At 35.4% G+C, this 55,683-nt stretch overlaps 4 protein-coding genes and 1 pseudogene across 4 annotated transcripts; 4 read left to right on the top strand and 1 right to left on the bottom strand.

Moving 5' to 3' along the window:
- Positions 1-22,546: 22,546 nt before the first annotated feature.
- LOC131010141 (beta-amyrin 6-beta-monooxygenase-like) lies at positions 22,547-25,627 on the top strand. Its single transcript, XM_057937552.1, has 3 exons — positions 22,547-23,507; positions 25,003-25,190; positions 25,255-25,627. The coding sequence occupies exons 1-3, from the start codon at positions 22,583-22,585 to the stop codon at positions 25,573-25,575; spliced, it is 1,434 nt and encodes a 477-aa protein (XP_057793535.1). The 5' UTR covers positions 22,547-22,582; the 3' UTR covers positions 25,576-25,627.
- Positions 25,628-29,556: 3,929 nt separating this feature from the next.
- LOC131009719 (beta-amyrin 6-beta-monooxygenase-like) lies at positions 29,557-30,434 on the top strand. Its single transcript, XM_057937127.1, has 2 exons — positions 29,557-29,774; positions 30,041-30,434. Exons 1-2 carry the CDS (start codon positions 29,557-29,559, stop codon positions 30,432-30,434), a joined length of 612 nt encoding a protein of 203 aa, XP_057793110.1.
- A 1,804-nt stretch (positions 30,435-32,238) lies between these two features.
- LOC131009716 (CBL-interacting serine/threonine-protein kinase 6-like) lies at positions 32,239-32,793 on the bottom strand. The gene is made up of 2 exons (XM_057937126.1): positions 32,668-32,793; positions 32,239-32,574 (listed from the first exon to the last, which is right to left on the bottom strand). Exons 1-2 carry the CDS (start codon positions 32,791-32,793, stop codon positions 32,239-32,241), a joined length of 462 nt encoding a protein of 153 aa, XP_057793109.1.
- A 1,855-nt stretch (positions 32,794-34,648) lies between these two features.
- Positions 34,649-35,563, top strand: LOC131010140 (gibberellin-regulated protein 9-like). Its single transcript, XM_057937551.1, has 4 exons — positions 34,649-34,771; positions 34,962-35,018; positions 35,107-35,164; positions 35,244-35,563. Exons 1-4 carry the CDS (start codon positions 34,727-34,729, stop codon positions 35,348-35,350), a joined length of 267 nt encoding a protein of 88 aa, XP_057793534.1. The 5' UTR covers positions 34,649-34,726; the 3' UTR covers positions 35,351-35,563.
- A 7,583-nt stretch (positions 35,564-43,146) lies between these two features.
- LOC131009715 (beta-amyrin 6-beta-monooxygenase-like) lies at positions 43,147-44,941 on the top strand (annotated as a pseudogene).
- Positions 44,942-55,683: the final 10,742 nt, after the last annotated feature.

Below are 55,683 nucleotides of genomic sequence, written 5' to 3'. Positions count from 1 at the left end.
GTTGACTTTGAGAAAATAATACTTCCGGAACCAGAATTTTAATAAATGTTTGATATAAGTGTGTTGCGAGTGGAGAAATGAGTTCATTTTTGTGAGTGGAGTGGAGAAATTATGGTCAGCCATAACAACATTAGCACCTCAGCTCCTTGGTTATTGCTGATCACTCGTTCAGCTAGCCATGTTAACTTGATTTCGAGCTCGTTTCTCTCTTTCCCACCTTCTAAATGCGTGCTCAATCTCTGGATCAAAGTATACACCAAAATCAGCCTGCAAATTGCGGTTGCTTCTTCTCCCCTATGCTTCCTATTTTGTTGTTGAATTTCAAGAATGCATGAATCCCCTCACAATTGCGGATGCTTTCCTTAGATGTAGCAGCTAAGTTTTCCAAAAATAGCCCTTTGTTACCCTTTATTTGTTGTAGATTTCAGGTGCTCTCCTTTCTCCCTTTATGAGTGGAGTGGAGAAATTATGGTCAGCCATAACAACATTAGCACCTCAGCTCCTTGGTTATTGCTGATCACTCGTTCAGCTAGCCATGTTAACTTGATTTCGAGCTCGTTTCTCTCTTTCCCACCTTCTAAATGCGTGCTCAATCTCTGGATCAAAGTATACACCAAAATCAGCCTGCAAATTGCGGTTGCTTCTTCTCCCCTATGCTTCCTATTTTGTTGTTGAATTTCAAGAATGCATGAATCCCCTCACAATTGCGGATGCTTTCCTTAGATGTAGCAGCTAAGTTTTCCAAAAATAGCCCTTTGTTACCCTTTATTTGTTGTAGATTTCAGGTGCTCTCCTTTCTCTCTTGGATTTTTGCCGAGAGATGTTCAACTTTTATGCCAAATCAACTAACTTTTTCTTTTAGTAAGCGATCCCCTTTCTCTTTTGCACATAAAAATTTGTCCAACAAAACGGGGAAGAATGTTGTGGCAAAATCCCAACCATGCATAATCCCAGCACAAGACCAACAAATCTCTCCTTTCATTATTTTTATTAGATTAGATAATGTTTGACATCAATTTTCAAACATCTCAATTCTCAAACACACAAAGACAAAAGAGCGAAACGACAAATTAAACATAAAAGAAAATCAAAACAAACTATACCAGACAAGAGTTATTAAAACTTTAAAAGAATTAATGAGTAATAACTCCTTATACAAGAGTTATCAGCTAGCTACAATTGACATGATACACAATATTACCAGTCACATGCATCAAACTCTTATTAAAACTTTAAAAGAATTAATGAGTAATAACTCTTTATACAAGAGTTATCAGCTAGCTACAATTGACATGATACACAATATTACCAGTCATGTTATAGCAATGAGAAATGTAGCATGATGTGCAAGGCAACACGTACAAGATTAATTATAGTATTAGATACTTATTTATTACAAAACTTTTATTACAATCAAAGGTCGTGTCATATTTTCATCCATGAAATATTGTTGTAATTACATTAGAAAGTCCTATTTGCTTAAATTAAATGAGTTCATATTAAGCGTTAAACTATGTATATGCCACATTTATACATTTTCCTTACTTTGTGATGAAATAAATAAAAATCAAAATCAAAAGAAACGGTTAGAAAACCTTAGAAAAATGTGATTTCCCCGGCCCCTGCCAAGTGACCAAAAATCAATAAAGTGTGATTTCCCCCTAAGTGACCAAATTCTGGCCACAAATTAAATATATTTTTTTTAAATAATAATTTAATAAATTTAAAAAATAATTAAAAACTTCCAGCACGATTTTTCCACGGTATACTTCCTGTGGTCATCCAAATTTGTTTAATTGTAGGAAGTAATTTACATAATTACTATAAATTCTATGATTATAAATTGAGAATATTTAGATCAGAATTACTGACCTGATGCCATGATGAATTTCGTATAAAGATTTGATCTTCTAGGAATACGGTATTTTTCAGTATATTCGTAGATTCTGATGGGAATAAAAATACTAAAAGAGAGTACTATTTCCTAGGGACCAGATCCCTTATTTATAACTTATCTAGTTATCAATATTTATTATTTGGTCCTTCAATAAATAATAAATATAACATTTAATGTATACATAATATAATAGTATTTATTTACGTTAATTATATATATATATATATTTATCTACTAATTGGATTAATTATGAATTTAATCCAACATTAATTACATACGGTATACTTCCAGCGGTAATCCAAATTTGTTTGTAGAAAAATATGATAAATTTATGGAATTTCATGTGCATGTGTTAGCTACCAGTCACAATCAAATACATTAAATACTCCCTCCGCGCGTCCTATAAAAATAATTCTAAGAGGGAGTGACACGAATTTTAATATAATTGGTATATTCCGTCTGCGCATCTTATAAAAATAATCCTAAGCGGGAGTGACACGAATTTTAATAGAATTAGTATACTCCCTCCGCACGTCCTATAAAAATAGTCCTAAGCGAAAGCACACGAATTTTAATATAATTGGTTAAATATGTTGGAGGGTGGGTCCCATCATAAAAGTAATATTAATAATGATAATTAAGTGTATCGTGAATTGAAGAGGGTCCTAGCATGTGGTAGAATAGGTAAATAAGTTAATATATGGAGCGTAATTAATCTATTGTGGGGTAGTGTCCATAAATAGAATATAATTATTTTTGTGAACACTTAAAAAAATATATATTAGGACTATTTTGCAGGATATAGTGAGTATATATGGTTAAATTCTATATAATCTATATGGTTAAATTCTATATAATCTATATAATATATAAAATAGGAGTTTTTTCCTCCATTTATTCCCTCTTTTTTTTCTCTCTCTCTCTCTCTTCTCCCATCAATTTATTATTATTATTATTATTATTATTATTATTATTATTATTATTATTATTATTATTATTATTATTATTATTATTATTATTATTATTATTTTATTTTTATTTTTATATTTTAATTCTTTTTCTAAACATGGTCAAATTTGATTCATGATAAATATTTAATATGCATCTTAAATTTAATATAGTATAAAAATCATCAAAAATTAATGAACATAAAACAAATAAGTTATGGAAATTTAAAATATTTTATGTTATCTCTCTTCAATAAAATCTTATAACTTTTTATTTATGCTTATGGAAATATTTATTTATTTATTATGACGCGTAATACTCTATAATAATAATGTGTAATGCTATTTTTCATTATCGAATAATATTAAAAATTATTCAATAACTATAATTATCATTACACTCTATACAAAATTGAAAATTTACATTTTCAAATTCAGGATTTTATTGAGTAGATGATGTGGATTGTTTTATTTTTAAAACATGTTTTATATATATCTAATATTTATATTTATTTATTTAAATATATCCTTTAATTTTGATGTTCACCGTATATCGCATGAATGAGCGTACTAGTTTAATAAAAAAAGATAATTAGTTGGGGTGCAGAAGCTTATGGGCGCTATTTGTCATTTTGGTTATTAGAGACTTCATCCGTCCCATGAATCTTGACACATTTGGTTTCAACACGAGAATTAAGGAAGGGTTAAATAGCAAAAACAACCTCAAGGTTGACCCGTATTTTGCAATAACATCCCCAACGAATCGTAAGTGGCATGGAACACCTTATCGTAATATTTTTAAATATTTTCCGTCCAACTATCTAACAGCCGTTACCCTTTCCGTTAACACCATTTTCGGTAATCTTGAGGTTGTTTTTGCCGCCGTCGATGATGGCGTCGTCCGATGGGGCGTCAACTCTCTTTCTCCTCTCTCTCACATCTCTTCTCTGGTCTCTCTCTCTCTGTGAGTAACGATGTCAAGATGACGCCAGCTACGGTGGCTTGTCGTCGGCAACGTAGCGGCGGCGATAGACCTACCGTTGTCTTCGATCTGCCAGAGAATCAAAGAAAAATAGAGGAAAGATGTTAGGTCCGGGGGGTCTCGAATAGGTGTATGGGGGGGGGGGGAATACACCTATAGGCTATTTTTTTTACTATCTACTGACCTCAATCAGAGGGATCTCAGTCAGAGATTAAAACGAAACTTTACACGCAAACTGTCACGACCGGTCTTAACTAAGGATAGGTAAGCCGGGAAACCGTGACTAGGGAAGGGAAATTAGGAGAGGGGACAGAAAAGGGGTGATAAATAATAATAAAGGAATTTAACTAAGATTGAGACATCATATGAAAAAAAAACACACATAAATAGATAAGAGCGAGTAATCGGTCAAGAGTATCCGATTTAAGTGTTTATACAATAACTTGATTTGACAATCCAACATAATAGGATAATATGCATCATAACTGAGTGTTCGCAGCGGAAATAGAACGTGATACATGTATGAAGACATGTATCGCCAAGAGTTTATTTAGTAAATATGACAAAGCTCCGCACGACACCCCATCATCACTCATCACTGCTCAACCTGCACATTTAGAAATACATGCAGGGCTGAGTACAAAGTACTCAGTAGACATATGCCGAAAATCATATAAATACATAATAAATGTAAATTGTCATGCCATTTCAATAGTATAACCAAGGGTTTTTACTTAAAAAGGCCCTAAGCATACTAAATTCATTTGTGATTCTAAAGTTCGTCTGATCAGACTAAGTTCTTTTGTAATCTATCATATCTGAATCTGTATGCCGGAGAGGTGGCCACCTCTCACGGTCACTTGACCGGCCAACCCGCTAGATGACTCACGGTCACTGGTGTACACTAGCCAAGGCAGGATAGCTATCAACTGCTCAAGACCCGAATTCGATTACATGATAACTGGCAAAGCCATATCAGATAGATATCATACTGAAATTAAAACATTTTATGGCAAGACAATACTTGAAATAACTTCAACTCAAAGATTTTGTCATGAAATAACTTGCTTGAATGTAACATTTTAAGCTCATTTGATATATACGAAAGTAATGCCTACCTGATTGCAGTGTTTTGCTACTTAAGACAATGATTCTCTTTCCTTAGCGCGATAGGTTACTCAGGCGCTTTTGTTTATTTGAACCTTTGATAACACGAAACATGTGTTCGAGTGAATAATAGAAAAGATAACAACAAATGCAGTGAATCACTATTCACTCATTTCTCTAACTACCCATATTTCCTTAAACGACTGTATCTAACTCATATACAATCGTTCTTCTTTTATCGAAATACTTCATGTACCTTTGAGGATGTAGGAAAGCCTATTTTATATTATTCTTTTATTTATCCATTATAAATAAAGAATAATCTATAAAATATTTTCCTTTTCCCCATTTAATAATGCCAATCAATATATATATATTGCTACTATTAAAAGAACTAATAAATCATTAATAAATTCTAAACATTAATTCCTGATGAAAATTTCATTGTGAGATTTTAGGAACATTTGTAAAAATATTTTAAAATAATAAAAGGAGTTAACTATAAAAAGAAATTTTCGAGAAGATCTAATAATTTTAATATTTTAACCATTTAATTAATAAATCTTTAATATTTCATTTATCAACTATTCCATCTAATATAATTTTACCAACAAGTTCTCATGAAATCTTTCTCAGAATATTTATATATCTCAATAGCTCATTTATAAACTAAAAGTGATATTTTATCAACAATAAAACTTTAAAATCCTTAATAAGAATTATTTTGAATCATTTCCATCTCAACAAAACTGTATATATTCAACTTCAACTAATAAACTGCTTTTACTCCGAACTCGTATGGAGTCTAATTTTATATCAATAGAAACCTCTTTGAGTCTAGTTTAATTAAAAAAAAAGTATGTTGAAAAACTCCAAGTAGTTTAAGAGATATAGCGATTTTCCCATCGCCTACCAGATTCGGCAGTTTCTGCCAACTGAAAGTCCAGATTTTTGAAAAATAGCAAACGTTACCTGAATGAGCTCAAATTTTATATGTAGATAGCTAACACATATATCTTCATAGAATAAAAATTTGAGAGCTAAATATCAACATATGGTTACTGAAATAATTAACTTAATCATCTGCCTCACGACAGTTTTAGCAGATACGGGCAGTAGACTTCTCGAATTTTAAAAGGGTAGTAAACGAAGTTCAAATGATATGAAACTTTGTACGAATATTTACCACACTCCTATCTATACCCCAGAAATTTCTCATAATATAATAGAAACGGGAATGCATCGAAATAAGGGCGTCAACTTACCCTTGTCCAAGTGAGCACTAATGGAAGTTGTTCGCCGGGGTTTTTTTTCTGGTCGTCGTTCCGCGATGGGGTTTAGCCGCGAAGGTCTACGACTTAGTTTTCCTCGTGCGAGATAGATCAGGCTACACAACGGTGGTTTCTCGATCCTTTTTCGTCGTAAGGATAGTGAGAAACGAAGGCCGTAAGTTGGCCGGTGGCTAAGTCGGGAATTCGACGTTGGCCTCCGAAGGATATTGCGGCCTTTGGTCAGGAAAATATAGAGAAGGCTTTGGCCTTTCGATTGTTGGGTTTGGTAGCCTGAAGATGGAGGAACGAGTACACGTTCTCGGTTCAGAGCCTAGTGGCCGGTCGGCGAAGAAATAGCCTGGCGAAGGAAGCTCACTTGAGCTTAAGAAGTATGCAAAGTTTGTTTTGAAGCTTGTTGGCTTCACTTCCTCTGCACGGGTGTGGTTATTGCTAGTGGAGTGAGCTGTGTGTTAACTGATATGCTATGTATTTATAAGTGGATTCCGTAGACAATGGAAATTATGAAGGTTGAAATTTGTGTAGGGAGTTGGAAGGAAAGTCAGCTGCAAATCTACACTTTTGAAAAAAAAATAAGATTTGCTAGAAATCTACAAATCTTTGAAGTCAGAAATCTTGAATTGGAGGGGAAGGTTGAGCATGCAATCTTTGAAAATTTTGTTTCTTTCGTGATCTTCTTTTCCTCATATCTTGGCTTTTTGGATTGCATGGATGTTGGGAAATTATATGCGATTTCCCTCTAACCAGATATGCGAGAGCGAAATAAATGCGGAAAAATAAAGACACAAATTTGATAACGGAGTTCGGCCAATTATGCCTACGTCTCCGGAGCTGCTGCAGATATATTTAAAGGGAGAAAAATGCACAGTGTTTACAACACTCACAACACTCAACTCACAACCCGTTATACCCCGTGAAAATTACTATCTAATTTTCACTATTCACGAATTTTCACCTTCTCTCCCAACCCTTCACCTGCTACTTTCTCTCTCTAGATTGCAGATGAATTTTTTTCTTTGGTTTGGTGTATTAGTTGTGTTGCTGCAAGGCTCCATTTATAGGGAAACTGAGCCGTAAGAGTTGAAAACTTAGCAGCAACTTTTGACAATGTAGTTGAAAATAATGGCAGTATCTTTTGACACTTTAGCCACAATAGTTGAAGCCTCTGCCTGCAACTTTTTGACTAACAATGGAAGATATTGAGACCTTGAAAAACTTGTTGCAGTATGATGTTGCGTTGAAGGAGAAGGTGGAATAGTGTAGGAATTGATGTGTTGGATGAAAAATCGAGACATACGTGTAGTAGGATTTTGATTTTCCGTGATCTGGTTTCTCCTAGTTCTTATTCGTTTCTGTAATAATTTTCCAATTCCTGCTAATTAAATACTTGTCGTATTTATATAAATTAAATCCTCAATCTTGGGATTTAATACGTGAAAGTCGGAATTAATTCACGACTTAATACTAAACACACATAACATGTAATAATAAAATTATTATTCACATACGCTCAAGTTATAATTCTAACAATTCGATTTAAATAACACGATTTATGAAATCGATTATAAATCTAAAATTTCTAATACTATTGAATCAATCAACTGGTAATGCAAAGTTTCAATGTGTAGCTAAACCAATAATTTAATTATTGGTTTGATTCATGATTGAATATTAAATCGCAGCTCTGTATCTCTTATACAGACTTTTGCTGAAATAATATTATCTGAACAAAATAATCACAATAATTAAAAGAATTTTATAACTAATGCACATATTTAATCTAATATGTATTTAAAAGAGCGGGGCATTACAGAGATAATGTTCAAGCTTTTGACTTTCTTTTAGAGTTGAAATGAAGTCGACAGTTTTCTTATTCTTCAGTTCTGATTCACTTGAAGAGCTTTCTCTGCTTCTCTTTCTGCTAGGTTCAACTGAGGCGAAAGTGGGGGCAACCCTTGCAGTGATTTCTTCAGCCCTGTTGAAAACAGAGGGGAGCATTTCCGCTTATCTTTGCATACGCCTTAATATATCCTCTTCCCCCTTTTTGGCATCAGCTGGAGGAAGTCGGCTTTGTAACTCTTGAAGATCAGTAAGCATCTTCTGAACGAGAGCGGAGTCAGGAGATTATTTGGTTTGTTGGAGTTGTCTTTCCACCTGTGCCAGTCGGTCCATGATAGACTGTACAGTCGTTGCAATGAGTTCCTTGACCTCGGTTCTCGGCATGAACGTCTTTAGGAACTCAAGTTCCAATTCCTGGATCTTTGTAGTTAGACCAACGTACTGTGTCTTTCTTTCAATCTCTGATTCGAGAAAGAGGGTGTGCAGTTCCGTGTGATCCTTCCGAATTTTGGTGATACCAGTCTTTGGATCAAGCATTTCAATCTTATAATCGATCAGAGCCTTTTTCTGTGCCTTTATCCGCTGTTTGAGTCCATTAATCAAGCAGGCATGATAGACCATGTTTGTTGTTGCCTGTTTCTCGACTTCTTTGAGCTTCTTCACGAACTTTTTACCATAGATTTGCTGTAGTTCGAGCTCGTGCTTAAGTGAGTCGATTTCAAACCGTTGATCAGCAAGCTGGTTCAGCAGTACATCCATTGGTCTTTCTTCATTTTCAGAGATTCGTAGTAGATGTCTGCGCGGCCGATTATGTTTCCAGACGGTGAGGCGCTCATCAGTTTCCGCATCCGAATCAAATAGAACAGGTCCTTCTGCGCGAGGAAGCTCGACGTGTTCTATTGGAACATCTGATTCGTCAGGATAATTCTGCTCTTGCTGACGCTCTTCATTAGTTTTGGATGTGGAGGCCTCTGCTTGACTGGTTGGATCAGGGCGATCTGTTCTTTCTTCGACAGATTGTGGAATTTCTTGCTCTTGACTGACATTAGTGTTCAAGAGTGTTAATGAAGTCGGAGGAGACTTGAGGATGTCGTCAACTCGTTCTTCAGAAATTGGACGATCAGCATTGTCTGCTGATCTCTCTTCTTCTACTGAAGGAGGAGCATCAACTACAGTGATGCTAGCCTGGTCTGCTTCAGCAGGAAATGTTTGATGAGAAGATGGTATCTCCGGTTGACTGGTTGAATTAGTCATTGGTTGAGCATCGGGGGCAGGGTCAGCAGTAGCTTCCACCGATTGTGGAGTGTCATCAATAGGAGAGCTGTGAGCTGCAGTAACTTCCTCTATGATGAGAGGTTCGTCCAACACCTTTGATGTCTCGGCATCGTCGTTTAGTGACAAGAGGCGTCTGAATTGTTTGGAGGAGTTCAGGTAATTCATGGCAAAACTGTCAAAGTCATGAATTACGTCCCAAACATGTTCAATTTGGAAGAGGCTGATCAGGGAAGCCTCTTCCATTTCAAACGAGTCTTCAGCTTCAGAGCTATGAAGACTGTTGATTCTTGGGCATGGCGCTGTCTTCAGGAATGTATACGTCAGAAGTCTATGAAGGTTCCGGTAGACTTTTGATGACGTATCAACATCACCAGCAATACGTCGGAGGTGATCTGTAGCATTTTGTTGAGCTTCGGTCTGAAGTTCAACTGCTTCCTGAGTTCCTTTAGAATAAAGGATGGGGATTGAAGCTGGGACAGTTTCCAAAACTGCTTTGCCTTTGGATTTTGGAGAGAGTTTCCAAGGCATCTCAGTAGGTCTTTTGGAGGGTCTTTTAGGGAGATTGGTACGAACTCGTCGTGGCACATTCGTGCGAGGATTTGAAAGGGGTGAATCAGGAGTTCAAGAATCAGATGATGGAGGAGAAGAGATGTCAATTACCTTCGCCTTCGAGGAAGGTTTGGGATCTCTTCTTTGTCCCCTCGATGATGATCTGGGATACCCTGTTCCCTTGTCGGACCATCGTCGCCGGCCTTGTGTTGTGAGCTTCATTGTAAAGAAGCTTCAGGTAAGCTTCTTCCCAGTTGTAGCATTCTTTCTTCATAAGAGCAGCTATGACATTCTTCTGCGGTTGAGAGGCTTTGTCGGGAGTCCCTGTAACACCTATCCAGCACTTCTGGATAATTTTGCCCAACTTTGCAAACTCTGGATGGAGATGAGAAAGAGTGACTTGACTCTTCGTTGATTCCGATTTATCCTTCAGTGCAGTCTTGAGAGTTTCATTTGCTTCATCATCAGTCAATGAGGAGAGGAGATATCCGTTGTTTGGGAGATTGAACAATTCCCTGACAATCTTAGAGACGTTGAGAGTCTCTTTTCTGCAGTTTGCTCCGTTGATGATACTGACTTTAGAGATTAATTCTTCAGAATCGTTGAACTTAAGATTCCTGTAGAATTCTCTGACAGCGTCGTCGAGTAGATACTTCGGTTCACTGGTGATAAATTTCATCCAACCGTTCTGGTGAAGAATTCCTGATACCTTTGAGTATTCCGGCTTTTCTTCAAAGGATTCCGTGTTCACCGTCTGCTCATATCTGACATCTTTCTCTCTTGGAGCTTCCTTCTCGTTGTCAGTTTTTTTCATGGTAGTTTTAGCCATTTCGAATGAGAAATCTGTTGAAGAGAAATTTGCAGGGAGTGATCTCACAGTAGAGTGCTGTGGATTTGAATGTTAGAGAGAGAGAGCAAAAGTGATGGAGAAATGAGGAATGGCAGTAATGGAGAAAGTGTGATCGTGGGAGATGAACAGTTTCCTAGGGCAATCGAAAAGACGTGGGCGGTTTGAAATCTGCGCGCCAAATCAATTACAATAATTATTGACGTCCGTAATAAATGCCCGTCAGATAAGTGCCTAGAAAAATAAAATATAAACTGATATAGAATATTTGTCATGATCTCTTGTCGAAAATAGGCGGCGTATGGTGCATGCAATGATTTGAAAAGATATGCACAAAAAGAGATTTTGTAAATTGAAAACCCAAAACAGAACGCAATGTCATCAGTTAAACAAAATCACTCATAGCTCCTAGTACCATTACTAGTCCAAGTCATAGAGGATACGAACAAGTTCCCAAACAATCAGTAAGGACAACAGTCAAGTACTGAAACAGCTTAAACAGTGTTCCCCCTAAATAAGATAACCCATAATCATCAAGTGTAAATTAGGCAAAGGGAACAAAGACTGAATAAACATGAATATGCTTAAACTCAGTAAAGAACAATATTTCAAAACAAAAGTGTGGAAGAACTTAATAAGGAAGAACGAACTAATACAATCTAAGAACATCATATCAAAATAATGAGTTTTTGTTTAGATGACATTCTTTGATCTTTATTAGTTCTTAGTTGATGCGGAGTTGTTTGCTTGGCTTCCTTGGAGGACTTCCTTTTGGTTCTTCAGTCAGCTTCCATTTTCCTTTTCTGTCCTCTTCTCGTTTGTCCTTGTCATCAGACTCAGGGACCTCACTGAATTTATTCTGGATTTCCAGTTGCTGTTGAAGGTGAGTGACTGTTGATTCAAGAATTGCAATCTTGACTCTCAGCTCATATGAAACTTCTTCTTGAATGAGCAGCCTCTCTTCCAGCATCTGAACTCTTTCATCAGTGGTAGTTTCAGTAGGCTCTGGTTCTTCAGCTGGCGTCCCTTCTTCTGTTGCTTTGGCTGGAGCAGTCTGGTGCGGTGGAGATTCATGGTGGACCTCTGGAAGTGAGGTACAGTCTGAAGTTGGGTGCCCAGTCGTGGATGCCATCCCAAACATTTGTGACTCTGAACTTCTCAAAGATGCTATTCTCCAAGGCTTCCATCTCTCTTTCAGTGAGAACTTCATCAATCTCCTTGTATTGGGATTTGGGTAGGGTTTTGACGAAGATAAAGAAGAAATAGTTGATAAGAGCTTGGAACTCTTTAGAATTCAGGGAGGCTAAGACAGTGGGAAAAGGGTTGTGATACAGTGTTCGGACAGTTGTGTCACGAAGTTTTTGAGAAGGGCAGTTTGATTGACAAAGGTTGAGGATGAGGATGCGGCATTGACGTTAGTAGCTTCATCAAACTTTGCCTTCTTGTTGAACCCTTCAAGACAGTAATGGAAGAAACCTCTGAGAGGAAGTTCTTCAGATTCCATTTTTTTGTCATAGGTTGCTTGTGTCTCCTCTGTCGGTTGGTTTTCTTCATCTGCTGGAGGGATAGACGGAGCCTGTTGTTGAGCAGTTCCCGTGCTTGGCATTGGAACTTCTTCAGGAGATTTTGGTGCATCCTCTTCATGTTCCTCATTGTGAGATTTCTGAGGGGTGTCCAGCGAGATCTTGACTGGAGACGACACACTTTCGAACTTTCTTTTGGTTGAGTCTCGAGTCTTGTATCGTGGCTCAGAAGTGAGGAGAGGAATTTCAGTCGAGATACTGATATTCCCTCTGAGTGAACTTTTCTGTTTTTCAAATAGATGGATGGTGGAAGACACTTGAGTAGTGTTCTTCCAGAAGCAAGGTGTCTCCTTAGCACTATGAAGAATGAGTGCTGAGACTCTTGTTCCTTGACGCAGATGTTTTGTGGAGTGGGATTCCTTCTTCTCTTCAGCGAGAATCTGAATGTAGGCCTTCTCCCAGTTGAACGGGCCTTTCTGCATCAGGGCGATCAACACAAGTTTGTGTGGTCTTGAGAGATGACCAGGGGATCCAAGAGTGCCAAACCAGCATTTCTTGATCATCTTGGCAATGGGTCTGAGATGAAGCTGAATTCTTGATATGCTCAGAACATTGGTGATGACGCGATCGGTAGGTGCATTGCTTGTCAGTGCTTCTTTCATGTGCTCTGTGGCTTCTTCATCGGTGAAGAATGGAGCTGGTCCATCTTTTGGAAGGTTGAACATTTCTCTCACCGCTTTAGAAATGTTGATGGACATCTTGGTTGATTCTGAGAAGCCTTCATTTGTGAAAACAGAAATCTCAGTTTTGAGTTCACCAGTTGATTCATCTGTTTTGATGTTGTCGTAGAATTCTCGGATGATCGACTTGTCGAGAAGAAACTCAGGTGAGCATTGGACGAACTTCATCCATTCATGTCGTTCTAAGATCTCACTGATCTTGTTGAAATCAGCAAACTGTTGGAGTGACTCCAGTATGACAACAGATTCGTAACACACTACTTGTAGTGATGCTGATTTTCCCATTTGGATCTTTGAGAGGTTTTCTGCAAAAGTCTGAAGATTGATTCTCACAGAGATAGAACTGTGGATTCTTACTGTTAGTCTTGCAGAAAAAAAATGCACACTCAAGAAATTTTGCACACTAAGATTTCTCAGAGATTGAGTAAATCTTTAGTCGAAGATGAAACGTTTTTGAAGAGAGTGTGAAAGATCGTGCAAAAGGCGGTTTCAATAATCGTTTGAAATCCGTGCAAATGGAGTCGTGACACGTGGATCACTCCGCTTGTTAGTAAAAAGGGCGGGTTCGTGTGATCGTGTGACAACCGTTTTAAAATAGATGTGCATGTGTCTATTTCATAAAATGAAGAGTGTAATTAATTAGACACGTCAGACTAACCACAATACAGCCGAAAGATAATTAAGAACAGCTGTCATAGATACAAGTGAATTGTTGAGAGAAACTTACACAGTGTTTAACACTAGTTACATCATTGTTTGAAGTGTAAGTTCCTCCTGAGTTTTATGACTGATTCTCCTTTGATTTCGAGTCCGTTGGTTGTTGCTGCACGCTCCTTTCACGTTCCATCTTTCTTCTGTGCTGTAGTGATTCCTCATGAATCACTCTTTCAAAAACATCTGACGCCATTTTGAATTTTGTCTCTGCTCCCTTGAGACGTAGTAGAAGTTCTTGTTTCTGAGACTGAAGAAGTTTCAGTCTGTTGATCAGTCTGCGCTCCTGTACATCTCTTTTGTCTGCTTCGTCTTCATCTAAAATGAAGTGGCGCATGACGATCCTTCGAGCATCTTGCACAAGATCAGTCTCTTTGATGATCTGTTTGTGCGCCCTAAGGAGATTTTCAAATCTCGTACTTAGGTGTTGATACTCTAGTCGTGTCTGATCATATCTGCTCGTTTCTTCTGATTGTGAGTGGGTTGGACTCATGTTTTCTTCTGGAAAGATAAATCTTTCTTCTTCATCAGAATCCAATGATCCCAACTCAAGTCCGCTGATTCCTCGAAAATATGTATGAATATAATCGTTGGAGGAATCTTTCTTGTTTCTGTACATTGTTAGAGAAAGTAGGGAGAAGCACACAGGAAACAGGAAACGAACACAGAGCAAGCAATCTCAAGAGTAGTCTTGAGAAAAGATTTTTGATCAAAGACAGCGATTCCCCAAAAGGATCTAGTTCAATTAGAAACTAGTAAGATACAGATAGTTCTTGCGAACAACCTGCTCTGATACCAATTGTTAGGTCCGGGGGGTCTCGAATAGGTGTATGAGGGGGGAGGGGGGAATACACCTATATGCTATTTTTTTTTACTATCTACTGACCTCAATCAGAGGGATCTCAGTCAGAGATTAAAACGAAACTTTACACGCAAACAAAGACTCCTATTTTACTGAAATCAGTTTTGACCAACAGGGTTGACGACTGATACTGAAAGCTCTTTAGTAATGAGTTATCAGTTAAGTTACTGGAACTTAACTGATTCAAATAAGGGCTTCAGTCGTGTTTGCAAAGATAGAGATGATATCGCTCTTCCTTACTATCAGATGATAGTTCAGTCAGATTGATATCATACGCAGCGGAAATTAAACTTAGTTTCGCAATAGCCTCGGTGGAGCAAGTTGTTGGATTAAGGTTTCTCTTTGCTGTTAGTCAGTGTTCAGTTTCATCAATTGAAATAGCACAAGTATGAAAGTAAAACTGAAAGCTGTAAATAACACAGAGACTTTTACGTGGTTCGGAAAAACCCTTTCCTACATCCACGGCTGGTTGATCAGACCAACAATCCACTCCGCAAGTGCTTGCCTGGTGCACTGCAAACCGTACCCGTGTGCTTGCCTGGTGCACACAACCGTAAACTGAAGATAACCCCTCTTCAGCACCCACACACCTCGCGTAGGATTTCCCTGCTAAGCACACCTCGTGCTCAGACTTTTCACTCAGATTTCAGAGTACCTTCCTGAACTCCGAACCACTCAAACACTCTTATGGGGATGAGGTTTGAACGAGTGCCAACTATACTTACAAAGAACAAGTTCTTTCAAGCAAGTTTGACCTTTGGCTTCTGGGTAAACAGATATATGCCTAGGGTCTAAGAGAATGTATGTAATCAGCAGTGACTGATTTTGGCTTTGGAATTCTCTTCTTCGATTCAAGCTTTGGGGCGGTTAAGCTTTAGGCTGAGTAGCAACTTTGGCAGAGCTCCAGCTTATGTCGTTGAATCGGTGAAGGTTGAAGTGATCCTCGAGCGCTATTTGTAGGAGAACTCTTGAATAGATCCGTTGGCGTAAATCGTCCTCAAGATTTCTTCCGTTGGAGAGCAATTCGAATTTGGGCTGAGGCTTCAATCTTTGAGGTTCCTTGTCTGTGTGGAAACGGCTCTCTTTGATGGACAGGAGATGTGACATCTCTGAAAAGTAACCACCAGATAGGAATGACCTCTGCAGAGATAAGATATTCTGAGATCTCTGCATTTAATGCGGCTGTACTTGTGCGTACGTGGCTTCCTCTGAACGTTGGAAGATCAGTCCTAGGAGGAATGTTCAACTGATACTTGACTTTAGTATCAGTCCTTTGCGCACATTAAATAATCAGTCTTCAACTGATACTTCAACTGATACTTCAGTTGGTATCTGCAGTCTTCAGTCTTCGTTCTTCAGTCTTCAGTCTTCAGTCTTCGACACCGCAACTAAACTAGAAACGAACTCTAACACTTGAGTTCAAAACGATTCTAGTCTATTACAAATAAGTCCTATGAATTTTGGTATCATCAAAACAAGGGTTAGGATATTCCACAAGGTTCCCAACAAGAGAGAGTGTAACCACATCACCCTCTCTAGTTGAATTCAACGCCCGTAACCTGTGAGCATGAACATTGGGCTTCTTCACCCCCAACGGTTTGACAGCCGCTGCATAAGAAACAGCAACGGCGGCAATCGACTGCGCACCAGCTGTATTTTTCCATTTGCAGAAGTATTCTCAGCAACAGGAAGAAGGGGAACAACCATATCTGCCGTGTGAGAAGCCATCATGGAACCAGCCAGTCCTGCTGCCATCGAAGCAGAACTCGCAGGAGCAGTAGGGAGATTGAGACCTCCCGGAACCGGAGCAACTCCCTCCACCGAGACATGTGCAGGCGCCGAACCAGCATCCAACCCTGCAACCTCGTCCAAGCCAGGGGCCGAATGATTATAGTTATGTTGCAATTCCTGAAGGGCCGCAACCTTCTCGCCTAAAGAACGATCCCGCCACTCGCACGAAGAAGGAGAAGAAAAATTATTCGATACCATGGGGAGATTTAATCCCCACTACTAGACAGACCGATAAGAGGGGTACCGCCGTAAGCCATCGTCGACGGCGCAGGCGGCGCAAGGAGGCGTTAGGTTTTCGTCCGCAAAAATTAGCGGCAAAAACAACCTCAAGGTTGACCGAAAATGGTGTTAACAGAAAGGGTAACGGCTGTTAGATAGTTGGACGGAAAATTTTAAAAAATATTACGATAAGGTGTTCCATGCCATTTACGATTCATTGGGGATGTTATTGCAAAATACAGGCCAACCTTGAGGTTATTTTTGCTATTTAATCCATTAAGGAATTGTAGATTAGTGTTTTAAGTGTGTAGGTAATAAAGTATAAAAGTGATAAAGTAGAAGAGAGAAAGTAATAAAGTGATAAAGTAGGAGCTAGAGAGAATGTAATTAAGACCTTTTATTTTTAGATTAATTATTACCTTATTTGGAAATGTGTCAAGATTCATGGGATGACTCAAAAAGGAATACGTGTCTAGATTCGTGGAACGGATAGAGTATTCACATATTATTTACTTCTATTGAGTTGGTTTTACTATTAAACTCATAGATTGGGCCTATTATGCATGCATATAGAATTGGTAGTCAGTATAAATAGTTTCGAAAGTTTAGCATTTATTAATAAATATCAATTACTATTCAATTAAAAAACCCTAATTAAATTTTGGTCTTTGGTGATCATGAGGATTATTGCAATTTTCCACGAACTAATCCATCTTCATTAATTAACCTATATTAAGGCCAAAATATCAAACTTTTCAGAGTTCATAGCATTAATCAATAGTTCATCACGAATTTAGTAGATCTGCGCTATCTGCACTTTTCCGAGTGAAAGCATTCATTTTCTTTGGGCCTAGATGAAAAGGTAGGCAGCACTTAATTACAATAAAAGAATAAAATCATGTTTAATTAATTTTTTTGCAAATATCAAGGACAAATACATTTTTTTAGTGATCACTAAATATATATTTCTAAAACATCCGCCAGATTAAACTATTATACTTTGCAATGTTGTACGCGAAGGAAGGAAAATATATAGTACAACTTTTTTGGAATGTACTTGATAACACTCATGTTTTTATGGTTTTTAGTGTTCATATGATGTCATTTTTATAGGGAATTGAGTGTTGGATGATTGTTTTGTGCTTAAATTGCTTTATCTTGTGAAATATGTTACTTGCTTGAACTTTGATGATTTTTACAGAAATATGGAATTCGAATTTGGACTAATGGTCTTAATGAAAGTTGTATATCGTCTCGATACGAGTTCGTAGGCGTAAACGGTTCACAAATCCGAGTTCGGACGAAGAAGATATGGCCGAAACAAGAAAGTCGCGCGCAACAATGAATAGTGCCCGACCGGAATTTCCGAATTTTCGGGATTTTGCGGGATCTTCGGATTTTATCAGTATTTTCAAGCTCTGTACTGTATTTATCTCATGTGCCTATATATAGGTCTTCTTTTGACCTATTTAGAGTTCCCAACTTTACTTTTTCAGTTCCCAACTTTATTTTTCACTTCCCAGCTTTTATTTTTCAGTTTCATAACTTTAGAATTTATTGCTTTCCAGTTTTTACTGCTTGGATTGGATTTCCACAAGATTGAAGATTCAAGCCGCTACAATTGTTCTTATTCGGTTTTTATATAATTCAGTTCTTTCAATTGTGTCCTTTTTAATTATGTTTATGTTTTCTTTTGCGATGTCTGGCTAGTTCCTTTATCTGAACCTAGGGTTTGTACAAAGTTGATCTAATATGTGTGTTTAATTTATTGATATCAATTTGCCATCCAACTTGTGATTCATGGTTCCTGGTGCATGTTTTCTTGTGAATTACCTGATCAATAATTTACATGTCTAGCTGTTCAGTTTGAGTCTTGAATGCGATAATTGTTCAGCCGATTCAGGAATGCATGATATAGTGTTAGCCTTGAGTCCTGAATGCGACAGGTGAAGCTATAGGAAGATATTCTTTGTGTGCTATTTGGAGTTAATTTATTCCTTGGAGACGTGAATGTGAAAAGGGGTAAATTAATCTACATTCATAGGTGTTCCTTAGAGAAGCTTGTGAATAATATAGTGATCTTTCATCAGGGTTGGATTAAATTGGTAATTGAATCAATAGGTTGGATACATGTGTTTAATTAACAATAGTACAATCCCTAGGGTCAGAGTCTTTTATTATTTGAGTTTTTATCCTATTTTATTTGTTGCTATTTGAGTTTAGTGTTAATCAAACCTTCCTATTTTCTGTTGCATGTCTACTGTTATAGTCAGTTTAAGAGATAGCTAGAGTTGTTTCGTTGTGTCAGTCCCTGAGGATACGATACTCGATTACTTGTTGCTTGCTATAATTATCTGTGTTAGTTGCAGTCATTTTTGTTTGAACTGTTGTCTGTGCTACATGGTTGTGTAAATAGTTAAATAAAATTTTCAAGTAAAACATGTTAATAATTCAAGCAGTTAGAAATTAGATTAAGAAAGTAGATAAATTAAATTTGTGGCTTGAATGTTTTCTAGAAAGAGACCCTTCTTGTACGCGATTTGTGTTGAACAGTTTAATTACGTGCAGTTTGTTCTTTCAAAAAAAAAAAAAAGTTTACGTTTTGCGGATTATTATAGATTTATATAACTTAAATTAAATTTCAAACGAACAATATAAAACCATAATTGACTTAATGAACCTGAAATAACAAATTTAAAATTAAACTAAAACGCGAGACATAGAAAAAATAGCATTACAAGAAAACGCGGCTTTAATGATCGAAAACGGTCGTTAATCGTGTTAACGACTGAATTAACGACCATTTTTGGAGGTCGCTGTTTGCTTCGTCGTTCTAGGTCCCAACAACCGTTTTTTTCGGTCGTTAAATTTAACGATCGAATTTTTATTTAAGATTTGTCTAGGTATTATCTAAGAGTTTTCATACCAGCGAAAAGAGTGACGGTAAATATACGATCTAATTTAAAATAATAAAAAATTAATATTATCGTAAATTTTTTTAAAAACAGAAAATATGAGTATGAAAATTAACAATCAATTTCTAAAATAATTCGGAGTATAGTGTTTAAAATAATTTATTATTATTTTAGATATAATATATAAAATAAAAAATTATTTAATAAATTTTTAGATTTTTAAAATTTATTAAATTATTAGATTTATTATTTTAAAATAATAAATTATTTGAAAATAAATCAAATAAATGTAATTTGACATATAAATCAAATAATTTTATGTTTTGAAAATAATGAATCTAATAATTTAATAAATCTAATAAATCTAATTATTTATTATTTTAAAATAAATTATTTGCTTCAAATTAAGATTTACATTTTAAATATTATTTGCAAATAATATCATATTTTTATTAGACAATAATATTGTCTAATTTTTTAGAATAATATTATGAAAATAAAAATAATTTTAAAAATATTCTCAACACTTTAAAAATAAGAATTAAATAGAAAATTAATTAAAAATAATTCAATATTAAAAATTGAAAAAAATAAATTAATAACAAAAAAATAAAAATAAATGAAAACAAAAAAATGAAATTAAAAAATTTAAAAAATAATATTAACAACCAAATATTCGGTCGTTAATAAAAAAAATAAATAAATAAATAAATAATGAAAAATAATGTTTAGGAACGAAAATTCCAATCTTTAATAAAAAATAAAAAATATTAAAAAAAATAAATAAGTATAACGACTGAAAAATTCGATCTTTAAAAAAAATAAAAATATTTTAAAAAAATTAACGACCGAATTTTCGGTCGTTAAATAATAAAAAAATATATATATAACAAAATACTACATCCGTCCCGTAAGAATGTATCACATATGAGACGGCACAGATTTTAAGAAAAAGTTGGTAGTTAATGTATTGAATAGAAATGAGTGGTTGTTGTTGAATTGATTGTGGGGTTATGTAAAATGAGTGGTTATGGACCTTATGGTTAAAAGAGAAAGTGAGTCATATCCCAAAATGGAAGTGATACACTTTTATGTGACAGTCGGACAGATGAAAATGAAAAATGTGATACACTCTTACGGGATGGAGGGAGTATGAACAACCGAATTTTTGATTGTTAAAATAAATAAAATATTAAAAATATAATTAACAACCGAAATTTCGGTCGTTAAAAAATTTAGAAAAAAAAATTCGATTGTGAAACGGTCGTTAAGGCCGTTAAATTAACGACCGAAATTTCCAATCGTTAAATTCCGTGTATTACATTTGATGCCAGGCAAAAAATTAAATAGAGGATCTCAACCAATCTCACCTAAAAGTCCCACAAAAAACTCTTTAAGATTTAGTGTATTACATTTGATGCCAGGCATTCAAATTTTAAAATTTTCTTTCATAGTATGTTCTTCATTTCAATTTAATTTGGTAACTTTTAACTAGGGCTCATTCCATTCAATTAGGTTATAGTATAATCACTACTCCCTCCGTCCCACTTCAAATGTCTTATTTTTTTTTAGGTTGTCCCATTTCAAATGTCCTGTTTCCCTTTATGAAAAAAGTTAATCCCAAAAAGTGAGAATTTTTGGGGCTCACATTAACTTTTCAACTCTACACTAAACCACTTAATAATGTAATTAATATTTTTCTAAATTACTGTGTTGGGACGGAGGGAATATTTTTTATGATTACTAATTTCATTTTTATTTTTATAAAATATTATTAAAATAATAAATATAATAGTGGAACATGATGACACATGCAAAATTGCACGACACTTGATCTTATCGCACATATAATAATAATAATAATAGTAGTAGTAGTAGTAGTAGTAGTAGTAGTAGTAGTAGTAGTAGTAGTAGTAGTAGTGTCCCATAACTTTTGGGTACGAAGATTAAGAAATGTGTAAAAAAATAGATAAAGTGGGTTGATAGAAATTATTTAAATATATTAGGTATAGAGAGAGAATATATTGCCAAAAAGGGGAATGAGACATTTGTATTGGAACGTCTCATTAAGGAAAGTGGGACATTACTATTGTAACGGAGGGAGTAATAAGTAGTTGCACCTAAATACACAAATTAATTTCACTAAAATTTAATTTTGGACATAGAACTAAAATTTTGTCACCACCAACACAAACTTTCAATTAATTCTTCTGATTTTTACGCGATTGACAATTTTCAATTGACCCCAAATTTATGTTGAGGTAAACGTTTGAAATATTACTTGGTTTAAAGTTGATGTACTAGATAACGTAGTTGGATATCTACGCCATTTTAACTAATCACGATGGCATTAACTTGTCACTTCAATTAATAATGATGATATTAATTAATTCGCCATCGAACAATTGAAATTTTGAATAAATAGAGGCATAATTTAAACTCATGTGTAAAATCAGGATAGGTGAAAGACTTATATTTTGGGACAATAATAATAATAGAGTTAATAGTGTTTTGGGACAATAATAATAGACTTATATTTTGGGACAATAATAATAATACTTATAAAATGTCTCAAACTTTTGATTTCTCTTCGATAACCTTTAACTTTCAGCATTTTCAATAAAATGCCTCGCAATCCAAATTTTAAGATCAAAAGATGATTAATCTCACCGAGGGTGGAATTTTTTTTCCACCTCACCATATGAAACAGCGTAAAAAAAACTAAAAGTTCAACAATCTCCCATCTCTCATCATTGATAGAACCCTCCTCTCCAAAGGAAAAAGATGTTTGCAGGTTTACAAAGGTGACATTGATGATGAGTTTGTAGAGATGAACGAGAGAGAGAATTTTCTATTTTTTCTCATCGGCATCAAAAACGAAATCATTTTGATATTTAGGTGGAAGTTTTTTAAAAAAATATCAACGCCAGATGAATCATCTTTCCATTAGTACCAGATTATGTATAATGAGATATATATTTTATAAAAAACGGCGAGTAATATGTGAACATTAAGTGATGAAGCCGTCATCTCCTATATATATTGAATGCAGCCTCACTTCTCCTTCACCACCTCTACACAAACAAGCTATGGACATCTTCATACCTTACCTCTTCTTCCTCCTCCTCCTCCCCTTCTCTCTATACCTCATCTTGTTCTTCCACAAGGATGACTCCGACGATGCCAGCAACCTCCCCCCGGGCTCCAAGGGCTGGCCGATTCTGGGCGAAAACGTCGACCTCGGCCTGCTCGGCCTCTCCAAATTCGTCCGAGACAGAATGGAGAAATACTCCCACGACGTGTTCCAGACGTCGTTGCTGGGAGAGAAAGTGATGATCTTCTGCGGCGCGCAGGGCAACAAGATCATCTTTACCAGCGACGTCGCCCCGTGGCTGCCCCTCTCCTTGCAGAAGGTGCTCCTCCCGGATGCCCTTGCTATGTTCCGCAACTTCCAATACGACACGCTGAAGCCGGAGGCGCTGCGGCAGTACATTCCGGTGATGGACGAGATGGCCCGCGGGCAGCTGGCCGGCGGCGGCTGGAGGCCAAACTCGGTCGTCAAGGCGCAACCCTTGATCAACAAGTACACATTCGAGCTGTCGTGCAGATTGTTTCTCAACCTCGTGGATCCGGAGCGTCTCAGGAAGCTGTCGGATCCGTTTGCGAAGATGAGGAACGGGCTGCTGTCCCTGCCGATAGATCTGCCCGGGACAGCCTTCCACCGCGCGATCAAGGCGGGGAACATGGTGCGTGGGGAGATGCTAAGCATCGTGGGGGCGAGGAGGAAGGAGATGAATATGATGGTGGAGGAGAATAAAGGGGGCGAGGGGCGGGACCTGCTGTCGAAGATGCTGCTTCTCACCGATGAAGATGGCAAGCCTGTGAGTGATAAGAAGATTGCCAATTGCTTTGTCAGCTTGCTCCTCGCTAGCTATGACTCAACCGCCGCTGCGCTCACTTCCGTCGTCTATTTTCTTGCTCAACTTCCACACGTTTACGAACTGGTTCTTAAAGGTAACCCATCTCTATCCCAATTTAGGTGTCTTACTCTATATTCAACCCTAAATATTGTTTTTTTTTCCCCTGTCAATTCTATTTTCTTATGTTTTAGTAATGTTTTGTCGCAAGGGGAGATCAAGCGATGTGAACTCCTATCTGAGAGTCTAGGGTTCAAACCATACCGCTCTCCCTCTCCCAAGTCAAAAAAATATTTTAGTAATATTTTAAGGTAATTAATAAGGGTTCATTAATCTAACTTGAATTTATAATTAATCTTTTGATATTTATTTTTCAATTTTTAAATTAATATTTACATTATTAAGATTAATTAATCCAAAGTTAATTAGGATACATATAATTTACGTAATTTTAATTTTAGTGATAAATATTAATTCAAGTTCATTATATAACAATACTTTTTTATTTTTATAATAAATAATTTAAATAATTAAGTCAATGGCGGGATATGATGGGACATAAGAAATTATAGATGATCTCCAATTGAATTAAATTTTCTATCCTACATTTTATGTCTTACTCCCTCCCTCCGTCCACCAATTCATGTCCTACCCATTTTTAATAACTATTTATACTTTTTTAATTGCTGGGTCCCAATAAACAATATACTTTTTTCTCCACTCAACTAATAAACAATACACTTTGTGAGTCAATTTCTCCACTCAACTAATAAAAAATACATTTTTTCTTAAAATTCGTGTTTCTTCCACTATTAATTTAACTATTTTAATAATTATTACTCCATCCGTCCATGATAAGTATATTATAGATGGGAGGACACGATTATTAAAAAAAAAATTGGGAAATGAGTATAAAATGAAGAAGATGTCTCATCAAAGTTGATTTGTTAGATAATTAATAAATAGTTTAAGAGATTATGTAAATATAGTGTGTGAAATGGGGTAAAGGTATAAGAGTAAATGTCCTAAAATGGTAGGATCACGCTTATTGTGGACAAAAGAAAATAAAAAGATCACACTTATCGTGAACGAATAGAGTATTATAAAATAAAATATTAGTATTATATTATGGACTCTAATTTACATTTGTTACAAAATATTAAAATTTTAAAAACTAATATACCCTAATTTTGAAATAATCAACTTAAATAATAGTTTTAAGCTATAAAAATGTGTATTAACTATAAAAAATAATTATAAACTTTAATTGAATGGGTGAATCCTAGATAATAATTATAAAATTCAACTAAATTAATAACAACATACTAAAATTAATGAAAACAATAAACAAAAATTATTAAAAAACATCGATAATGAAATACAGAGTGGGACACCAAAATTGAAATACAGGATCGCAAGTGCCAATTTATATCCTGGGACGAGGCTCAAATTTTAAAATTAGACCCTTTATTGATCATATAAAAAAATAATATAATAAATTTTACAAATCAAATACACTTTTGTGTTGCCTTAACTCTGATAAAAAAATATTGTGTTGCCGAAAATTAAGCATGCACTTGTGTTTGGTACAGAACAAATGGCGATCGCAAAATCGAAAGCCCCCGGTGAGCTTCTGACGTGGCAGGATGTGGAAAATATGAAGTACTCGTGGAACGTTGCACGCGAGACGCTGAGGCTGGTGCCCCCTTCGCCAGGAACATTCAGGGAAGCCACCACTGATATCACCTTTGCTGGTTACACCATTCCTACAGGAATGAAGGTGCATACAATTATTCTAACCCTTCCTTTATTCTTGCTCATTATATTTATATCTAAACCTGCAGGCATTGTGGACGCCGCATTCGTCTCACTCCAACCCCGACTACTTCCCCGAGCCGGACAAGTTTGATCCCTCGCGCTTCGACGGAAGTGGCCCACCACCTTACACGTTCGTTCCGTTTGGAGGAGGACCAAGAATGTGCCCCGGCAGAGTCTATGCTAAGCTTGCAATATTGGTATTGATGCACAATTTGGTGACCAGCTTCAGACTTGAAAGGGCCATCCCACATGAGAAGATGGTGCTTCAGGTTGCGCCTTTGCCCACTCACGGCCTTCAACTCTATCTTAAACCTCATTATCCAAATTCATCGCCTGCTTCTCATTGATGTCTTAAGTTATTACTAATTAGATTCTAAGAAAAGTAACTACAACAAAAATGATTTCAATATGTGCTCTATTGGGGAACTTCTTATTTTCGGGGCACTTAATTAGTACATGCATGTGCCTATAAGTATCGTGTCCCAATAGAGTTGGAGATACTTTTTATGTGTCTTGATATCAATAGATTGCCCGACAATTTAATATGTCCCAAGATTGATTTCTAGAGGCACATAAAAATGTCCTTTAAAATGTTTCAAAAGATATTGATAAGTTTATAGAGATATTTATTTGTGTCTTCAAATGAAATATCGGGACACTTATAAATTTGTGTCATTTGCTTAAGTATCGGGACAAAAAATGTGTAGCCTTAAAATTTGTTTTATGCCCCCAAATTAATTTTTTACACAAAATCAAGCATCCATAGCATATAAACAACCCTTCACCGTAGAAGGGTTTTTTAATTTGGGGATATCGGTGATAGCGATCGAAAATTGCACGACGAACAAAATTGATTCCTAGGGTGTGGGCATAATGGGCAATGGTCCGCGGCGCACATCGACAACGACGACAGCAATCAGTGGCTCACCAATGACGATGGTGCAACAACAGTGGGATGTCGACGACGCAGAAGGTAATGAATGAAGGGTTGAGAATTTTTTTTTTTTTTTTTTTTATTGGACAAAGTCATGTTAGATGTTAGTAGTTAGTACCCCATCCACTCCAAGAACCACCTTATCTCTCCATTCACCAAAATCCACCTTATATCTCCAATCTCCAATTCGCTCTCAAGAGGGATCGAACACGGGTCACTTCACTCAAGTGAGGACCCGGTGGCCAGTGGGCTAAGCCCCCTGGTTGAAGGGTTGAGAAATTGGTAGTGAAAAAATGTAAAATCAAAAATTGAGTGATAAAGGAGAGAAAAGAGAGAAGAGTGAATGGTTGGGAACTTGGTGGGTACCGTGGTCCGTGTATTTGAGTGAAAATTGGAAGAGGGGATGACAAGAGATGTAGTCCCATTATACTGAATTATATATTTTACATACAATATAGTTTCCAAATGTAATGTTTTATTGTTTTTAATTTTTGTCAAGCAATAATTATAATACCTATATAAGGGCTGGAAATAGTTCATATTTTATATTTTTAAATGAGTTTTTATATTAGGGCATCCATATATATATATATAAATGTATAGGGGATGGTTCCATTGAGATCCCTCATATATGGTGAGATCTTAGATTGATTTGTAGGTTTTAATTTAATGTATTCTAGCACTGATATTTACGTGAAGAGAAACTTTTTTTACCTGGGTTCGAATGCTGGAGGAAACGAAAATTTTACTAATATTTTGAATATCGTTATTCAACACTATATATTACGTTATTCAACGCTATATACTGCATTTTTCGTTATTTTCACTTCTCACTAGAACCTAATCTTATATATATAGGACTGAGATCCAGTGAGAATGCTATTTTTTGTGAGAAATGTGAATAACGAGTAAACTGTTTGTAATGCACGAATAACTGTAATTCAATTATTTGGGGAAATTTTCACCCTCTCCTAGAAATTCGAACTAAGGTTTCACTTCAACAAACTGGACGATTACCAACATAAATTTTGGTCGGTAAAGCCTTAGTTTCCGTCGGTATTTGTGATCACCGACGGAACATCGACGCCAGCCGCGTGTCGCCATGAAAGTGGTCAGCAAAATTATCACCGACGAATTTTTGTGACCGTCGGTGAAATGTCGACGGAGTCGACGATGAAATTATCGTAGACACTGACATCGTCTTCAAAACAGCGATGGAAAAATTCGTCGGAGTTAGCGACGGAACTAATTTCCGTCGGTTAGTTTAATGATGAAAACTATTTTTCATCGGCAAATCCGTGCCCTACTTTAACGACAGAATACATAAGATGTCGTTGATTTCCACGCCATTTTACCTACGGATTTGTGTTCCATATCGCTATTAAAAATATATATATATATTTTAAATTTCGTTATACCCAGTTATTGATCGACGTCCTATTATACACTTCTATACAACTATATTATCAATACTCCAAAACACCAAATCAATAAAATAATACAATTTTAAAACCAACATTCAATTATAGTCATAACATAACATAAAATATTCAAGTGTTCAAAACATAATAGAAATATTCAAGTATTCAAATTAAGTATAAAAATACAAACATGATAATCAAGTAGATGGTCCAGGGGGTCTAGGTGGAAGCCTAGCTACTATCTGCTCGATAAGATGTTGTTGAGCCTCAAATCGAGACTCATTCAGCTCACGGAGGCTTGCGTTGATGGTTTTCGACAGAGCAGCAGAGCGGCGGAGGCTTCGCGTTGATGGCTCTTCACGGTGGCAACGACTTTGGACAACAAGGACAAGGCGCCAGGTGGAGTGGACGGCCTGATTGCCAGCAATTGGAATCGTAGATCTGGCAGAGATTGTGGCGGAGGGCGGTGGACAGCAGGAGAAAGCGATTTTCGGCTCAGTAGCAGTCCTGCAGAGATGGTGGCGGCGGGACGGCCGGGCTGCTTGCTTTGGACGGGAAGATTGGGTGACAATTGAGGTGCCTAGGGTGAAAATTGAAGGGAGGAAGAAGGAGAGTAATTAAAATTAATGAAGTGCCCTATTTTTTTTCCTTTTAGGGCTCACCGACGAATCTATATCCGTCACCCAGTTCAATTAAAAAAATTAAAGATTTCAGAAAATAAATAATTTAACGACGGAATAATATCTGACGGAAAAGTTTTCGTCGTTATTTGTAATTAAAATACTCAGAAAATTTAAAAAACCTCTTTACCGACGGCTTATAGTCCATCGGTATTACCGACGGAAATATTTTCGTCTTTCTTTTTAATTTTTAATTTTAAATTATTAACAATAAATATCGTAACGACGGAAAGCTGTCTGTTCCATCGGCAATTACGCAGGAATTTTCCTCGGGACAAATCCGTTGGTAAATGTGCATTATAAAAAGCTTATTTATAGATTTTACTACTTATTGATATCAATTATCATTCTCATAAAAGTGAAAGATAGATTCACCGGATCCTTTATCTTTCTCTCTCGTGCACCGGCTCACACACGGCTTTCCTATTCAACTCCATCCTCATATATGTTGTTTCATATTGATGTTTGATTATGAAAATGTGAACTTTAATTTGCGAATCTAGTGCATGCGCGTAGCTATGAATCCATGCATGATTCATGATTAAAAAGAAAATAGTTAAAGGAAGCACAACTACTGCACTCCCTACTCCTAGCTAATAAACGAGTGGATTATCTCATAAGCCTGCGCCAAACAAAATTAATTAATGATCTTAAATGCAGGACAATATAGATATCTCCCTCTCTCTATTATTGCTAAAGTCCAAAACATCATACTTTCGGAGTAAAGAGCATTCATTGTAGAAAGCCATCGAGAATTTCAGCTCGCCCTAGAAATACATAGAAAATATATTAAATCCATTATTTCATACGGAAAACTCAATATTTTATTGTAAATTCCTTGTTTAATGAAAAAAATGATAAATTATTGATTTTTTTCCCTTCATATTTTGGCCCTTAATTAAGTGTGGACTTTAAAAATGTCCAAGTTGAAATAGTAAGAATAAATTATCTACTAAAGAAAAACTTAAATTATCTTTTCACATTTAATTTTTTTTTATCATATTAAACATTATTTATTTTTGCTATATCAAAATGAATATTTTGATATATTGACTTTTTAACTGATGATTATTTGGATTTTGTTGTATTGAACAGTTAAAACTTTTATCCTACGTGTCCTTAAATTGTAAATTTTGTTGTTGTTGTTGTATTGATCGAAGAGTAAATAATTTGTTTTAGTCTCACCCTTAAATTATTCAGTTATTTCTATTTTTACTTCACTGCTATACATATAATATACTAACTTCATCACACACATTCATTCACCAGCTGTAGTCGATCGCAAAACAAAGAATGGCGACCTTCATTCTTTATGTTCTTCCTCTTCTACTTCTCCCTCTCTATCTATATCTCATCTTCTTCACCCCCAAAAAGAGCTCCGACGATCTGAAAAACCTACTTCCCGGCTCCAAGGGCTGGCCAGTTCTCGGAGAAACCGTGGAGCTGGCCTTGGTAGGCTTATCCAAATTCGTTGTTGGGGGAAAATCTAGTGGTTTTCTGCGGTGCAAAAGGCAACAAGTTTGTTTTCACCAACGATAATAAACTCCTCACCCGCTGGCTGCCTCCATCGTTACAGAAGGTTTGGTTCCCGAGATCCGAGGGGGACAGCTATGAGGAATCCATGGCCTTATTCCACAGATTCCAGTACGAATTTCTGAAGCCGGACGCCTTGAAACAATACATAGCGGTGATGGACTCGTTGGCTCACGTGGAACCCTAGCTCAGTGGTAAAGGCTCTTCCATCGTCAATGGCCTACTCCTTTGCGTTGGCGTGTAGGGTGTTCATGGAGAAGCTGTTGGAGCCCTTCTCTCAGATGGCTAGTGGGCTTATTTCCCTGCCTGGGACAGCCTTCAACCGCGGCGTCAGAGGAGGCAAGGCGGTGAGGGGCCAGCTATTGAGGATCGTAGAGGAGAGGAGGAGGAAGGGGAGCGAGGGAGGAGACTGCTGGCTTTCCAAGCTGCTGCTTTTAACTGATGAAGATGGCAAACATCTGAGTGATAGGAAGATTGCTAATTTCTTTCTTGGTTTGCTGCTGGGTAGCTACGAGGCCACTGCCTATACTATAACTGCTGTCATATATTATCTTGCTCAACTTCCACACATTTATCAACAAGTTTTTGAAGGTGAGAATCGGATCGATCGTCTCTATTTGCTGCTTGGGATCCTCTAGTATCAATTTTTTTTCCTTCAATTTCAAAATATTATGATTATATATAGCTAGAGGGAGCATCATGCATATCGTGTTCTAATAAAAAATTTACTTCCTCCCTCCACGATATCGTTTCCTCATTATGAACGGGTTTTTAAAAAATGGTGGATAGTAATTGATAATAATGTGGGTATTGGTGTGAGTGAAGTTTGGGTCTCAACTAAGGAAATAAAGTGTTATGTGGATCCTGTAAATGGAAGTGGAAATGATATTGCAGACGAACCAAAATAATAAAAGTGGAAACAATATCGTGGACGGAAGGAGTATATTATTAATAGAAAATTGTATCCATATAGATAAAAATAGAACTTGTAATAAGGGTAGAAAATTAGGGAGTTTTTTATTTCGTTTTCCAACTATTCATTTTCAAATTATTTTTTAAACATTTTTATTAAAGGGATATTAGTTATATAAAAAAAAATGATTAGTATATTCACTTTTTATTTGATAACTAACATTTCCTTTTGATATATGGGATGTACTAGAGTAGTCCATTATCTTCAATTATTACCTACGGATTACAAGTCCAATTATTTTGTGTATTTAATTTGTAATTTATTTAGTTCAAATATTACTCCATCCATTCTAATAAGCATGACACATTTGTTTTGCGAAATTGTAGTGTAAAGAATGTAGACTCATATTTAATTTAGTGTAAATGAAGCGCAACGTTAACTCAGTTAACGTTTTTCCTCCAACTATTAGGTCAGGTATTTGAGTCATCACGAGGAAATGAGAAAGTATTATTATCCTCTTTTTAAATGGAAGCATGCCAAGATTGATGGAACAAACCAAAAAGAAAAATATGTCAAGATTAATGAGACATAGTATTATTTAAATTAATCATATTTTAAAATTATGGTATATTCTTGCATGAGTGGATTTTTAAAATGGCCACTTTCATATTGTAAAGATAAAAAATGTCCACTAAAATAAAAAACTTAAAAAATGTCCACTGTTACCAAAATACCCTTCACATTAAAAATTAAAAAAATGTCCACTTTACATCACCCCTTTAAAAAATCCCGCAATTCACAACCAGTGTGAATTCACAACCAAAAATTTTTGGTTGTGAATTCACACTGGTTGTGAATTGAGAATTCACAACCAGTCGAATTCACAACCAGAATTTTTTGTTTGTGAAGTCACAACTAGTCGAATTCACAGCCAAAATTTAATTCACAATCAGTCGAATTCACAGCCAAAATTTAATTCACAACTAGAATTTTTTGGTTGTGAATTCACAACAAACGAATTCACAACCAAAATTTAATTCACAACCAGATTTATGTTGGTTGTGAATTCACAATCAGTCGAATTCACAACCTGAATTTAATTCACAACTAGAATTTATTTTGGTTGTGAATTCATTGATTTGATTGTGAATTCAACAATATTAAGTTGTGAATTTATCGAGCTGGTTGTGAATTCAAGAACATTAAGTTGTGAATTCATAGATCTAGTTTTGAATTTAAAAACATAAGATGTGGTCGTGAATTTAAGAACATTAAGTTGTGAATTCAAGAATATTAAGTTGTGAATTTATAGATCTGGTTGTGAATTCAAGAACATTAAACTGTGAATTTATAGATCTGGCTGTAAATTCAAGATCATTAATGATCAATTATCAAAAATATATTTTTCTCTTTTAATCAATTCAAATGCTCTCACAATCAAATCTAAATCTCAAATCCAACAAACATCCGAATTCACAAACATAGTAGGAGTAACATTTTATTAAGCAATAATTAAACAATCCATGAATTCAAGCAGTAGGCACGAAATTCCCAGCAGTGGTAGTCCAAACAATATCCTTGAGCGCCGGCCGCTCCTTGCTGCAGAACTGGTTGTACTCCAACGTATCACCGCTCGACTTCTTCACCTCCACCACCACAAACGACGGCGTCACCGAGAATATGTCCGCCGCGATCCCCAGCTTCCCCTTCCTCCCGCTCTCCAACCCCTGCAGCCGCACGCACGACTCGCTCTTCTTCACTCTGAAGTTCCGCGTCTTCCCCACCTCCTCCAGCTTCGAGATCACGCTGCTCGCCGACGTCGTCGTCGCGAACCTCAGCTCCTCCTTCTCCGCCCTCTTCTTCTCCTCGAAGAGCGGTTACAGATCGAATCCTTCCGATAGGGATATGATGTGGAATGCGTTCAGCGTCTGCGCCTCCTTTCCTTTGCCGAAACTCACCTCATCCTCCGCCGCGAACTCCTGCTCTTCCTTAGATCTGATCGTCTTCAGCGACGATTTTTTGAACCACGACGAATCTATGATTTTCGCGATGCTTATTCTGCTCGAAGGATTAGGATCCAGCATCTTGGTGATCAGCTTCCTCGCCTCCGGCGAGAACCACGGCGGGCACTTGGTGATCAGCTGCGGTTGCCGGAGATTGAGTGGCGACAGCACGGTGGACGGGCGGCGCGCAGGGAAGGCAGACGAGTGAGAGAAAAAGAGAGAGAAAGAGAATGGAGAGAGAGAAGAGAATGAGAGAGAAAGAGAGAGTACATATATTTATATGAGGGTATTTCTGTCTTTTCAATCAAAAAGTGGACAATTTTTATTATTTTTATCTTAGTGGACAATTTTTATCTTTACAATATGAAAGTGGATAGTTTTATATATTAACTCTTCTTGCATAATAGATATTACTTAGGATTCATAGTATAATAGTAGAATTTATTTAATAATAAATATTATTAAAATATATATTAGAATTTATTATGGGAAACGAATGATGAGACATAGAGTTTAGGATAGAGGATATATCCCGTCCGACCTTGGACATAGGTGATCGAAAGGTGCAATATATATTGCCTAGGGCTAGGGCTAGGGCTCAAGTTTGGAATTAGGGCAAAAATTGTAGTTATGGAGATTTATGTTGTTATTCATCACAGAAGAAATGGAGATTGCGAAATCCAAAGGCCCCGATAAGCTGGGAGGATGTGGGAAAGATGAAGTATTCGTGAATCTCTGAGGCTAGCATCCCCTGGAATAGGAGCACCACAACCGAATTCACCTACGCAGATGGAAGGTACGTATACTATATATATATATCTCTTTTCATCTTTTTCTTCTTCGTCTACAGCTCGAAAATCACAAACCTGCAGGTATTCTGGACGATCCATTCATCCCACGTGACTTCCCGGAGCCGGAGAAGTTTGATCCATCGCGGTTTGAGGGTAGCGGACCGCTGCCTTATACGTTCGTTCCATTTGGAAGGGGGTCAAGAATTTGTCCCGGGAGAGACTATGCCAAACTTGCAATACTAATTTGGTGACAAGCTTCAGATTTCAAAAGGTCATTCCAAATGAAAAGATTTTGGTGTTCCATAATAGGTCCCCGGCACCACCTCATGGCCTCCCTCTTTACCTCCATCCTCATCAAGGATAATCAAATTCTTATTCATATATATATATGCAACTTGACTGCTCCTGATTTTCATAATTGTTAGAGAATAATGAAATCGGTCCCACTAATTGGAATGAGATCCAGTGTACCACACTTGATGTCTCACTTTCAATTTTATTTATTTGCTTATATATTTTATCTTCAATTTCAATTTTGTATCTTTTAATAATGAAGTACTACTGTTTTATTTTTAGGGTGTGTTTATGTGCTAAATTTTCATTGAAAAATGATGAATAAGAAAAGATGAGATAATAATAAATTTTCATTGGAAAATGGTGAATAAGAAAAAATGAGAAAAATATTATTTTTTTTTCTTATTTTTTATCATATGTTTACTAGAGATGAAAAAATGTGAAAATGTTTGAAAGTAATTTCACACCCCAACCCTAGGATAATATTATCCAACACTGGAGAGAAAATGAGTGAAAATTGGAACTGTACGAGAAAATATTCCACCCTGACCGGAGAAAATTTTTCATCATAGTATAAACATGTGAAATGATGAAAAAATATTTTTTCTCTCTTTTCCATTAAAATAAACGCACCCTTAATTTTTATGGGAGCAAATATATATAGTTATTAGATCAGCATAAGACTACACCTAAAAAAATTCGAAGAAAAATCAGAGGGGACTCTTTATCTAATTATTTTATTCGGTACTTTATGTCACACGAAGATTATGATTTTGTAAAGGATCATTTCCTGTGAACCTTAAAAAATGGATAGAAATAACAGAACTAGCTAGATGTCTATAAATAGGTATATATGTATGTATGTATTCTCTCACAAGCTAAAAACAAAAAATTCTTTTTAAGTTCTGTTGTAAATTCGTGTTTCTGAGATGAAGCTACTGCCAATTTTGCTGATCTCCCTTCTACTCATACAGGTTAATTTGACAAGAAATGCTCCCATCAATATTGTTAGGGTCGAGCCCGTTTCGATTGCCTCTCATATAGTTGTCTGAATTAATAAAAAAATGACAAGAATTTTGAAAACAAATTAAATCAAGTATGGTTAGAAAACTATATATAGTTTGCTAAGTTTGTTTATTTTTCATTTTTTTTTTTCTTTTTCAGGATTTCGTTGAGGCAGAATCAGTCAATGGAGCTACAGATAAATTTCTGTCCCAAGCAGTAAATCATCTTCGAATATTTCGTTTAATTAATGCATGTTGCTTTGGATATCAAAATCTATTTTTTGTTTTTTCACAAACTTTTTTAGGAGGATGCAAAAGGGGATTCGATCAGTCATATCAACAAATATAGACCTCCAAATCGTGGTAACTAATGAAATCATCTTTTGAATATTGATCCTTGTCGATTTGAAACATACATTTCTAATTTTATACTGTGTTGCAGATTGCTTAAAAAAGTGCAAAAGAAAATGTCGCAATAAGTCGAGGCGGAGAGCCGAGTGCCGTCGAGCTTGCCGGAGCTGCTGCAGGAAAAAGTCTAAGTGCCCTTGAGAATTTACACCTTGATTATGAAATGAAATTGTTGGATTTTCATGTTTGGAATAAATTGGTATGGGAAAACTAATAGATTGACATGAATAATGTTTTAGTAAAAAATAAGACAGGTACGCGGTATTGTAATGAGTGGAAAATTGTAACATTAATCGTACACATAAATCATAATATGTATCGCGAGCCCACTATTAAGACTTTAATAGTTGGGCACATACATAATATCTAAATAATTGACACTATTCACTTGATTTGTCATTTCAAAGAACCAAATCAGCAATTAAATAGACATAATCAACATCAAATTAAGTCATATATGAGATGGGTTTGTCTTGAAATTATTTATATAAAAAAAAAAATTAGAAATATCATTTTCGAACACGACAATTGACCTTTCCAACTGATTTTGTCAATAACATTTGGTATATATCGATCTTAGAAAATACATATATATGGCTAATTCTTTTGTCTGTATTTCAAACATGTTTAGATTCAAGAAAATGAATTGATTTTGAGCAAAAAATTATGTACGTACATCATAATGTATAATGCATTAAAATTCACCAATCTCCAATTAATTATATTATATTAATTATAATCATAATTTAATTAGAATGGATGTACCAAAGTGTATCAGGTCTGCAATAAATTTTTACGTGATTAAAGGATATTTTGACCTAAGCTCGATTTGGGGATAAACTCATTTTAACTGATCATTTTAGTAGCTAGCAACCCAAATGGCTCTGCACTCATTTATGCAAATTATTACACTATAAGATTTGAACTTTCACGATCCAATTGTTATGATAAGTTTTCACCAACATTTTAAATCAAAAGATGCTTATTGATTTGACTTGGTATGCTATGTATTAAGCAAGATAATAACTTTTATAATTCATGTCTGGGAACCTAACCCACCTCCTCCGCCCTCAACTAGGAGAGTTGCATGAAGAACTTTTTTAAGATATAACTCACCTACATTTGGTGGAACAAGTGAACCAGTTGAGGCCGAGACATGGGTGTATGCAATGAAGCGCATTTCAACTTCCTAAGTTTCATTAATGAGGAGCGCCTCTCCTGCATCTCGTTTCAACTGACAGAATTGGCTGATTTCTGGTGGGAAGCACGCCGAAAAACTCAGACAAGGCAGGGGTTATACAATAAATACATCCCGAAAAGCTATAGGAAGAAGAAAAGGGTTGAATTCTATGATCTAAAGCAAGGAAAGAAATTTGTTGAATACGATAGGGAATCCTGCAAGGTTTGCTCCACAATAGATGGACACAGATGAGAAAATGGTAGAAAATTTTTGTGTTGGTCTAAGACACGAGATTAGGATGGTTCTGGAAAGCCACAAAGGACTCTCATACACGTAGTCTCTAAACAAGGCACTTGACATTGAAGTTGCAATTCCAATGGATAAGTCAGCTCCACCACTGAATTCGACGCCAAATAACCCATCAACACCCTCATATACTTTTAAAAGAAAGCACAAATGGGACAACAATGAAGACAACGTCAGTCAAGCCAACAAGAGTATGTGGCAAGGAAATGCGCAGGCTGAGCAGTTCCAACAACAAGGGCATGAGATTACAAACTAACCTCGGCCCAACTCGTGGTAATTTACCAAGGTCAACAGAAGTTTCACCTTGCCCCAATTGCAGTAAGTTGCATAGGGGTGTCTGTCGGGCTGGAACCAACGGCTGTTACAACTGTGGCCAAAAAGTCACTATTCTACACGGTGCCCCAGTAGACCAGTAGGGTATAGCAACTAGCTAGGCCTACCCACACCCAACCTCTACAAGAAATAAGTGGGCACACTCCACCTCAATAACAACAGTTACCACAACAGGGGAAGCCCTTTGCTTTTAATCAGGACCAACCTGAGGAAAATCAGGGACACCTGATCGAATTAAAGACAACCTGAGTTAATAAATCAGTGTTTCATTATTCTCGCCGAATTAAAGGATTAGCTACTCATAATTAAAATAAGAATAATCAAATAAATTAAAGCAAACATGAAATTAACAAACACAAAATTAACGAAATAAATCTTATAACTAAATGAAACTAACAAAAAACTAGACTAAGCAATTTAAATGGAATTGAAATCAAAGGTAACCACAATTGAAAACAAAGTGTCTGTCACTATTCTTCAAAACAGCCGCAATCTCCAAAAGGTCAAAGCTAGAGAGATTAAAATTCTTAAAACTAAAATCTTAAAAACATGGAAACAAGTAGCTAAAGCAATTAAAAATCTAACTCCCCACTGAACTATGCGGCTGACCTATTTAAACAATATTCCTAAGGGATTAAGAATCCCTAAATGCCGTCCCCTTAGCCACAAACATGGGCTTTCGGCCCCTATTACAAAATAAGCCCAAAAGATATATAATTAAAATAAGAGTTTTAAGCTTAATTAAATTTAGAATAATTAACTCCAAGCCCAATCTCTAATTCCTCTCTAAAATCCACGCCAACATCATCAAATTCACGTCATTCTCGAGCTTCTTTATCCATGAGTCTCCAACTCCGATCCATGCAATTCCTGCGCCAAAAGCACCACCACTTGGGTAATATCGAATAAAAACACACGACAAACAACACTAACCTAAATAACTAAAACACACACATCAAGGGTATAGCAACTAGCTAGGCCTGCCCACACCCAACCTCTACAAGAAATAAGTGGGCACACTCCACCTCAATAACAACAGTTACCACAACAGGGGAAGCCCTTTGCTTTTAATCAGGACCAACCTGAGGAAAATCAGGGACACCTGGTAGGTATGAGCAAATTTATAAGAGTACTTATCACTATCATGTTCAATAGAGATGCTTCGCATATCCTTGATTCTACACAATTTAGGTTACCATTCATTTTATTGAGATGCTTCAGTTTATGAGGAGTATAATAATCACACAACACAGGGTTACCATTCATACTCGATCCAAACTAAGGTTGGAAAACATCATAGTTATGCCGAGAAACCTGAAGCCTTTTGTGATCGAGAGGTGTAGAAGCTAAGGAACAGATCAGTTAGCCTGAGAATCCTGGAGTATGTAAATTTTGGGACGAATTTTTTGTAAATGGGGTAGTATGTAGTAACCTGTCCTTTTTTAACATTGATTTAAGTCCAGTAAATGCAATATTTATATTTTGCATCTTCCAATTATGATCAGATGGATTATGATTATCAATTTAAGTCAGTTCAATCATCTGAATCGAGTTATAAGCATGAGATCCAGAACGAAAGATTTAATGTATATTTAGCTATGCGCGATCTGATTATTGAACAAGTCAATAATTATGTTCTTCAGATTAATAAACTGATTTTAGCAAAATCATGTTATTTATTCATATGCGATAGAAATATTATTCTATCTATTACTTAAGTCGTGATTAATTCTGTCTTTAGCACAAATTAAATTAGAAATTTAATTCGTATATATATTTTGTATAAAATGCTTGTAATTTGCATAAGCTGCTTGTAATGGCTGCATAAAAAAATTCAATTAATTAGATAAAATTTTTGCTGCGTCCAAGATTCGAACACAAGTAAAAATTTTATGTAGTATATACTGCAGCTTATGCAACACTATATACTGGCTTATGCAATCATTCTCATTTCTCACGAAAGATAGCATTCTCAGTATAACTCATTCCTATATATATAGGCAAAGGTTCAAATGAGAAGGTGTAAATGTAGTGAAAAATGAGAAGTAATCTCATCCGTTGATCTTATCTAATCTAACGGTCAACATTTATTCACGCCATGTTCAATGAATTTTTATGTTGAACATGTAGGGGGTCGAACACCAGAACCCCCAAAAAAGCTGTATATGTTCAACGGATTTTGATGATGTTCAATGGAATTACTGATATGTTCAATATATTTTGATGAACATGGGCCGTTCGTCTTCTCAACTGAACGCGACCCTATATATATATCTATATCTATATATATATATATATATATATATATATATATATAGGGAAAGACTAAAATAAGAGCATTTCTTAAGATATAAAATAAGAATCATTTTCAGCCCTTAGATCATCAAGATCTACGGTTGATTCGTAATCCTGTTGGATGGATTTATGGTCCTGAGTTCGAATCCCAAAGATAGCAAAAATTTATTTTTCACAATTCATACCTTTATACAGCGAATTCATACGTGTTCCACATAAAATTCATATATTAAAAATTGCTCTTATTTCTTACTTTAAGATGTGCTTTCACGGTAGCCCACCCATATATATATATATATATATATATATATATATATATATATATATATATAGGGTTAGCTTATATTGAGATTTTAAATATTTTGAGATTTTGAGATAAATGAACATATCAATAAATTCTTTGAACATAACCAATATAACTGATGAACATATGAATCTATTTAATTTATTTAAAAAACACGCCACTTGTAGGGATTGAACCCTAGACCAACGCGCGTTCATAAAAATTAATTGACAAGTTCATCAAAATGTACTTATATGTTCATTTATTTCAAAATCTCAATATATATATAAATCTCAATTGAACCAATTCCTATATATATATATATATATATATATATATATATATATATATATATATATATATTATGTTGCATAAACTGCTTATAATGATTGTTTATAACATTACAAATATTTTTCAATATTTTCTCAACTTTTCATCTCCAGTAGTCAAACTGTTCCCCACGCTTCGGCTGCAGTTTCGGGACCTAATAAAGAAAACCCTAGTGTGTTTGCTGGGGATAATCGTATCTCTTATGCTGCTGCAACAGTTAAGCGGCCGGATCTTGCTGCTCACGTCTTTCATGATTTGCGTCCTACGAATGACGGAGATCAGTTTTCGCTTAAGATTCCGAAGGAGCTCTACCTAAAGGAGGTTCAGGTGTTTCAACATGCTTTGACAGGACATCTTCTTTTGCGGAAAAGAGACAAGCTGAGGTCGACTTTGGAGTTGAAATCAGAGCTTCAACAGTTATGGGGAGTAGCCTCGGATTGGAAGCTGATCCCCTTGGGAAAGGGTTTTTATACTCTTCGTTTCACTACTGCTGCGGATAAATCTATAGCAAAAGGAAAGATTATTTGGGAACTCTCGAAGGGAGACTTTCGGTTACGGGAGTGGTCTCGGAATTTTGATCCTTTCAAGGAAAACTCTCCCTTGGCTAACGTTTGGGTTCGCATCCACTTCTTCCGATCGAGTATACTGGAATCCGCAAGTTATTTCTGGTATTGCTCGTTTCTTGGGTCATTCTTTGAAGATTCATGGAGCTTCAGCTGGAAGAGATTTCGGGCAATTCGCTAGAGTTCTCGTTGAAATAGATATGTCGCTCCATTTACCTAATACTTTACTTATTGATATGGACGACTTTTCTTTTCATGTTGAGTTCGTTTTCGAAAATCTTCCACTTTTTTGTGGTCGTTGCAAGATCACGGGACACTCTCCCGACAAGTGCCATAAGATTAAAGCAACGGTGTTGAGTGAGGTTAATGGTGAGGGTGAGGTGTTGCCGAAGCCGCCACCGATTATTCAACCATGTCTGCAGACTAAGCCGTCTGCTTTGCTGCCAAGGCCGACACACGAGTGGCACCAAGTTGTTCCTAGCAGCAAGGTGTCGGGCAAGGTTGTTGTTACTGTGGACAAGGATGCTGCTATTGGGCGTGAGTTGGACATCAACTCTTTTGGCCCTCTAGCAGAGGACAGTTCAGCCATGGATAGAAGGGAGGCAACCTATCATTGTGATTTGTTGGGTCATAGAGAGGTTGCAGCTAGTGAGGGAGATCCGAAAGATCTTCAGGTCGCTAATGTCCAACAATCTAGCGGTGCAGATGCGGACACTGATAGTTCTGTGGATGAGGAATTGAAGGCTGATGATGCTGAAATTATTAATAAGGCAGCGGAGCATCCGTCGGAGGTTCATGTGGCTGTTGATTCGGTGACTGAGGTGGCTGGTGGAGTGGTCGATCAGATAACTGAGGCTGGTAAGGGAGAGGAGGTTGCCCAGACTAATGTGGCAGCTGAATTGGTTTCACAGGACGACAAGGATTCGCCCACTGCGTCGGAAGATTTTGCTTGTCGTCTTAGTAGGTTAGAAGAGCAAGTTAGTCAAGGCATGCAACTGCTCGTTGCGACGCCTAAGCGACGGGGCCGTCCCCCGAAGGGGATGGAGCGTCCGCGTGTAACTCAAACTCAGGAAGATAATATAAAAAGTCGCCTCATGAATGCGGAGGAAATGGGTTATAAGTCGGGGGCCTTTGTTGTTGATCATAGCAAAAGTCCTAGTTTGAGGGTTATGGATAATATCGCTAACAGTCGCTGGTCTGATGAAATGGAGTTGCACGATCTTCACACAAACATGGACTTTCCTTATTATTAGATGTTTGTGCGTTTAACGTGTTGAAGCTTTTTTAGCGTTTTGAGTTTCTTTCTCTTTCTCTCTTTTTTACGAGCTCTTTTGAGAGTCTCGGACCCCTAGTCTGCGTCTTTGTGCTTTCACGGGTTTCTTTTTCTTTTTTCTTTCTTTTTATATAAAATCGCAATTTAATAATAAATATTCATCATTTTTTAATGAAAAATTTTACAACCAAAGTAAACATACCTAAAAACATAAGGGAGCACGATGACTACACTAGGAGCGGATTATTTCATAGCATGTGCCAAACAAAATGAATGATAATAATTAAAATAGAATATAGATATCTAGCTCCGTCTCTCTTTTGTCAAACAAAAAAAAAACCCATTCTTTGTATTAGAAAAACAACCTAACCTTATGATATATATATATAGGGAAGGACTAAAATAAGAGCATTTCTTAAGATATAAAATAAGAATCATTTTCAGCCCTTAGATCATCAAGATCTACGGTTGATTCGTAATCCTGTTGGATGGATTTATGGTCCTGAGTTCGAATCCCAAAGGTAGCAAAAAATTATTTTTCACAATTCATATCTTTATACAGCGAATTCATACGCGTTCTACATAAAATTCATACATTAAAAATTGCTCTTATTTCTTATTTTAATATGTGCTCTCACGGTAGCCCACCCCTATATATATATAGTTAGCTTCTAGTAAGAATGTTATTTTTCGTGAGAAATGAGAATAATGAATAAGTCAGTATATAATGTTGAATAAGACAGTATAAAGTGTTGAATAACGATATTCAGTTAATTAATAAAATTTTTGCTGTCTTCAGAATTCGAATCCATGTAAAATTTTGCCTCCTCCAAGTGAATATCAGTCATAGGATTTGAAAATCTTTCCCTATATATATATACACATTGAGGGTTAGGCTAAAAATAGCTCTTATAATTAAAAATACAAACCAACTACAATGAATTCTATATAGAACATGTATGAATTCATTGTATAAATATTTAAATTTCAAAAATTAAAATTTTCACTATCTATGGGATCCGAACTCAGGACCATGAATTCATCCAACAAAATGATGAATCCATTTCGTAGATCTTAATGATCTAAGGGCTAAAAATAGTTCATATTATTTATTTTAAGAGGTGTTTTTATTTTAGTTCACTTCTATATATATGTTTATGCAATTCATACATTTACACAATAAATTCATATGTGTTCTACATAGAATTCATATATTTACATACGATTTCTCTTAGATTAAATCTCAACCGTTAGATTCTAAATAGATCAATAGTGTAAATCTAATCCTATTTTATACGATTAAGAGTTGTTTTTAGCCTAGCCCTCCCCTATATATATACCCAATGCATATACTAACTTCACATCACACAAGTTGATTCACTAGCTCGCTCAAAAATTAAAAAAGCATGGACATCTTGGTACATTATCTTTTCGCTTTTCTCCTTCTCCCATTTTCTCTACACCTCATCTTGTTCTTCCACAAAGAGGGCCCTAAAAACCTCCCTCCGGGCTCCAAAGGCTGGCCGATACTTGGAGAAAACTTGGAGCTTGCTTTGTCAGGCTTTTCGAAATTCGTCAAGGATAGAATGGTGAAATACTCTCCCGATGCATTCAGCACCTTTTGTTGGGACAGAATCTAGTGGTTTTCTGCGGCGCGCAAGGTAACAAGTTTGTTTTCAGCAACGATGATAAACTCACCACCCACTGGTTGCCTCCATCGACCCTTAAGGTTCTGTTCCCGGGAATCGGGGAGAACCAATATAAGGAAACCGTAGCCTTGTTCCACAAATTCCAGTACGAGATTCTCAAGCCGGATGCCCTGAGACAGTACATACCGGTGATGGACTCGTTGGCTCGTGAGCAACTGCGGAACCCTAGCTCGGTGGTGAAGGCCCTGCCGTTGGCAAGGAAGGGCAGGGTGTTCATGGATGAGGTGGATCCCGAGCGGCTGCACAAGTTGTTGGAGCCATTTTCTCGGTTGACTGCTGGGCTTCTGGCCCTCCCTATAAACTTGCCGGGGACGACCTTCAACCGCGGTCTCAGAGGAGGCAAGGTGGTGCAGGGTGGGCTTATGAGGATCGTGGAGGAGAGGAGGAGGAAGGAGAGCCAGGGAAGAGACTGCTTGCTGTCAAAGCTGCTAACTGATGAAGATGCCAAATATATGAGTGATATCAAGATTGCTAATTCTTAATTGGTGTGCTGCTGGCTAGCTACGACACCACCGCCTATGCACTCATTGTTGTCATATGGAGTATTATCTTGCTCAACTTCCACATATTTATCAACAAGTTTTTAAAGGTAAGAATCGGATCGTCTCTTTTCGCCCGTCCACTTCTATTTTTGGTGTTTCTAGTTATTTCTTCAAATTCAATGTATTAGGATTTAGTTGAATTTTACAATCATTATCTAATTAGGATTTATGATTATTTTTCATAGTTAATTTGAATTTTTTAGTCAAAAAACGATTATTCTAAAATTAGGGATTATAATTTTTTTAAATTCTAATACTTTGTAATAAATATTAATTATGTTCTTATTCATATGTAATTTCTCACAGAACAAATGGCGATTGCGAAATCCAAAAGCGCGGATGAGGTGCTGAAGTGGGAGGATGTGGAAAAGATGATGAAGTACTCGTGGAACGTTGCGCGTGAATTTATGAAGCTAGCACCCCCTGCGCTAGGGTCATTTAGGGAAACCACAACTGAATTCATTTACGCAGGTTTCACCATTCCTAAGGGATGCAAGGTGCATATACACACACTTTCTTCATCTTTTAATCTTCATGACCAACAAGAAAATCATAAACTTGCAGGCAATGTGGACGGTCCATTCATCCCACATGAACCCTGACTACTTCCCGGAGCCGGAGAAGTTTGATCCGTCGCGATTTGAGGGGAGCGGACTGGCACCTTACACATTCATTTCGTTTGGAGGAGGCCCAAGAATTTGTGCCGGGAGAAACTATGCCAAACTTGCAATATTGGTGTTCATGCACAATTTGGTGACAAGGTTCAAATTTGAAAAGGTTATTCCAGAAGAGAAGATATTGTTCCATCGTAACTCGCCTATACCGGCTCACGGCCTCCCCCTTCACCTCCATCCTCATCAAGGAGAAATCAATCCAAGTCTTATGCATGTTGAGGCTATACTTTATATGCAAATTTGACTGAGTTTGCTGCTGGTGATTTTCTTATGTTGCTGCTTGTATAATACTTAAATAAAATATAAGAGAATAATGTAAGTGATCCCACCCCTATGGTGAACCTGCTCTAGTTTAATTAATTTTTCCATACCATTCTCCTCTTTCCAACAATAATCTATACATATATAAAAGAGTGCGCCTAAGGACATGAATTTAAACTAAACATAATTTTTTTCAATTGTTCTTATTTTTCACACGGTTGTCAACTATCTCCAAACCAATGCTGACGTGGATGCCTCAAATATCTACATAATTTAAATGATCAATGTACTAAATGACATATATATAGTTGGATGTCTACGCCACCTTAACTAGTCACGATGATATTAATTTGCCGCTTCAGCTAGCTACGATTGCATTAATTCGCTGCTTCACCGAGCCACAATGGCATTTTTTTATAAGTGTAGCCACAATGGCATTCATTTTCCAAAAATTTACAACAATGTGAAAATCAGAAGAATTGAAATTTAGTGTTGTTAGGTCCTGGGGGGTCTCGAATAGGTGTATGGGGGGAATACACCTATGGGCTATTTTTACAAAATCCTCAATCAGAGGGATCTCAAGATAGAGATCTAAACAAAATTTTACACGCAAACAAAGACACATATTGACTGAAAATAGTTTTGACCAAACAGGGTTGACGATTGATATTGAACGCTCTTCAGTAAGGAGTTATCAGTTAAATTACTGGAACTTAACTGATGCACTTATGGGCTTCAGTCGAGTTTGCTAAAACAGAGATGATAACACTCTTCCTGACTATCAAAAGATAGATCAGTCAGACTGATATCATACGCAGCGAAAATTAAACTTTGTTTCGCAATAGCCTCGGTTGAGCACGTTGTTGGTCTTAGGTTTCTCTTTGCAGTTAATCAGTATTCAGTTTATCAATTGAAACAACACAAGTAGGAATGTAAAACTGAAAGCTGTAAACAACACAGAGACTTTTACATGGTTCGGAAAAACCCTTTCCTATATCCACGGTCGGTTGATCAGACCAACAATCCACTCCGCAAGTGCTTAACAGGTGCACTGCAAACCAAACCGTGTGCTTGACGGGTGCACACAACCGTATCACTGAAGAAAACCCTTCTTCAGTACCCACGCTTCACTCGCGTCGGATTTCTCTTGCTTAGCATAACCCGCACTAAGACTCTCAGAGTCAGATAACCCTTCTGAACTCCGAATCACTCAAAACACTCAAATCTTTTTTTTGGAAAGGAGGTTTGAACGAGTGCCAACTATACTGCAAAGAACAAGTTCTTTGTAGCAAGTTTGACCTTGGCTTCTGGGTAAACAGAGGTTTGCCTAAGGTCTAAGAGAATGTATGTAATCAGCAGTGACTGATTTTGGCTTTGGAATTCTCTTCTTCGATTCAAGCTTTGGGGAGGTTAAGCTTTAGGCTGAGTAGCAATTTCGGCAGAGCTTCAGCTTATGTCATTGAATCGGTGAAGATTGAAGTTGATCCTCGAGCGCTATTTGTAGGAGAACTCTTGAATAGATCCGTTGGCGTAGAACGTCCTCAAGATTTCTTCCGTTGGAGAGCAATTCGAATTTGGGCTGAGGCTTCAATCTTCGAGGTTCCTTGTCTGGTGGAAACGGCTCTCTTGAGAGACAGGAGATGTGACGTCTCTGATAAAGTAACCACCAAATAGGAATGACCTCTGCAAAGATAAGATCATGAGATCTCTGCATTTAATGCGGCTGTACTCTTGTGAGTACGTGGCTTCCTTTGAACGTTGGAAGATCAGTCCGAGGAAGAATGATCAACTGATACTTGACTTTAGTATCAGTCTGTGGCACGCATTAAGTAATCAGTTCCAAACTAATTCTTCAACTGATACTTCAGTTGGTATCTTCAGTCTTCAGTCTTCAGTCTTTAGTCATTCGTCCTTCAGTCTTCAGTCTTGAGTCTTCCGAACCGCATACTAAACTAGAAACGAACTCTAACACTTGAGTTCAAAACTGTTCTAGTCTATTACAATTAAGACCTATGAATTTTGGTATCATCAAAACAAGGATTAAGATATTCCACAAGGTTCCCAACAAGTGTTTTCGAAGACATAACTTTTAGTTCATGTGCAAAATTATAATTAGGTGTAAGTTCATGTATTTAGGCGCAATTGCCCTATAGAAATTTTTTTTTTTTTTTTTTGATCGGGCAAAGTCATGTTAGATGTTAGTAATTAGTTCTCCATCCACTCCAAGAACCACCTTATCTCTCTCATTCACCAAAATCCACCTTATATCTCAAATCTCCAAATTCGCTCCCAAGAGGGCAATTGCCCTATAGAAAAACTGCTTCCAAACGAATTGAGAACACGCGCTCCGTGAGACCTACTTTCTTCACGATTGCGCGAAGAGCATTAGGGTTTTTCCCAAAATACACAACCGATCGCGCACGTACCCTAAGGGGACATTTACTTTTTATGATTGATAAGGTAGATGGTTGAATATTTGTATTCCTCCTAGTATTAGGATTTCTCCAATCCCACTAGGAATATCTCAAAGTTCTAATCTATCACAGGTTGGATGATTGGACCAGTGGTGGATAACTCGACTTGTACACTAATAATGCAATTGAGTGATTATTTATCACCCAAAGTTGAGTGAAAATTTAATCACCATTCAATCCTATCAATCTTATCTGTCTCATTTACTCAACCAAACGCCCCATAAATAGATAAAAAAAATAGTATAGGCTAATTACGGAACCCAAATATATGGAAATTATGAAGTACTATTTTATTTTTGCTTTATATGGAAACCAAGAAATGCTCATGAGTTCGAATCCCATGAATATTTTATTTTTACCGTATGTTATACTCAATCGTATACACTTTGGTATACTTCCTAGTGGGTCACCCATCTTTTAATGCTCTAGGTTAAAGAGCGGCTAATCTTGAAGTTTCTTTCGAATAATCACCAATATAGAAGAGACAAATTAATGATATAATAACCACTTATCAATTCATTTGAACTCGTTTTTAATATACAACTAGATTTGCCAATCATGCGATGTACGGAATATTTTATAATTTTAAAAATTTAAATTATATATATGTATATATATATATATATATTATATTAAGAGTATGCAAGGAACTTAAAATAATATGAATTGTGTAATCGCGTAAGAAATCTAAAATTATAAAAATTTTGAATTTTGATAAAAATATATAACTTCAAACCAACTATTAAATCTATTAAAATTTACCCATCTTTAATTTTATAATTTATGTTATATATTTAACCATATATTTACATGGAAATAAGTACAATGAAAGAGTGTAGTGGTCGTTACTTGGCTAATGGCAATGATAAACGGTTTCTTTTTTTTTTTTACATAATTAATGAATGGTATTGGTAATTAACGGCTAGTTTGATAAATGTAGTTATTTGAGTTTTTCATAAATGACTATAATTTTTTTTATAATTTACAAAATTGCCATTCAAATCAATTTGAAATTGATAATTCCCTTTTTAATATTGTACTAGCATTTGCACCCCGTGCAATGCACGGAAAAAGTTTTTATATTTTTATATATATAAATTGATACCAGCTCAATTATCATATTTTTAAATATAAGAAAAAAAATAATTTTCACTTAATATATTTGAGTTGAATATTAAAAAAATAAAAAAAATAAAGAAAAATTCATAATAATAAAAATTGATATTGTGAAAAGGCATAAATAATAAGTAAAAAGAATAAAATAGAAAAAATTGATTTATTCAAAAAAAAAGGAGAGATGAGAGAGAATTTTTAAAAATCATTAATCTTTAAATAAATATAACTCTCCATTTTAAATCAAATATTTACATAAAATATATCAAATTAAATGCTCTTATCATGATATTTAATTTGATATATTTTATAAATAATTTTAATTTCACAATTTTAGAAAGAAATAATATTAAAAATAAGAACACAAAGAAAAAATTATATTGTACAAATAAAACTTCAATTTTTTATAACTACAAAATTGCCACTTATTAATTTTGAAATCAATTTGAAATTGAAAATTATCTTCTTAATATATTATAAATTATTATATAAATATAAATTTATAAATTATTTATAACCAATGCCTTATAAATTGTGTATATATACACATATAATTCATTATGAAATTATAAACGTGGGTTATGCAATTTTGCTTTTTAAACGTGGGGTGTGCATTTTTTTTTTTTTTTTAATTATGGGTTATGCAATTTTAATTGAGTTAGTTACTTAATTTTTGAATATATACAATAAGTCATTATTTTTGTAAGACATCACAAAATTGCCATTGAAATTGATTTGAAATCAATTTCTAATTGAAAACTGTTGTTTTAATATAGTATAGATATATTTCATTATGCCCTTAAAATATGTCGACATGTATAACTAAAACTTGTTAATCTATACTATATTAAAAAAGGAGTTTTCAATTTCAAATTGATTTCAAATCAATTTCAAAATTGAGTGGCAATTTTGTAGTTAGAATAAAATTGAAGGTTTATTTATAAGTCATCTTTTCTTTTTCTTTTTCTTTAACTTCTTATTTTTCTATTTTATTTCTTTTTTAAAATTGTTCGACTAATTATAAAATATTTGATATGCATACAAATTAAAGATCATGACAAGAGCTTTTATTTGATACATGTTATATAAATATTGGATTTAAAATATAAAAATTATATTTATTTAAAGATTAAAAATCAAGAAAATTCTCTCTCATCTCTCCTCTTTTTTTGAATAAATCTATTTTTTTCAATTACTCTTTTAATTTAACTTATATTGTTTTCTTTTTTCACAATAACATTTTTTATTAATATGAATTATTCTTTTATCATTTTTAATTATATTTATAATTTTTATATAATAATCAAATGATAATCAATTTTATATATAATAAAATATAAAAATATTTTTCGTGCGTTGCATGAGTGAAAATACTAGTTTTTAATAATGATCGAATAAAAAATAACTACCGAGTTTACCACGAGTTTAATATAACATAACTAATGAAATCATCTTTTGAATATTGATCTTTGTCAATTTGAAACAAACATTTCTAATTTTATACTGTGTTGCAGATTGCGTCAAAAAATGCAAAAGAAAATGTCGAAAGTCGAAGCGGAGAGCCGAGTGCCGTCGAGCTTGCCGGAGCTGCTGCAGGAAATAGTCTAAGTGCCCTTGAGAACACCTTGATTATGAAATGAAATTGTTGGATTTTCATGTTTGGAAATTGGAATAAATTGGTATGGGAAATTTATTCGATTGATATGAATAATGTTTTAATAAAATTAAATAAGACAGTATGTGGAATTATAATGAGTGAAAATTGTAACGTTAGCAGTACACATAACATGTATCACGATCCCACTATTAGACTTGTGGGGCATACATAGTTAAAATAAAGCGTTTTTGGTATTAGAATTTAATTTCTTATATCTCCCTCTTTTTTTCTTTTTTCATTTGTTCTCAATTGTTAAATTTCAAATAAGCGTTTTTTGTTCTCTATTGTTCTCTAACATTTGGTACACATATATAATCTATACTATATTAAAAAGGGAGTTTCCAATTTGAAATCAATTTCAAATTGATTTCAATGGCGATTTTGTAATTTATTTGAAAAATAATGGCTTATTGTATATATTCAAAAATTAAGTAAACTAACTTAATTAAAATTACATGTCCCACGTGGGGCACCAAAAAACTGCTTTGATTCATGCAATAGAATGATTAATTGCATTTGGATTTAAGAAAGTGGAAATATCACATAATTTTGTGCAAAAAAAATTAATTTTTATTTATTTTCTTTAATTTTATTATTTTCTAAAAATCTCCGTTCATGAAATTATATGCAATATGGATCTTGAATTAAAGATCATCATACAAGCTTTAATTTGATATATGATATTTAAAAAATGAATTTAAAATAAACACATTATAATCATTTAAAATTCCATAATGAATTATATGATTATATATATGCGTGTGTACACAATTTATAGGCATTCGTTGTAAATAATTTAGAAATTTATATTTACATAATACTAATTTATAATATATTAAGAATGTAATTTTTAATTTCAAATTAATTTTAAAATTAATAAATGACAATTTTGTAGTTATAATAAAATTGAAGGTTTATTTGTAAAGTATAATTTTTATTTATTCCTTTTTCTTTATGTTCTTATTTTTTTATTTTATTTCTTTCTAAAATTGTGAAATTTGACTATTTATAAAATATTTAATATGCATATCAAATTAAATATTACGATAAGAGCTTTAATTTGATATGTTTTATGTTAATATTTGATTTAAAATGTAAGAGTTACATTTATTTAATGATTAAATTTTTTAAAAAATTCTCTCTCATCTCTCCTCCTTTTGTGAAAAAATCTTCTTCTTTTTTTTGTTTTGTTCATTTTACTCATATTATGACTTTTCATAAAATTATTTTTTTATTATATTAATAAATATAAAAATTAAGTTGATATCAATTTTATATAAATATAAAAATATAAAAATATTTTTCGTGCATTGCACGGGGTACAAATGCTAGTATCTAAATAATTGACACTATTCACTTTATTTGTCATTTGAAAGAACCAAATCAGCAATAGAAAAAAAATCAACATCAAAGGCATATATGAGAACGGTTTGTCTTGACAAGATTGGAATTATTTATATAAAAAAATATTAGAAAAATATAATTTTCGAAATTGAACTTTTAAACTGATTTTGAGCATAACATTTGTTATATCGATTTCGATCTATTGGAAAATAAAAGATAGTATATTTTTTCTCCTTGTTTTGAACAAATCCCATAAATTTCTCCTTTTTTCTTTATCTGATCTCATCATTCTCTCTCTTCTCTTATCGGCTCTCTCTATCTTTCTCTAACTCATCGCCCCTCTCTTCCTCTCTCACAGCAAGCCAGCCACGCCATCCCCCTTTTTCCGACGAAATCATCGCCGAGAACCACCTCCGGCGTCGTCCCTCTCTCGCGTAATCGACGGCAGACGACCAATTAGGGAACGTCGCCGCCACCGCCGCCGCCTCCCCTCATCCTTCTCTCTCTGCTCCGGCAGCGGACGGTCTAGGAGGAGTCGCTGCTGCCTCTGACCACTGTGTCGCCTTCCCTCTGACCGTATGTTGAACATGTTCATTGTTTATGAATCTGACGAACATGGTGTAATATTCTGAACATATATATTGAACATGTTCATTGTTTCAATTATACATCTAATCACAACATTCAATTAAAATCATTTATTGTATATAAATTATAATTTTTTTCTTGTCAGACATGTAAATCTAAAGTTTATCGAGATAAAATAAATAATAAAATTTATTAATTTAGATTATATGCAAGTTATTATTATTATTATTATTATCATTATTATTATTATTATTATTATTATTATTATTATTATTATTATTATTATTATTATTATTATTATCGAGATAAAATAAATAATAAAATTTATTAGTTTAAATTATATGTAAGTTAATATTATTATTATATATATTTATTATTAATTATATTTATTAAGATTAATGAATCTTTATATGGAATGTAATAGTTAATTAATTAATAAATGATGAAGATTATATATGGTAAATTATTGAAATGGAACAATTCTAAGCATGCCACATAGATTAAGGCTTAATCCTATTATAAAGAAGATTATATTATTATTATTATTATTATTATTATTATTATTATTATCGAGATAAAATAAATAATAAAATTTATTAATTTAAATTATATGTAAGTTAATATTATTATTATATATATTTATTTTTAATTATATTTATTAAGATTAATGAATCTTTATATGGAATGTAATAGTTAATTAATTAATAAATGATGAAGATTAATTATATATGGTAAATTATTGAAATGGAACAATTCTAAGCATGCCACATAGGTTAAGGCTTAATCCTATTATAAAGAAGATTATATTATTATTATTATTATTATTATCGAGATAAAATAAATAATAAAATTTATTAATTTAAATTATATGTAAGTTAATATTATATATATATATATATATATATTTATTTATTTATTTATTACTCCCTCCGTCCACAAAAGAACTTCCTATCTTTCCTTTTTGGGACGTCCACAAAAGAGCTTCCTACCTATTTTTGGACTATACCCCACCACTTATAATCCTCTTACTTTTTACTTTTCACAACTCCCAATATCAATTATAACACTTTTTCACTACTCTCAATACCCTCAACTATCTTTTATCCACTCTCAATACACTCAACAATATTTTTTCTTAAAACCCGTGCCACTCCCTCCTAGGAAGTTCTTTCATAGACGGAGGGAGTATTAATTATATTTATTAAGATTAATGAATCTTTATATGGAATGTAATAGTTAATTAATTAATAAATGATGAAGATTATATATGGTAAATTATTGAAATTGAACAATTCTAAGCATGCCACATAGATTAAGGCTTAATCCTATTATAAAGAAGATAATCACAAATATATTTGGCTCATCGTGAATGATCAAATCCAAGCTATTGTAAAGGGCATTCAAAAAATAATTTAAATTGTCAATCAGAGACATCGAATATCAGAGTAATTAATCCAAATCCAAAAGATTATGCATTGTAGAGTTGTAAGTGAGGGTGGACGGTGAGTGGAGAGAGAGAGGAGGAGAGTGGACGGTGGTGAGGAGGAAAAGAGCAGGTAGCAGCATCCATGAGCGACCGCCGACAAGACTTTCAAGACAGAGTGGCGGAGGCAAACATGGCATCAAGGCGCAAGATCAGGGGATCACTTTCTTCTTCAACAACTACCCAGATGGCATTTGGATAGATACTGTGGAAAAAAGTTTCAACAAAGTCGGTAAGGTGATTGACATTTTCTGCCCTAGGAAAAGAGACTTGAAAGGGAAACCTTTTGGTTTTGTTCGATTTGAGAAGGATGCCGATAAAGATAGGATCATCCAAGATCTGAATAACATCTGGTTCGGAAGTTATAAACTGAGAGCTTATGAACCGAGATTCGAAAGACCTATACCGGAATCTTTCAAGAAAGGAAAGGCAGGCCAGGAGGAAATCAAAAACACGGAGAAGGGAGAGCTTCTCGCAAAGAGCAGGGGAGGTTTCACAACAGCAGAGAACAAAAGAAAGGATGGGAAATCTTTCGCGGAAGTGCTCGGCGGTTCTTCTTTGTCTTCAGACACCCCAGTGATCGAAGCTATTCCTTTCCAGTCATCAGCTGAGGAAACTCAATGGCTCAAAGACTCTTATACAGGCTACGTGAAATCGGACTTTGCATGGGATGAGTTCGGGGAAGAATTAAACAGCGAGTGTGCGGCTTTACTTCAGATCTCCACCATGGGAGGCAACCTTGTGCTCATTCAAAGTTCAAACCAAACCCCGGTTCAGGAAATTTTGAAAGGTCTCGACGAATGGTCTAACTTCTGGTTCGAATGGGTTCGCCCATGGTCTTATGTCGACGTTTTCACACAACGAATTGTCTGGACTAAGTGGTACGGAGTCCCTCTGCAGGCTTGGAGTTCTAGGTTCTTTGAGTTGGTGACGGCCCGTATGGGGATGGTTTTGAAGATCCACGAAGTTACAAAGTCTAAAGAACGGTTAGACTGTTCATTCAAATCTCTACGGGGTTAGCTTCTTTAGACAAGTTGATCGAATGAAGAATTGACGGAGCCCTCTTTAAGATTCGCGTGGAGAAAGTTGGTGATCATTGTCCTTTGGAAAAGACACAGAACATGGAAGAAACATCCGAGTCCGAAGAAGAAGTTTCCATGGAGGAGGAGGAGGCGATGGATCAAGACTCGGTTTTCCCGGCAAATGCCCAGATCGGAGGTCCAATGGTTGCTCCAACGCTCAGTAAAGATTCCGGCGAAGAAACGGTTCAGATGGTTGCCACCTCGAATCCTGCCATGCATGCAGCCGTTTTTCCGAATACCGAAAAAGATAACATTTATGATGTCCCAACTCAATCATTAATGCGCCAGAGACAAGAAATTGTTCTCCTAGAAAAGACAAAGCCTGGGGATGATTGCGCAGCAAGCCCAAGGAGCGATATTGTTTCTTCTGGAATTCAAAACGTCCAGCCCTATTTTAGCCCTAATGGGCCCTCAGTTTTGAGCCCAACTGGCGAGAATGTTATCTCCACTAGCCCAGTTGGCGAAGTTGGGCCTGACTATCCTCTTGTTGGCGACAGTGGAAACGAAAATGGGCCTTCGGAGGGTTCTCTCTTTGCAAAAGGAGCAAATCACCAAACGCTACAGAGGAGAGAGGGTTGGAATAAATATCAGATCAAGAAAAGAGGGGGGGCGAGTTTTCCTTAAAATTGGGCCTCAACAGATTCTTACATCATAGAATCAAGAAAAAATCTTTCAAGATGCAAGAGAGGAATTCTGCGGATGGTGATGGGGTCTCTTCCGAATCAGGAGGAGGGCGAACTGGAGATAAAGAGAAGGAAGGGTGTAGGTCAGAATCTCAGCGGGAGGAGGGCGAACTGGAGATCTCTCCAAACCAGGACACTGAAGGAGAAAGAATCTGGAATTTCGGGAAGATTTTAGGCTTGTCCAGCAGGGGTGATGAAAGAGAGTTGGTCGAGCTTTTGGGAAGAGGCAAAGGAACCAATGGGCCAGAGGAGAATTTTGAAACTGGTCATTAATGAAGGTTCTCTCTTATAACATTCGAGG

This window comes from Salvia miltiorrhiza, chromosome 2, assembly GCF_028751815.1.
Source record: "Salvia miltiorrhiza cultivar Shanhuang (shh) chromosome 2, IMPLAD_Smil_shh, whole genome shotgun sequence".
Taxonomy (NCBI): domain Eukaryota; kingdom Viridiplantae; phylum Streptophyta; class Magnoliopsida; order Lamiales; family Lamiaceae; genus Salvia; species Salvia miltiorrhiza.
The sequence above is the reverse complement of the archived record's forward strand: the minus strand, read 5'-3'. Positions and strand labels throughout refer to the sequence as shown.

Excerpts from the sequence above, each read along its gene's own strand:
- LOC131009716 (XM_057937126.1), bottom strand. The coding sequence starts at position 32,793 with ATGCTGGATCCTAATCCTTCGAGCAGAATAAGCATCGCGAAAATCATA. Across the intron at positions 32,575-32,667 it reads AGTTCGCGGCGGAGGATGAG|GAGAAGAAGAGGGCGGAGAA; the intron begins GTGAGTTTCGGC and ends CCGCTCTTCGAG.
- LOC131009719 (XM_057937127.1), top strand. The coding sequence starts at position 29,557 with ATGGCGACCTTCATTCTTTATGTTCTTCCTCTTCTACTTCTCCCTCTC. Across the intron at positions 29,775-30,040 it reads GGTTTTCTGCGGTGCAAAAG|GGTGTTCATGGAGAAGCTGT; the intron begins GCAACAAGTTTG and ends GTTGGCGTGTAG.
- LOC131010141 (XM_057937552.1), top strand. The coding sequence starts at position 22,583 with ATGGACATCTTCATACCTTACCTCTTCTTCCTCCTCCTCCTCCCCTTC. Across the intron at positions 23,508-25,002 it reads TTACGAACTGGTTCTTAAAG|AACAAATGGCGATCGCAAAA; the intron begins GTAACCCATCTC and ends TGTTTGGTACAG. Across the intron at positions 25,191-25,254 it reads CCATTCCTACAGGAATGAAG|GCATTGTGGACGCCGCATTC; the intron begins GTGCATACAATT and ends CTAAACCTGCAG.
- LOC131010140 (XM_057937551.1), top strand. The coding sequence starts at position 34,727 with ATGAAGCTACTGCCAATTTTGCTGATCTCCCTTCTACTCATACAG. Across the intron at positions 34,772-34,961 it reads TCTCCCTTCTACTCATACAG|GATTTCGTTGAGGCAGAATC; the intron begins GTTAATTTGACA and ends TTTCTTTTTCAG. Across the intron at positions 35,165-35,243 it reads ATATAGACCTCCAAATCGTG|ATTGCTTAAAAAAGTGCAAA; the intron begins GTAACTAATGAA and ends ACTGTGTTGCAG.